This window comes from Rhamphochromis longiceps, linkage group LG15, assembly GCF_057381845.1.
Source record: "Rhamphochromis longiceps isolate RC_006_pf linkage group LG15, R_longiceps_female_GT1.1, whole genome shotgun sequence".
Lineage (NCBI taxonomy): Eukaryota > Metazoa > Chordata > Actinopteri > Cichliformes > Cichlidae > Rhamphochromis > Rhamphochromis longiceps.
The window spans coordinates 14,765,372-14,820,733 of NC_140571.1; the positions used below are offsets into that span (position 1 = coordinate 14,765,372).

The following is a 55,362-nucleotide window of genomic DNA, read 5'->3' on the forward strand; positions in this document are numbered from 1 at the left end:
TTTTTGGATATTTAAACATTTTGCCTGTTATGTAACGATATCGACAGACAAAGGCATAATTAAATCATCGATACGGAAACGAAGAAAAGTGCCACTTCTCACCACAGAACGCTCACCTTTGTCCTCCCTCCACACAGAGTCTGGTGTCAGTTCCTGTGCCCTATTTTTCTCTGACATGTTCAGACTTTTTCTTTTTTATAAAGCTCTGAAAACTCTGTGGTTGAGCATCATCTTGAGCTGAGTTTCTGCTTTTTACTAAGACACTCATGTGGGCCAGGATGAAGTGTTAGCTGTGGGTAAAAACAAATCTGTTTTCAAGTGTACTGCTTTCTTTTTCTTGCTTGTTTTGTTTTTTTATAGGCTGCAATAGTGTGAAGAAGCACCACATTTGCACCACTGCTCACATCTGAAGTCAGACACTGAAACTCTGTTTATGTTTACTGTCAATTCTAGCTTTTAGAGAAAGTCTTACCTCGTATAGTGCTAAGAGATGTCTTTATATGCAAAAAATACAAAAAGATGCAGGATGACACCGTCACCTTTTGGCTTTCTTTTCTGTGCAGGAAGTCGTTCTTGCATCAAGAGGTTATTCTCAGAATTTCTGATGTGTTGTAAGAGTCTAGCAGGTGCTTACAATACTGGGTTTGTTTTTGACATTAATAGACTGTTTATGGGCTGAAAAGCTGTTTCTGCGTGTCTGTTTGTCTGAAACTGGCAGTTCAGTCTTGACTTTGAGATGGAGGCTTTGATCACAGCAAGAATTGAAACCTTAAAGAAAAATCGTTACAGTAGAAGCATTTTTAATGGCAAAAAGATAACAATCCACTTCTCTTTAGTCTCAGGAATTTAGTTGAGGAATGATTTAATTTAGCTCAGTTTTGAGACAAAGTACAATCATCATAGGAATAAAAGCAGTTTGATAAAGACATGAAGATGTACAGTTACTTATATACACAGCTAATAAATAAATAAATAATGGATCATTGAGCTGGTCAGTTAAGTCGCAGAGGGGGGTTTTAATCAGGTTCAGCTGCTTCGGTGTTCATGAAATTAACAGTAGAGGCATCGATGAGACAATACCTGAAACAGGAACAGTTTTGCAGGTGGAGGTCACAGGTTTTTTTTCCCCTTCTTCATCTTTTCTCATCATTTTTTTTTATTAGTTTTGCATTTTTCTAAAGGTTAGTTTTGCATTGTCACTGCTGGCAGCATGAGGCGATATCTGGACCCTACAGATGGTGCACAGCATAGTTCAAATCATCAATACGTGCCATTGCCAGAAGGCTTGCTGTGTCTCTCAGCACAGTCTCAAGAGCATGGAAGAGATTCCAGGAGACAGGCAGTTACTCTAGGAGAGCTGTACAGGGGTGTAGAAAGTCCTTAACCCATCAGGACCGGTATTTGCTCCTTTGTGCAAGGAGGAACAGGATGAGAGAGCTACAATGCCAGAGCTACGAAGTGACCTCTAGCAGGCAACTGGTGGCTTGAATGTCTCTGACGAAACAATCAGAAACAGATTTCACGATTGTGACTTAAGGGGCTGACATCTTGTAGTGACCCCTGTGCTCACTGCCCTGCACTGTGGTGCCACACTGGGAGTAGCTTTAGAATACTAGAAACAATACTAGAAACTGTGCTTTTCACAGATGAGAGCAGACTCGCCCTGGAGAATGTTGTGCTGCCAGAAACATCTTTCAGTGTGACAGATTTGGTGGTGGGTCGGTGCTGGTCTGGGGAGGCACATCCATAGAGGGATGCACAAACGTCTACAAGCAGGCAACGGCACCCTGACTCTCCATTAGGTATCAGGATGAAGTCCTTTGACCCATTTTTCTTTTCATTTTTATGAGCTGTATACTTGGCACTAACAAACAGCTGACTTTATGTTTTACTTGTGATTTTCACAAGACCTTCACTTACAACACATGCTCAGCTGAAACCTATACAAGTGACAGACGATATACAAAGACATACACTTTCAACTTATTAGACCACATGACCATGTGGCATGAAACTGATCTTAAAGCTGGCAAAAAAGGTTAAAGTTCAAACACATCCCATCACATGTCTTGAAGACATGAAAAAAAAATCTTACATCATGGCTACAGTTTAATCCAAAAAAGTCTAATTCTAAACAGAATTTGTCGTTTATGTCAGAGGGCTAATTTTAAAAGCCGACTCTTTTGGTTTTATTACATTCTGTATTATTAGAAAGCGAAAACCAAAAAAAGAAAAAAGAAAAAAAGAAGTGACTCAATGGACCTTATATGGTACACTTCCTGGAGACGGTTGCTACAACAGTTTGTATCCTCTTGGTTACCGTTTGTTGTCAGGCCTAAACACTGACATTAACAAGCTAACAGTTAGCTAGAGTATCTGGGGTTTTCTGAAAGATGGCTTTTGCTTCACACAGTCACAGAGATCCAAGCGGAACATACACCTTCTCCAGCCGCCCCAGAGCTGTCGAGAACCGCTCAAAGTACAGCGAGACGTCGACTGAAGAGTACGGTGCCGTTGTTCATGGTGTCTTAGATGCGAGCTTATAAGTGGCTAACTGTACCTGAAATATAGCATATTGGCTGTGGAAATAAAATCCACTACAGCGGCTTTACTGACTGTAAGAAAAAGTAGCTGAAGTTTATATTTCATTTACAAGTAATAAAAATCCGAGAGCTAAAGCATCCTGTTACTTGAATAATTGAGTAAATCAGATAGTTGTGGTCAGAAGTTTAAATACACTCGTCATGGGCACGAATGGCACTATAATTTTGGGATTTTAATGATTTCTTTGAACTGTTCTTTTTTCTATGTTGAAATGATTATACAGCATACTTCTTTAATGCCAATAATTAGGTGCAAAAGTATAAACACAGGCTCAAATCATACATGTATCTTTTGAGATTTAAATGTAGGTGCTGAAGGTACTACATTTTTAATAGGCCAAGACCTAATAAACGATCATGATTATGCACAACTGGTAGTTTCTTTTAACCAGCATAAAAATGATTGGAGCCATTTCTATACAACTCCAGATTTCTGGATCATCAGTTCAGACAACTGTTAGAATGTGTTACCACTTTTCCAGACCTAAACGGTTACCTCAGATGAGAAGAAATTGGTTAGGATGTTCACCAACAAGGTTCAAACCTAAGAACGCTGTACCAGCTGGCTAGTATGGTGGTGGTCGCATCAAGCTCTGGGGATGTTTTGCTGCCAGTTGCACGCTTTGTGCAGCATACAAGTAAAAATAATGAAGAAGGATTACCTCCAAATTTTTCAACTTCACTTCAAATCAAAAGCCACATGGCTGAAACTTGAACAATAATGCTGAACACAAATCAAACTGGTTTTGGATTAATGAAGCAGGCTAACATTGAGCTTCTCGAATGACCTTTCCAAAGCCCCGACCTCCTTGAAAATATGGCGACTACACTTAAAAGCCATGTGTGAACCTGGAAATCAAGGGATTTAAATGAATTCTACTAATTCTGACACTGAATTGAAGTGGTTGAAGGACATTTAATCAATTATAAAGGGAGGTATGTGCAAATATTTCAGAAAGATTTTCAGCCTTTGAATTCCCACAGACCTAATAGAGTCAAAGCAGTTGATGGTTGTTTAGAAGTGGTGAACATTTATAGGTGCTGGAAATAGTTGGAAACTTTTTGCATGCATTAAAATGAATTGTCGTCTTCCTGCAGGACAAAGCGTCATTATGGAAACATTATGTATGATCGCCGTGTTGTCAGAGGAAATACGTACGCCAAGCATATCCTACCAACTGTAAGTGTGAAACATTCATTTTCTGTTTTTTGTGCAGTGTAGGTTGTAGTTCTTTCCTTCTTTTCCCCACTGATAGACAGCTCAGCCAGACCCTGCAGAGATACGAAGACAACAGGCCAACAGGAGACGAGCCATCGCTCGAAAACAGGCCAGGGAGCAATTTAGACCCAACACTCCTGAAGCACTGGAGGGCAGAAAACACACTGATGTACAAACTGGTAAAATAATTCCCTGGACAACTTCGGCACATGTAAAATAATTATTTCTGACTCCAAAAACATGGAGTTTTTATAATGAGCTTGCTTAATTTTCAGAGCTCTACCTTGAAGAACTGAGCAATATTATTGCAACTACGGACATTGAGTGTCAGACTGACCCCTTCCTGGACAGACCAGCAACTCCACTCTTCATACCTGCCAAATCTGGCAAAGATGTCGAAACACAGATAGAAGAGGGAGAGGTAAGTAGTCCCAGTGGAAGGTTTGTTTAATAGCATTAACATAGTTCTAATAAAAAAAGGTTAGACCTGTTTGTTGCCTTCTGTTTTTCTGGAGGAGCCAATAACCCAGACCTAGACTTCTCTTTATAAGGCTGCCAATCACTTTGGCTCGGAGACTAAAGTACAGAATTTACTATACATTCAGGCATGTTTTGAGGCAAAACCTTTTTTCAAATTTAGTTGGCAGGGGACAAACATGCAGAAATGAGCTTGCTTTACAGGCGTTACTTCTTTTGGTTATTTTTGCTTTCTGTGTTTTAACAATTCTCTAGTTATTCTATATTTTGTTTTGGCTTTTTAACCATTTTGACCATATTTTAACCGGGCCGATCGTGGCTCAAGAGTTGGGAGTTCGCCTTGTAATCGGAAGGTTGCCGGTTCGTGCCCCGGCTTGGACAGTCTCGGTCGTTGTGTCCTTGGGCAAGACACTTCATCTGTTGCCTACTGGTGGTGGTCAGAGGGCCCGGTGGCGCCAGTGTCCGGCAGCCTCGCCTCTGTCAGTGCGCCCCAGGGTGGCTGTGGCTACAATGTAGCTTGCCATCACATGTGTGTGTGAATGGGTGGATGACTGGTTGTGTAAAGCGCTTTGGGGTCCTTAGGGACTAGAAAAGCGCTATACAAATACAGGCCATTTTTTTAACCATATTAATTTGTAATTTGGGTTTCATTATTTTATTTTATTCACTGGTTGGAGGTCATTTAATATTATTTTTTTCTGGTTTATTTATTTTGAAGTTGATTTTTCTTTCTTATTCCATGTTGCTCTGTTTTATTATCAGCTTGTCAGTAATCAAGACTCAAGTGTTGGTCTTTGCCTTTAATTCTGTTGCCTGTGAATTGCCCAACTTTGTGGAACTGAAAAAGAAAAGTGCTGCTAATTTATTTTGACTTTGTAAGGTAGTAATGAAAACAAGTTTTTAAATATTGTAAAATTCACAGTAAAACACCACTTTTTTATACTCGCCCTATGCAGCTGTTTGACTTTGACATTGAGGTGCAGCCAGTGTTGGAGGTCTTGGTGGGTAAGACAATCGAACAGTCTCTGCTGGAGGTGATGGAGGAGGAGGAGCTTGCCTGTCTGAAGGCCCAGCAAAGAGCCTTCGAGGAGCTTCGAAATAATGAGCTGGCAGAGGTGCAGCGGCTCCAGGAGATGGAGAGACGACACAACGAGGAGAAGGTATTCAAGTTCTAGAAACGGTCTCTTTATCCAAACATGTCTGTCTGCAGCCTGTAAACCCTAAACATGCAACTGGACTTATGCTAACCAGGTTTTAAGTTTTGAACTTAAAGTACCATTTTGTTATCTATTATAATTACACTCACTGGCCACTTTAATAGGTACCCCTGTTGCACTTCCCATTAATGCAAATATTAGCCAGTCACAGGCCAGCAACTCAATCCATCATCAGCTTGGGTTCTCTTTAAGTGCTCCAGCTTCCTCTTCACAGCCCAAAGACAAGCATTTAGTAGGGTTGGGTTAATTGGTGATTCTAAATTGACAATGAGTGTGAATGTTTGTCTGTCTCTTTGTGTTAGCCCTGTGACAAACTGGCAACCTGTCCAGGGTCTGCTTCCGCTACGACTACTGGACAGGCCCCAGCTCCCTCATAACCCTGAATTAGATAAGCTGAAGAAACTGCATCGTTGTTGGCAAAATTAACATTGGAACTGCCAGACTGCTCTGAGGTGATATGAAGGCAATCAAAAGAATCACTTGTTATGAACCTTAAAGCAGATGGACTACAGCAGCAGAAGAAAAGCACACCAGGTGCCACTCCTGTCAGGAAACTGGCTACAATTGCCTGATCTGATCAATCTTGATTTCTGCTGTGAAATTTGGATGGTAGGGTCCAAATTTGGTGAAACATAGAAATTTCAATAGGGTCCATGTCAAGCTGGAGCCAAATCTCTGAGGAGTGTTTCCATCGCCTTGCTTAATCCATACAATGAAGAATCAAAACAGTTCTCAAGGCAAAAGTGGGTCCTGCCCCTTATTAGCGTGGTGTACCTAATAAAGTGGGAACAGTTTAGACATCTATTTCCTGTCAAGATTAGCTGTTGTAGATATGTGTGGTGATTCATCATCTTTTTAAAAAAAAAAAAGAAGTCACACAGGGAGCACAAATAATGTTGCCAGAGAAACAGTGTCATCAAACCAAGTCTGATATGGTAGTAATGTCACAGTGCTGATGAAGCAGATTAACTGTGTTTGAGTACTAAAATTCATATTTATGAGTCACTATGCATACTCCTGTAGTGAAGCTACATGAGTATGATCTCACTGACATTTTTTAGATATAATAGAGGTCATAGTGTTTGTGCACTGCTTACACCTGCTAGGTATGGTGGAGAATTTCAGGATTTCAGACATCATGAATGTGAGTTTTTTGGTGCCAGATTAAACAGATTAATCTGGGTTCTTTCCTCCCTCAGGAGCGTAGAATTGCACAGCAGAGGGAGGTGCTGAGGAAAGAAAAGGAGATTGCAGAGAAGATCGCCGCCCGGGCGTACACCCAGCAGTACTTGGCCGGTCTTCTACCCGCTGTCTTTACCTCACTAAGAAGGCACGGCTACTTTTACAACCCCGTGGAGAAAGGTCGGCCTACTTGACACACGAGGGTGCCGCTGCCCTCTGTTGCTAAAGCGTAATTTCCTTACATCTGTGTCTATTAATAGATGAAAAGGTAATTTTCTCAAACTTTGCGGATGAATCATATCTGTGGTTTTGATTTACAGATATCGAGACTAATTTCTTCCCATGGCTGATGGACGAGGTGAACAACAGGGTGGAAAGGAGATACACAGCAAGAGAGATTCTTGACAGTAAGAGACATTAGTTATTTTATTTCATTTTTTGATGACATCCCTTTTTTTGAGATTTTTTGGGTTGATGTATGCAAACCTAAATTTGCTATATTTAACAAAAACTTCTGCATAGCTATGTTTAAGTATTTTTTTTCCCAGCTTATCATTTTCTGTAGTCCACTCATCATTGCTGTAGATTTTCTGTAATTATACTTTTATTTAGCATTAGTTTTTTTTTTATCACTTCAAAGTGCTTTATAAGTTCAAACCAACTCAAATAGAAAGCAGAGAAATGAAAAGAATGGGACGTGCCACTCAAATTGAAATCTATTTGAGGATTCTGTAACAGCACTGAGGGTGGAGGAAGTACACCTTGCAGGTGAAAAAAGGCTTTTTAAAAACTTTATTTTAGACCCAGGTCAGCAAGTTTTAAAGCCTTTAAACATTAGATTTGACTGGTGACCATGTGTGCAGTTTATAAATGACTGATGAAATTAGTCATTTATAATAATTGGGCAAATAATTGAGAGGAAATAGCAGTTTTAAAAAAAAAATTCTAAAAAACTTGGTTCAGGAGGGTAGAGGTCTGCATTTACTTCTTGTAAACTTTTCCCCAGCATGCATTGTGTGACTACCATCTAGTGGTGCGTGATAAACATTACAGCTGTCACTGAAGTCAAACAGGACGGGGTGGGGTTGCACCTGTGTGACTGAAACATTTCCATGTTTTTGTCTGTTTCAGCTATGATCTACGATGTAACCCAGAAGAGACTTGAGCGCTTCAACGAGGAAGAGACACAGCCAGAAAAGTCTGATTCATAGAGAGATTTATACACAAGTATTTACCACAAATAAAAGTTTTTCTTCATGAACTGGTTTTTGTTTACGGCTCCAAACCCAGGCTACCAACAGGGAAGGTAATAACTGCCCTCAGGTGGACAAACTATGCCATGTCAACATTCATACTTTGGTTGAAGGGTGGCTCTTCTTAACTTTTTAAGTTAAGTGTCTTTCATTGGCTGTTCATAAATGACTGATATGATAGATCGGTAAATAGCTAATATCAAATGATATTAGACAGGAGGCCAAGGTGAAGGTGGCAGAGCTGGAATTGAAGATGTTAAGATTTACATCTGGAGTTGCATGAATGGGCAAGATTAGAAATCAGCATATCAAAGTGACAACTCATGTTGAGTGGTTTGGAGTCAAAGTAGAAAAGTGAGGCTGAGATGTTTTGGCCATATAGTAGTGGAGGAGGAACAGAGAAAGACCTCAGAGAAGATTCATGGATGTAGTGAAGGAGGACATGCAGAGGGTTGGTGTGACAGGATATGAGGAATAGGATGAGATAAAGGCAGATGAGCCTCTGGGGAGACCTCTAAAGGGAGCAGCACAAAAAAGCAAAGATGATGACATCGGCCTGTTTGATATATCAGTTAATAATAATAATAATAATAATAATAATAATGATAATAATAATAATGGATTGCATTTATATAGCGCTTTTCGGGACCCCTCAAAGCCCTTTACAATACCACTATTCACAGTGCTTTAAGTGGGCCGGTACGCGCCGGTACTCAGTACCGCCACTTCTAAATATAGCTCTTGAGAGTACCGCCACCTCTCCATGCGCCCAGAACGTGCTTTTAGCGTACCGGTACTCTCATTTGCACATCTGTTATAATCGTTTGGCTGCGCTGCCGCTTTTCAGAGCGCCCTTCACAAGCACGCTTCCTAATTCGTCCCACCGAGAGCAGAGACTACATTACCCATACACCAATGTGTTTTACAAGTGAAAAGCGCATGCGTCGCTTTTGCCGTTGTCATGTCAACAACTCAACGTGGTCCGGAGAGGTTGTGTAAAACGCGCAAACAGCTGCTCTGTTAAAATACAAAAACAATGAACACTTAATATGCTCTCCTGGCTTCAGACTCTGAGTAGTAAAAGAACAAGGTCAGAATCAGAGGACTCGCTGGCTGACACCCCACCAAGCCAGAATGATATCGCTGCAGGTCAGATGAAAGCTGCACTAGTGCCGCAGCCGCGGACGACGGCACTTTTTGCGACGACGAGGACGAGAATGACACCATTTCTACCGATGACAACAGCCGCGTTAGCGAGCATGAGTGGCCAGAATGTTGGTCCCAAGCACAAGTCCGGTATTTCTCCACAAATTACAAGTGGCTGATCAGCAGAAATCAAAAGTTGGGTTGTAGTGTGTGTAGTCAAGTTTGTGCTCGCGTGGACATGCAGCAAGGGCAGAGAGTGTCGCAGGAGTGGACTGGGTGCTTAATCTCGTCTTTTGGAAGGGACAAGGCTGCACAACAAAACTCACTACGAAAAAAAATAAAAGAGCACAGAGACTCAATTTATCACAAGAAAGCAGTTGAAATAAAAGAGAAGGCAACACAAAATACAATGCAAAAACACATTGAAGATATGAGAAAGGCTGACTACGCTTCAACTTGCAATGTGTTTAGAACAGCTTATAAGATTGGCAAGCATGGGCGTCCCTTTACAGACATGCCAATAGATGTCCAGTTGCAAGTCTTAAATGGTGTCAAGATGGGCAGAGTTTTGCACTCTAATAACTCATGTGCAAATATACTGGATCACATTGCAGCTGAAATGAAAAAGAAGGTAGTCAATGACATAGTGATGAATGAAAGAAAATTGTGTGTGCTCATTGATGAATCCACTACAATAAGTGGAAAGTCTGTGCTTGTCGTGTGCCTGCGGTCAGCTATTTCCAGTGAAAATCCAGACACAATATTTTTTGAACTGATTGAGCTGCAGGGGACCACAGCAAAGGACATCACTGAAGCACTGTTAGGATGTCTTCATAATAATGGCTTTGACCCTCACTACCTACAGGAACATTTGTTGGCATTTGCTTGTGATGGAGCCTCAGTGATGCTTGGGAGGAAAGCAGGAGTTGCTGCGCAGCTTTGTTCCAAATTCCCTTACCTGTTTGTCTGGCATCGTTCCAATCACAGACTGGAACTGGCAGTTTGTGATGTTTTGAAGGAGGTAGGAGGAATCAACCACTTTAAAATATTCTTAGATCAGCTTTACTCCCTCTACCATGCATCACCAAAAAAACCAAAGGGAGTTAACCGAGAGTGCTCACAATGTTGGACAACGTCTCCTTGTGATAGGCTGTGTTTTATCAGTGCGTTGGGTTGCTTCAAGTGAGAGAACAGTGAAAGCAGTATGGGAGAACTACCAAGCTCTGCAGGTACACTTTACAAGTGCTGCTGCTGATACCAGCAGGGACTCAAGAGAGAGAGCAAAATACAAAGGACTCAATGATGTTCTCACTACTGTTTCTTTTGTGGTCAATCTTGGCATCATGTATGACGCTCTCACAGAACTCAGTGACCTCTCAAGAATGCTCCAGAGACGGGACATGACTTTGGATCAAGCCGACAGGCAGCTGGACCGACAAATCCGGGTGTTTGAGTCAATGGTATCCACACCTGGTCCCTACACACAAACTGCCATTGAAGCTGAAAAGGAGAAAATCTTCAGAAATGTATGCCTGCATGAAAATCAGAGGGTTATAAAAATCAACCATGGCCAATTTTTCCATAGCCTGGCTGAAAATGTTAAGTGCAGGATGACTCCAACAACTTCCTCGCATGTCAGTAAAACCTCATCTGAAAAGACAGATAGTCACCTCCTCTCAGACATCAAGGTCCTCCAGTCTGACTCCTGGCCTGCATCTCTAGATATTCAATATGGGGATGCAGCGGTCAGACATTTATGTCAGAGATTCAGAGTTGGGGAGAGGGAAAGTGTCCTAGGATTTAGGGAGTATAAAGACCTTAAAGCTTCCAAGACACCAGCAGCCCTGAAGCCGCTTCTTACAGCTGTCCACACCATTGCAGTATCAACAAGTGAATGCGAGCGAGCTTTCAGCTCAATGAATGATACTTTGACAGATAAAAGAAACTCTCTCGACATCAAAAGGCTTTCAAATATGATTTTCCTGAAATGCAACGGACCACCCTTGGATCAGTTTAACGCACAAACATATGTGCAGACATGGCTGGCACTAGGGAGGAGAAGTGCAGCATCCACAAACTGCGAAGCCCAAAGTGAAAGGAAAGTGGAGCCCAAAACGTGCTGGAGCCTTTTCTAGGTAAAATGATTTGTACAGTATTTCTCATTTTTCATTTGGTGTACTGTGATTGTATTTTGCTGAATCTGCTTTTGTATATTTTTCAGGGGTAAAGAAATGAACCATCTTCAAGACTCAAGATTATATTCTACTGTTCTATGGTTATTATGTTTGGGTTGCTTCAAGTGAGAGAACAGTGAAAGTAGTATGGGAGAACTACCAAGCTCTGCAGGTACACTTTACAAGTGCTGCTGCTGATACCAGCAGGGACTCAAGAGAGAGAGCAAAATACAAATTATTTTATAATTTATTTTATATACATTTTGTGTAAAAAACAAAACAAAAAACTTTACAAGTGCTGCTGCTGATAGCAGCAGTGACTCAAGAGAGAGCAAAATACAAATTAGTTTATAATTTATTTTATGTACATTTTGTTAAAAAAAAATTTCAATACCTTTTTGCACATTTTATTTATGTTCAGTAGCTCTTTCTAGCTCAAGCAAATCCACAAACTAATAAAATGATTTATTATTTTGTATAAGGTTGTCTGTTGACTGTTGTATATAAAACCCATTCAATATAGTTGTTGTTACCTCAGGGGAGGCGAAAAAAAAATAGAGTACCGGCACCTCTTTTGGGCCACTTAAAGCACTGACTATTCATTCACTCTCACATTCATACACTGGTGAAGGCAAGCTACAGTTAGCCACAGCTGCCCTGGGGCAGACTGACAGTTGGGCTCCAATGATTAGTAGTTCTGTGGGTCTTTTTTGCACTTATGAATTCGATGCAATAGTTGTCAATTATAGACCTATAAATAGAAGCAACATGTTACAACCTCAAGATAATAGAATTATTAAAAAGCTGAAGTTCAGGTTTCCTCATTTTTCCCCCTTGAAGGCAAGCTTTTTCGTTCAGTTCTGCAGTACAATTGTTCATTTACTGCTTATCTGAATTAAGTTCCTGTGTGCTTCTGAGCTGTCAACATACCAATGAAAGAAAATCAGCCAAAATCTAATGTTCAAAGAGCAATCTTAAAAAGATTATCATCGGCAGAGCAGGCAGTGAAACAGGTTTTAAGGAACTCCAGATATTCAAGAAGAGCATTCAAAGTGCCTTCCTGTGTATTTATCCATTTGCATCTGGCATCCGACTGCAAACAGTTTATTCAGGTGCTCTAACAGGCAAATTCAAGAATGCTTTGCATTACTGTGACTGTTCGGCTCCATTATCCCAGCACCCAGAAAATGTATTTAAAGCAGCTGATAATGTCTCCTGCTTTAAAAACCAGCGAGGATTAATATGTTGGTACCAGCTTTGTTTCATGGGTTTCAGGCTAACCTCCAGGTGTTAGAGACACACCTATTTTCAGTAGACTTTGCTTAGAAAGCGGTTGTGATGACGATGATGGTGCTGGTGAAGCTGTAGTTGTTGAAAGCGAGGTAACAGCAGAAGCAGGGGCAGGCGGGACTGTCACCTCGCTCTTTGGTTTCGTATTATGGTGAGAAGTAGGTCTACCTCCGATATATACGGTCTATTTTAATCTCGTCCTCTCATTGGCCGGTTCACCTCTGACGCCAGCTCTCGGTACAGCACGCGCAGGGCGGATGACACGCGCTATTTCCCGTGTTAAAGTTTCAGCAGTGATGCAACTCCGCGCTCAGGACAGGTGACACCTGAGTCTTTGCGCTCTAAATTGAGGAAGTATTAAAAAAACAATATTAAAAGACAGTTGCCAAAGTGACAGCGCTCTTAACACGACAACTTACCGGAAAAATAAAAGTTTATGTTGCTTGTTGTGGTTATTGAATGTTATTACACGATTTTCGTATAATGCACTGAAAATTTGGGCTACATAGGAAATAACTGACTATCTTAAAAGTAGAAATACCTTAACATGTCTAACTGGGTGCTGTTATTTTAAGGTCATAAAAGAGAAGCACAGTTTAAAAATAAACCTTCAAATTAAATAATAATTAAATAACAAAAAGATTAAATAGCATAATTTCATCACACTAACTTTAAATAAGAGCCATTGCACACCATACTTATATTTATTTATTGTTATTATCCCACTTAACGTTGCAGCTGAGGGCCCTGTGACAAACCACCAAGATCCCCCACTATAGCAGGGAAAACACCCAAAATGCTCATCAAACATCAATGAAACTATTAATGGTTTTGTTGGGAAGTCCCTCAGAGTTCCCTTACGGGTCCCAGGGGCCCCGAGTGGTGACCCTGCTGCCCTGCAGCCTGCAAGGGCGGCACACAGGGATGTATGAGCGCCATATTGCGCCTGACTGGAGCAGCAGCGGGAGAGGGAGTGTGCGGACCCGCCGTGCAAACCACCGTCTCATCTCTGGTAAGACTTTATTCTTATTTCAACACCTCCGTCCTGCTGACCGACCCCGGCAGCAAAGCAAGATGGAAGAGCTGCAAAATAAGACTTTGTTTGGTTTTATTTATTTATTTTTGCGCTCTTTGTTTGTGTTGCACTATACAAAGCAGGCAAATCTCACAACAGGTGTCTTTGGGATTATAATGGGAATGTGGCTGAGGGCGGCGCAGATGAAGCTTCTGCACAAAGGGGAGCATTAAGACAGCGTGGGTTTAGGAGCCCGCTTTCTAAATCTTTTACCGTGTATTTTTATTAGGAAATCTTTTTAGTGGAAAAAGTGGAACGTGTCATAAAGTGGGCTTGAGTCGTTTCCCCGTCGGTGTGGGTGTGTACCCAGAGCAGACATTACAGTCCCGGTGAAATATTCCCTGTCTGCCGTCACTTTGTCCCGTTTTGTCACACTGTAGCTGAGCACTGCTTGCGCTAAATGCACTGTAAAACAGCATTGTTTCTGTTGTCTACTTCTTTCTTTTTAATCGACTTTGTGACGCGATGCAGGCAAATATTGAGCATGAAAGGCTTCCGTTAATATGAAGTGGGGTGTGGATTTTTGAGATAATGACGTCTTCAAAATAAAAGACCAAAACCACAGACGGGTGGGGACCATTACGTTTATTAAAGGTAGTGGTTGAGGTGTGTTTCTGTACTAAAGCTAAGCTGCATGGTGTCTGTGTGACTCAGTGTTAAGGTAAAGCAAGATTTCAGGATATCCGGTGTTACATTTCAAAATAAAGCCTTTCAAGCGCGACATTTTTGGTATTCGTTGATAAAAGACAAGAAATGGCTGTAAGAGAATTTAAAAAAGCCAAACAACCAACATCACCATTTTACCTTGTTAATGTGTACAGGTGTATAGGTCAATGTGTATCAGTCTGTTGCTGGCTAACACAGATGGATAACCATATGTGTTAGATACACATTCACACTACCAGTTTAGAGTCACCACTTATCCTAACCCCACGTACGTGACAGCGCGTCATTGATCCACTGATAAGAAGTATGGTAGTGCCCATCAATGGATCACTGTGAATTAAATAAATACATCCATTTGAATATGCAAACATGGGTTTTTATTTTGTTATTCCAAATGAAAATATTTAGGTTTAGAAGTTCCTCATAGACTGAAGATTTCTCTATTTTGTTTTGTGGAAGGATATTGATAATTCGTATTATTATAGTACTAAGAGGGGTAATAATAATTATAATAATTGTAATAAATATGAAAAATAATCGACGGATTAATGTTTTTTTTAACCAGTGTCTCAGGGGATTACTAGAAAACAATGACCAGTAAGACCAACTGCTCTTAATTTGAAGGCTGAAAAGCCCACTTCCTATGTTATTGTATCCGGCTGCCGTTGGCTTTTTGGTTTCCAGGGTGATTCATCCTGATGACTGTAGTCCGCAGGAGTGTCGCGCTATCCTCAGTCGGGTTTAAGTAGCGCAGAAGTGGCCGAAACTCGTTTCTCTTCTTTCTCTCTTTTCAGGAAGGCGCAGTGAAAGCCGCAGTCGCTCGGAGTACAGGTCTCTCCTTTTTTTATTTGACAGTTCCTCGCTCGAAGCCGGGAAAAGGACAGAAAAATGCCCAAAGCGGTAAGCAGTCCCTTTGATTTTTCTGTATAATTTCACTCTGTAGTTCTGTGACAGGTAGATTGTATTAACTGAATCACAGCAGGTAGCGATTACCACGCTCTCAAATCTGTCTAATCCTATTCGGAAAAATATATAAAGAAATGGTTTTATTATTTTTGTATTATGCGAATCTCATAAAAATGTGGTTATAGCGACACTATTATTATGACAGTAGAGCTTTATGAGATTATTAGCTCATGTAAAAATACGGTAGTCATGTTAAAGGAGAATGCCACTGAAAAAATTCAATGTCTTACATCTTTATTATTGTTCTCCATTTATTTTTGCTTGAAAGATAAGTGTGAACAGTGTTTAATTTTAAATGTGGTTGCTGTTTAAGTGGGTAGATCTATATTTTTAATAGCTATATGCTTTTACTGGATAAGGGTGGAAAGTCTTTGAATGCAGATGTTGGGTGGAAAACTGGCAAAAAAAAGTGACTTGCTGTCTATATAAACTGTATTTTATGTAGTTACCATGTATATGTGAACAGGTTTTTAGCCTTCAATTACTCCTGACTCACTTTGCCCCACCCGAGCTCTTACATACTGTACAGTGGCACATGGCTCGTCCTGTATCTATACCTCTTTGTTATGGAAATGTATTAGATTAAAGCCTATGTCAATATTTTTCTCCGTATAGAAAGTGTCAGAAAGATAAATTAAGCCAAGTTGTTTGCATGAGTAACTCATGCAAGTCAAACTCACAGTTTGAAAGTATCTCAATGGGAAAAAGGCAAACAGTATCAGAAATAGGTGCAGTTGTGCATTTTGTGTTATTATGGTGACAGGTTGCTGTTAAACAGATTCATATAGGGATGACAATGACTGGAGCCCAGATGAGCATCACTAAACATTTGTCGGTTTGTTTAGAAATGCCTCAGGGTTGTCATGAGCGTCACTGTGGAAATGACATCATTGCTGTCTTGTTAGCAGCAGCAGCACACGGAGTCCAGTTGACACAAAACAGCCTTTTTAGAAAATCATGTCAGAGTATTTTTTTCCACGATACCAAGAAGTCACAAGGCCTTTTTTTTCTTCCTAAAAAGTTTATCCTAAAGACTAATTCAGTGTGTGGCCTCATGATTCGCCCAGTCTTTCAGACATGGCATGAGTAAATGTCAGTAGGACACTGTTTTTTTAGTAAATCTCTTCTTTCGATGCTGTGGGTGGGGAAAGCTGGGAAACAAAACCCACAGCGAGAGTCAGATGAGCCTTATGTTACATTCAGCCTGTTTAATTTCATCATCTATTAGTCAGTTGAAGATTTTCTTACTTAATCATCAGTCTGTGCAGTTTCAAAAATCCCTTTTTCTTCCCCTAGACACACATTTTTGTTTGAGAAATGACAGTTAAAGCTGGTAGTTTTTGTCTCTTCTTCATGAAAAATGCACCTTTTGTGTCAATTTAACAGATTTCTTTATTTCAAAGACACAAAATTAAGTCTAAAAACATTTAGGAAAGCCCTAATGAACAAATGTGAAGGTATATTTCATTTTAGCTAATGATCCTGAGAAACCAGAAAGGGACACAAACCAAGCCTCAGGGGTGTCATAAGCTCCTACTAATGGTCCCAACCCCATGATAAATGGGTGTAAAAAAAATCTGTGCCAAAACCATAGACATAGATCCATAGATTCAGCTCTTATGTGTAATAATTCACAAAAACTCACCAAAATCATCTAACCATCCGTCTGCTGTGAAACAGTCAGGAAATGTAAATGTGAAGTCACAGTCAAGCAGCAAAGGATCAAAAATGCAGACTTGCCTTAAATGTGAATCAAACTGAGAGAGAAACCTACAGGCACTCTGCAACTGTTAGAGTTCCGATGATGGGTGTGATACCAATCATTCCTGCCATGTGTTTTATCACTGTGGGGCAGGACTTCATTGCAGATTTGCGCGAGCAGCGAGGTCTCCTGTTCACCCCTCTGAATTGCACGTTATCCAAAGTAAACCTCAGTGCTCCCAGAATTTCCTCAGGATCACAGCCCTGTGACAAAATCAACACAAGGCGTGGCTGGCATCACTGTGGATGGGTGTTTTCTTCTCATGTCCAGTCCCATTGTTGCTATTTGTTCCTTTTAAATAATTGATTACTCAATCATATGAGGAACACCCTCCAGGCGTGATTCACCAATCCCAAAGTGGTTGCAAGTCCTTGAAGTCTCATTCTTTAGTTACTTGTGTTAAATGTTGACAGAACGAGCTGGCCTGTTCTCTCTCTCTCCGTCTGTGCTGCAGTCATTTATTGGTATATTGCCATGGTGACTCCCTTTGTACCAGACTCTTGTAAAGCCATGCAAATTATGCAGAGGTTAAATATTGAATGGTCATCACCGAAGAATGCACCGTAGCCTATTCACAGTTTAACTACTGAGGTGATGCCCAGTAGTTTAAGAAACTTCTTAAACTTGCCACTGAAACATCCAAAGGAACGTTAATCAAATCTCGTGGTTATACAGAGCTGGGAGGGGTTATGTACGCATAGACTTTGGAAACTGGAATAACCAAGTCAGTCAGGCCTCTAAATTTAAAGGGTCTCAATTTCATGTTAGATTTGGAAATGGCACTCTAGGAAGAAAAACAATAGTGAAAGCAAATTGCTGTTACAGTAACCTTTCTTGCAATGAGTGTCTAACCTGATTAGAAAAAGATAATTTAATCTATCTTTTTCTAAAGATTACCTCCAGCCTGTTCCTTAAAACCCACACACACCCAGTGTAACCATACAACATCTTGTGCAGATGGAGTTAATAAAGAAGATCTAGGAGACTGCTTTAACATAAAGACTGGAAACTGGAAGGAACAGGCAGCCTGGCTCTGTGCAAAGATTCCACTTGTGAGCCTTAATCCAGGCTGGTCATTTATTTTCACTTCCAGATTTAATGCCTTCTACATTTGCTTGTAGAGACCTTTTCACTCCCAACAGTTGAAACAGTGGTTTCTTGGTCCATTGAGTACCATGAGTGAATTAACACAGTGATAAAACTGTATTCTCTGACATCACAATGTTTTTTTTTTACTTCATTCTTAACCCTTGCTAAACTAGTATTTTGGTATGGATGCACTTCAGTGTCAGCATAAAACATCTTTAGATTCAGGCAGATATGTTGGTCTTCAGTGATTGGGTAGAAATAACCAGGTAGCAAGGAGGCAATAGGGGACTGAAGCTTGAAAGGGAGTGGAATGAGTTGATTTCAGGTACTTTGTGCACCACATTGCGGTCTGATCGCCTCATTTAATTCTGACCATGAGATCATGTGCACTTGTTACCATGTTTTGGCTCTCACTGCTTAATAATCTGTGTTGCCATAGAGCTCGGATTGCTTGTTAATGTTTCATAGCTACCACCGCGGTGCATCTTCCTCTAGGAGTGATTTGCATAACCTGTGCTGTTACAGTGGGTTTAGGAAATAGAGCTTCTGTTACTAAAATCTTGAAGTCCGGTATTAATATGAGGCTGGGGTATAAATGGTTAATATGAACTGCTGGACTTTCCTCTGACTAAAGTTGCTCTTTGTGGAACTCTGGGTCCTTGCCTGGTGTATTTTTAGCATATGTGTCATGTTTTCTTTACCGCTGTGAATGGCCTCAGTTTATTGTGAGTTACCGTTGGAGAACTTAGTTTGAGATCAGATATCACTCACTCACCGGTTTCCACTGGCTTGTCTCCTACACATATTCATATATTCCATTCTCTTCTGGTTAGGGTGTGTGTGTGTTTTTCCTTCTAGATGCTCCATCTGTAACTGTTACATCTGTAACTGTATTTGTAACACCTCAAACTGTAAGCGCTAGAGAACAGTAATTTAAAAAGAAGAAACCTAAAAAATAATACTTAATAGAGCCGTTTCTGAGCGATTCTGGTGAAGTTTTTGTGGTAGGTAATCCTTCTCCTCTGGGATGTAGATGGTGATATTGGAGGCTACTGGGGCACTGCAACTGAAAGGAGAGCTTTGTTTTGCTGTGTAAAGTAAATGCAGTGCTTCCCCTCCTTCTCCAACTTCCAAGCTGTGACTTGAAGCGGGTAGGGGTTGCTTAATTGGGCGAATGACTCAAAACCTTTCAAATTGTACGCACATGTGCCATTAGAGGGTTGAGCTCAGTGCTCCATTGTTTTTATTTTGTTGGTAAAGCAGAGTTTGCTTTGTTGCTGCTGGGTTTTAATGTCATGTGAGTTTACTGGCTAACCTGACTTGACAGGAGCAGCAGACTGGGGCAGTAAATGGGGCATTTTGAATATCCACTGACTTGACTGCTGTGCTCTTACAATATCCTGAAGGGCACAGCGGTGAGGTGCTTTTCCATGCACTGCTGTGATTGGATTTGCCTTCCCTGGAGGATTTGCGTGTAACAGTTAGTTGATCAGTCCGCAAAGCTTCATGGGAATCAGCGGCCCTCTGAGTCACCACATTCATCGCTGCTCCGGCCCAGATATCCCTTTTCCAGTGGGCGTCATTCAGTTTGTTCACCGCTGAGGCTCAGTGTAGTTCACAATGGACTGGAGATGAAAGATGTCACTGGAGGCCTTTCTCTCTCCTCACTCTGTGTCCACTAACCTCTTTGTATCGTTTTCACTGGGCATTAATAAGCTCAGTCAATACCCTGAGTATCTGTGCCTTTTCATAACCCCCCCAAATACCAGAGACGGTTGACATTATAGCCACAGAAAAGAGGTTCAGTATGTGGGTTACCTCAAAGCAGCCACTGTAAATATTTGTGCATTGTTGCATGGTGTTTGTGTAAATTTCATATCATGCTTACTGATTACTAACCAAACCGACAATACAGAATACCGTTTCTCTCCATTATGAGACACACTTGACGTCAGTTTTCATTAGGCACGGCAGTCATATTGTTTGAAATGATTCTGCACGTTAATCACCGGGGTGGATGGCTGTGAGTGGACATTAACTTCTGGGCCTGTAGAGCAGGTTTCAGTACGATGGACCTCCTCTTTTTGTAAGCACAGGTCACTGTGATCAGTCATTAACCAGAGAAGTGAAAGACTCTGAAGTTTTGAATAGGACTGAGTGAATGGAGTTCCTTCAGTTGAACCATCCAGAATAACATACATTGTGCCATTATTAGCTTGGGAAACTGGTGTAAGCTGTGCTTATGATATCTAATCTTACTTTCATGAGTTGGACTCGTCACTGCATATTTTAATCAATAACACCTCCAGTTTTGCAGCACAGTTCCCTTCAATCAGCTGGTCTGTCTCTGAGAAAGCAGAGCCCCTTCTGTTTACTCTGCAAATACACCCCCCTTACCAAACACACACTGACACACACATAAACACACACATTGCAGCTATGTTCTGCAGCAGTTTAGTATGATTTACCTTGGTGTTTTTTTTGTTTGGTTTTTTTTTACCTATAAGCACCCCTCTGTGTCTCTGGGTCAGCATTTGTACTTTTTTTCTCATGTTTTTCTGCAGGTCAATGTTCGCGTCACCACCATGGACGCTGAGCTGGAATTTGCCATCCAGCCCAGCACCACCGGCAAGCAGCTGTTTGACCAGGTAAAGTGCATATCACCTCTGTACTTGACTGTGGCATCAGTGTTGGCCTTTTAAAAATTTTTAAAGACTTTGGAAACAATATTATGTGGAAAAGTTAACAATTTGGGATTTATTTTGATATAAAGTCTTTGAATCTTTTAGCCAAAGTGGTGAATATAGTTTGGCACAAAATTAGGAATCATGCTGAGAAAGGATAGTGGATATACTGGGCAAAGATGCTAAGTAAGGAGCTGCTTGGCAGGAAGAAAGAGGAGCACTGCAGAGGAGGTTTATGTATGTACTGAAGGAGGACACGTAGAGTTGTGACAGAAGAGGATATAAGGGTTAGAGTGGGATGGAGGAAAATTATCTGACACAAATTATGACACAGGTAAGTACAAGTGACCGTGGCAATCTGTTAGTAACCACCTTTTCCCCCCAGTGATTGAAGGTTGCCAGGGGTCACTGACTGGTCTCTAAGACTGTGTGACTGAAGACTAAGTGCTTGCATACTGAGTGTCAAAATCTCACTGTTCCCATTCTTCCTCCTGAGGCCTCATGTCCCTTACCCAAATAAATAAAAGAATTTGTCAAATCAAGTTTCCTTTCCAGAAAGAATTGCATTTAGATTAATTTTCAAACTGCTGTGACCTGTATTATTGCACCAGTAAACTGGGCTGTTGTGACTTTCCAGTCATTACTTCTGGGCCTGAAAAGCTGTCCAGCACAGACCAGATTGCAGGATCTTTTTCCTTAAAGACTCCTTTTCAGCATCAGGGACTGTTATTAAAAGTTTCCGGTGATGAAGAACAACAGCTGAATGTAACGCTTAAGATGAAGCAAACATGAAACTTGATGAATATGTCAATCAACTTGATGGTTTATGGCTTAAAGTGGTGAATGAAGTCTGTGTGGGTGGTTACACAGTGTCAGTGCAGAGTGAAAGGTGTGGTCACAGTGAAGTAAACATTTACCTGTTGTGACTGTAGCTGTCTAGTGAACGGTGGTCTTCACTGACTGTAAATTATTACTGATTGCTTCATTCTTCTGCAAAGCCTTACAGCTTAATTGTGCTGGCATTTAACCTCAGATTTATGTTTCTGTAGTCTTCCATCAGGGGCGAGTTGAGTGTTGATGTAAGTCAGTTTGATATTTTTACCCACTACGGTGAATGACATTACGTAATCATAGCATCTGGCTTTGTTTCTTGTTGCTATTACTGGTCACCTGCCTTACTAAAGAAGACCATTTTAATTTTCACTTTCCTGTTGCTTATGACGCCATTGTGAAACTCTGTAGCAAAGATCCAAATGTAGATAACGAGTCATTAGTATGAGCTCCTCTGTGGCTTTTACGACAGCACCGGGGGAGGGAAGGCATTGTTTTAGCCACTTCCTGTTTAACTTGTTTTTCAATAGCAAAGTAAAGCCGACTGTGGATTGATTTTTTTTTTTTTTTTAGTCAAAGACATTTGAATGCAGTCATGTTAAGTGTAGTATTGACCTAAAAAATCACAACAAAAACTTCCAGATTCAAAAATGGTCATGTTTGATGTCTCGTGTAAAGTGGTGTATGAATTACTTGCATGTAACTGATCAGTTCATAACAAATTTTCAAATAGCAGAGGCATCGTCACTAGTTTTGTAGAAGTAAAGATGAACTAAAGACCCTGATGTTGACCTCTCTTTATTCGCCTACTTGTTACAATGGCTGTAAGTAGGGTGTGCCACAGATAATCATTCTCTCTCTGTGAGTGCCAGAGACAGTTCACAATGCTCTATTTTTATCATCAATACAATTTGCTACTCCAAGCATGGGAAATTATCTCCAAAGCTTTGAGCAACCGTTCACTGTGCCTCCAGGTTTAAATGTGTGACAGTAACTTTGGAAATTCCTTGGCCCTGAAGTCTGTTTGTGCCTGATTTAAAAAAAAAAAAATATATTTTTTGAAAGCCTTGAAAGCAGTCGGCAACAGAAAACAGAAGTACCCTCATAGAGTTCAGCAGCTTCGGAAATGCTGAGTAACAACAGTGAGCTCATTCCCAGTGCAAATGTGAGGCCTGGCGTGGCCCGTGTGGTCAGCGCTGATCATAGCCTTCGTCCTTGTCATGCTGCTGTTAAGGAGAAACGCCTGCCACTCCCCTACACACCCTCATACGGTTTCACTTCCATGTGACTTCTGCTTCTTTTCGTTTTGCCTTAAGCCACAGTTAGGAAAATCACTGCCACTGCATTTTACAGTAGTAGCAGTGGTTAGTTAAATCTGGCCACGTTCGGCCTCCAGATACTTTCTCCTGCGTCGGTGTGGTTTCGACAGATTTTCAGCTTCAGCTCTGTAGAACTGGTTTGGATCAGTTAAAAGCTGGAGGGGCAATTGCTGTGAAGCAGCTGAAATCATGGCAACGTTTTTAAACAGTTCAGCAATGTGTTGAACCGAATCCAAGTCCAAGAAATATGTCTGACAGGTGGCAGCAGAACAATGTGGCACCCAAGCTCATACGTCAAAGATTCATACAAAAACATTGCTGAGTTCCTTGTCAAGAGAGGTAACATGTTCCAATGTGGGATGTTTGTGGTTGTGTTATGGTAGAGCTATTCTTAGTTATTAAAATGAGCAACTCTGGATTTTCAACACTCCCTTGGTCATAGTCATTGTCATTTGCCTCGAACCGGCAATCCCACCTCAGGGCACACTCCACCTTTGTCGTGGTCGGTCCTTGTTTGGGGGGGGAAACCTCTCCCTTCCCCGCCTCAGTCACTGGAAGACTCTGGATCAGTCTGCCTGGGGGATCCAGTGAGTAATGCTTTTTCAGGCCAGTGGCATTCCTGCCTTTTACCACAAGGCCTGAGCTCCCATAAACCAGTAGGAGAGACTTTCACTCAATGTCTGATGGCTTTTAGCGTTAACCTGACTGCTAAATATTTCACAGGTGTTTTCCCCCTCTTTTCTTAATCATTGCCAGAAAAATGCAGAGCTGTCCTGGTTGCCTCTTTGGCCTCTTTGGTTTTATGTATGAAAATTAACTTATTCATACTGGGTAATGTCATCAAGAATTTTTTAGTAAAACCATCCACAGGCTAGCCAAAAGGCATTCAATTCAGCACTGGAAAAAGGCTCATATGTAAGGTAATAGTCATTAATTTAAAAGTCTGAAACATTTTGTCATTTTTGCTACGGACAGAAACATTAGGAGACATTACAGCCTCATAACTAAAGCTGGGATTCTGGGATTCAGTGTTAGCCCCATACTGCGGATCACCTGCTTTACGATGCTTCATTTCAGTGTAACTTAAAGATATAAACTTGACAAAGTGCTAACAGAGAGCTTCCTGGGTAAAAATTCAGTTATGTGAATATCCTGTCTGGCAGGTAGGACGTAACACATTCTCTGAAAGAAAATGAGAAATTCTCATTCTGGATGAGAATCAGGCTGATCATTAGCAAAATAAAGAGTTTTCAGTTAGTGCTGCCTAACTAGTAGCAAATATATAAGCAGATTTCATAAGACTTTAGTGCTAGCAAGGTGAGGACAGACAATTCCTTAAACCACACAGAGTATTTGCAGTACTGAGAACTAGGGAAAGTGTCTTGTTTTCTGCAGTGCACTGCACGTGAGGAAGGCCTCTTGTTTGGGTGTGCCTGCCTTAAACCTGCATTCTCTCTAGTGGCCCACAGGGGGCGACTCCACTGGTTTCAAAAAGTAGTCCAGCTACATTAAAGTCTATGAAAAGCTACCCTTTAACTCAGTTGACGATTAACTTCAGTAAACACTTTCCTTGTGAGTTTGTGGTCTCAGTTGTTAGTTTCAGTAAATATAATCCAATGTTTGTTTTTGTGAATGATGATCCCATCGGAGTCAAATAGTGCAGTAAAGCAGGGTGTGCTTTAGGGTGGGCCACTGTTGTGATAAGCATGTAGTGTCTTTGGTTTGTTTGTCAGATTGACTCCACCAATACCAAGACAGTGATAGTTAAAACGCTGAGAGACTTCAATACAGGACTTCAGTAATGTAATGTTACAGTGATGATGAAGCTTATTATCTCATAATCGAGTCTAAGCCATTGCTAAAACTTAAACAAATAGTCAAGGGATTCAGTCTATTAATTCATTTTCTACCACCTTAACCCTATAGTTTTAACAGTAAGGTATTGTGACCATATAGGATTTTGTTTAATATTAAAAATGTAATCAAAAGGCTTAAATTGAATTTCCAAAAACCTTGAAGCTAAGTTTCTAACTGGAATGTTTTACTCGGAGGGAATAAGTGGTACACTTGGGTTTCAGAGCTCTTGACGAATATTGAGGTAAACTAGCAGCAACCCATTAAAGTCGAGGCAACCTGCCAAATCACCCTGCTGCGAAGTCAGTCCACTAAAACCGTGTCCCCGGGTTCAGATTTAATCCACCTCTAATGAACTGTATTTTTTTCAAAATCCTTTGTCAGCAGGTGTCCGTAACTTGTACAGCATATTTTGGAAGCTAGTTAATTTTTTTAGGCGAACCACAATGTTGTTGGTAAGCTTATACGGATTACTTCAATGGCAAAGTGGTATCAGGGATTTCTTCAACTGAATGTGAAACAGAAGCACATTTAGGTATATGTGTCGCTGTTCCTTCTGGTATCTCTCCCTCTCAGTCTGTGGACCCCAAATCTAAAAGCACCATGAAAGGACCGATTGTTTTCTCAAGCCTTATGAGTTTCACTACAGGTGAGATGCAGGCTGAAGTGCTCTTGCTCTCTTATTCCAGGCTCTCGTCTTGTTGCTGCTGCACTAAATACAATCCATCTAAAGGTCTAAAACAAAGCCAGTCTTCTTTCATTCAGGGACTTGTTGATATCTATCAAGAAGAGAAAAACATTGTGGATTTAGCTAAGTGTTGCATTTAATCAAAAGAGTCTTGTTTTGCTGCAAAAATGATATTTTCCAGTTATTGTTGTGGCGATTTACTTATTGTCTTAACTGTGTTTTTTGGGATTTAAAAGAAAATGTTCCTCAGGGATCCTCAGAGACCAGTAAGAATACAGTGAATGGTTTTACAGTGGTTCATGCCCAGGATCTTATGTGGCCAGAGGGATCAAACATGTAGCATTTAAGAGCGTACCTTTGTTTGTCCTGGCAGTGTCTAACTGCATTAACTAAAGCCTGAGAATGTGTAATACTATGAGGGCTGTCCACAAGATTACTGTGGTACCTGAGTATGTCATCTTAAGGATAGATTGTATAGACTTTGCCAAAGGTTGAAAATCCTTCAAAGGCCTTTTCACAACTCGTCATTGTGAGAGGAGAAAAATTACAAGTTAGTGTGATTATGTGGAAAATTACAAGGCATGAAGGCCACGATCTTTGTATTTTTCTGAAAATGAAAAACTTTGTGTCACATCCAGATAATAAAAATGTTATTAAGCTACAAAAAGATTTCTGTTGTAGTGCGTTAGGCGATAAAAGGAATAGCTGTTGTAGCTCTGCTAAATCTGAGTGCTTTCTGTTTCTCTGTGCAGGTGGTAAAAACCATTGGCTTGCGTGAAATTTGGTACTTCGGGCTTCAGTATGTGGACGGCAAAGGTTACCACACTTGGCTAAAACTGGACAAAAAGGTAAAACCCAGCTTTAAAATATGTTTTTGTGAGTGTGTGTGTGTGTGTGTGTGTGTGTATTGATACTTAATTGTGAATGATTATTATTATTGATAATGCCAAACCTGTGTCTTATTTATACTTTGATGGGCACTTTCCTTTTCATTACATGGTACCTGATTCCTGCATACTGTGCGTGTATGTCATGTCTGCTTGGCTCCTTTCACACCCTTCCCTTTTGATTAGTATGGAGTAATAGAGAAAGAATGCATTGTTCTGAGGGGGCGATGTATTCAAAGGTCTCTTGTTTGCCTTTCATTCAGTCAGTAGCTGCTATATTGCTATATTCGTAATATGACATGGCACCTGGTTTCTGTGTGCTGCGGTGGCTAAGGAGGGTGGAAGGGGTGGAGGGGGTCAGGGCTACATGTTATCAGCTGGAGGTGGATTATTTGACAAAGAGTATGAACTCTTTGTGAACCATAGCTGCCTCTGTTATGTTCTTCTCTTTCCCTGAGTAAACACACTTTACCTGGCCTCGGCTCAGTGTTGATCTGCATTATCAAACGGACAAAAACAGTCTTGTGAAAAGCACACATTTGCCTGATAAACAAAAGATCCCTGGTTCGATTCTGGGAGGGGACCCAGATCCTTTTTGGGGTTGCGTCAAGAGGGCATTAGGTTTTTAAAATAAAAATAAATCTGCCAGATCAAATGTAAAGCTTGTGAATAAGGGAGCAGCCTAAAGAAAATCAGCCAGGTGATAAAGTCATATGTCCATAGTCCACATGTTCAACTCTGCAGCTGATCCTGTCCTAATAATCTGATCTGACGATAATTGATTCCAAATTTGAACCACTAGTTGGGTGCTACTTCTGAATCTCAAACTGAAGCAGGGAGGGAGGCACCACGTTTTTACATGAAAGAAAAATGTGTGGGATAATTTTTGAAATGTACACCAGCCTCTTTTTCGGCTCCCATGAGGAGGGTTAAGCTCAGATTTTTAAAATAATGTTGAGTATACCGATCTTGTTTATCTCTAATAGCTTTGAAAAGAAAGGTTATGAGTAATACCTTTCTGAATGAAACAAATGCCAGAAACGATGCTAATCTGTCCTGTCAATTTATAATTTTTTTTCGAAGAGAGAGGGAAAGAGAGAGAGAGAAAGAGAGAGTTATACTTGCCTCAGTCAGCAGCAGCAAACTGTACACTGTCTGCTGACAGTGCAGCTCATCAGCACAATGCAATGATCAAACTGGAATATTCCTGGTCCCATTCTCTTCATCAAGACTGCCTGGTTCCTGTTTTGAAATGAGAGGAAGAGGTGTATTGTGTAAAAACACACTGTAGCTGGGAGTTAATAAAGTTTATTTCGACTAAATGAAAGGGCAGATCCCCCTTTTTAGGTCATTACAGCGCAATGGGTTTCATACGGTTTAAAGTGTGGATCAAATCCATTATTTATACCACCGATTGTGATTGTTTTGTAGCCAATAATAGTAAATTTGTTAGAGAAACTGTTTTTAAAACATGCTTTTATAGCGTCATGATTCACAGGATGATTCTTGCTACAGAAAGTCTTGATTTACACTCTGACAGTTCTGGCATTTATACAGTCCAGTTTTACAATTTGAAACTGAAGTCACAGCTTGACAATCATTTTGAAAAGTTGAATGAAAATGAAAACCCGTCCATAAAATTACTTGGAATACTTTGAGATAGCAGTTGCTTTGATAAGATATCAGCCTCTTATCTAACCAACTTATCAAGGCAGTAAGTGAGTATGTTTATTGTATAATTTCTCTCCAGGTGTCATCTCAGGATGTGAAGAAGGAGAACCCCCTGCAGTTCAAGTTTCGTGGCAAGTTCTTCCCTGAGGACGTTTCTGAGGAGCTGATCCAGGAGATCACCCAGAAGCTCTTCTTTCTGCAGGTGAAGGAGAGCATCCTGAGCGACGAGGTCTACTGCCCACCAGAGACAGCCGTGCTGCTGGCCTCCTACTCTGTTCAGGCCAAGTTTGGAGACTACGATAAGGATGTCCACCGGCCTGGGTACCTAGTGTCTGAGCGCCTACTGCCACACAGGTGAGATGTGAGCTCAGAGCCACTAATTGAGACTTGCAGACTTGGCTTATTAATCTAAATCAGTTGTTTGTCCTTTTTTGCTTTTAATGGGGAAAATTTCTTTGAAAAAAGGAAGTAGCATGCTTAAAATCAGCAGCACTGGTTGAACCAGCTCCAAAGAAATAAGATAAGATAAGATAACCTTTATTAGTCCCACACGTGGGAAATTTGTTTTGTCACAGCAGGAAGTGGACAGTGCAAAAGTTATGAGGCAAAAATTAGAATACAAATTCATAGTGTCTCCACCCAAAGAAACAAAAGAGGAGATGGATTTTATTGAGGAAACATTGTTTCTAATTAACAATGAGTTAAGAGCAAATTATGCTTGTAATCTGTTTAGATTGGCTCTTGTTCCACCCTCACCTAGATATATGCAGTTACTCTTCATATATATATTTTACCACTCTTAGTAACCAGGAACAGGATTTTAAATGTGAGTGGGTATGTCAGGGATTGGCACTTTAAATGTCTGGGCGTAATGCTTTATGTGTCTGTCCCAAAGGTGTAGAGATTGTTGCAAAACTAAACAACAAAGTGCTGCCTTGTACTGATCTAAGCAAGAAATTTGAAATTCTTCTAGAAATCTACAACAACAAAAAAACCACGCCTGCAGCTCTAAGCCCCTCCAACCACACAGACATGAACATATATGCATTAGGATGGAGCGTGAAGTCTAAAGTAACTCAACAGCATTTTGTGCTTTTTACTATATCTTTGATGCAGGATAAGAGAACAAAATTCCCAGATCAGCCAGAGGGTTGCCACGTTATGCTATCCCATAGCATAAAGTTCCACTTTATACCACAGAAACTGCATGAAAATAGCATATTTCTACATTAATCCCATACATTTTTTTTCTCTGTTTCTGTCTACAGAGTCATGGAACAGCACAAGTTATCCAAAGATCAGTGGGAGGAGAGGATCCAGGTGTGGCACGAGGAGCACCACGGGATGCTGAAGTGAGTTACTGTTTTTCTGCAGTTCTGTTAAGAATTATTTTTGTGTAATCCTGCATTACTAAAAGGAATTGTGGTTTTCATGTCCTGATCTTTGCCTGTTCTTGCAGGGAGGATGCTATGCTGGAGTACCTGAAGATCGCCCAGGACCTTGAAATGTACGGAGTCAACTACTTCGACATCAAGAATAAGAAGGGAACAGAGCTGCGTCTGGGAGTGGACGCCTTGGGACTCAATATTTATGAGAAGGATGACAAGTAAGCTCCTTCAAGTACACGGCCTCTGTGTTGGTGTCTCTTCTTGTTGTTGGAGTAGCTGTGGCCCTGGGGTGGCTGTGGCTCAGGAGGTAGACCAGGCCATCTACTAATCAGATTGAACCATCACCAGCAATCTGTGGTGTGAGTGTTAGGTGTAGAAAAAGGGCTTGAGACATGCTGTATAAAGCGCTTTAAGTGCTCAAGTACAGTTGAAAAGTGGTGCATAAGAACCAGTCCATTTACCATTTGCACAACTAAACTGGCTGAGCCAGGTTCATGTCTGTGCTTAATCACTGTTCCTGTTCTACAGCAGGCAGTATGACAAGAATAACAATGAAGACACAGGAGATACAGATAGTTAGAAATTAAAAAAAAAAGTTTACTTTGAGTCAAAAGTCTGCTGTGCAGGTCAAATAATAGGTTCTTATTTGGAGTTCTTCTGGGTTTTGGACCACAAATTGGCACATAATGTGGTTTCATGACTTTAGTACTTATTTTTTGACTGCCTTGAGTGACTGTGACCTAATCTCTTTTAGAGATAAAGGTTATCAGTTGTTTGTAGAGGTTCACTTCATGCTCTACATAATTCTGAATGGGAAAAAAAATCTCCTGACCCATTTTTGGGCCATTTAAACATGCAGATGATATACAAAAGCTGCAGACATTTTGCCTCGCCTTTCATTCCATCTGATTCAGTTCTCGTTCTCACCTTTGGTAACACTGAGATAAACTTGCTTAACCAGGCTAAAGTGTACAGTCAATCTCTACCCATTTTTTCTGTTAAAAACAAACAAATAAAACAAAGTAAATGTTTGTATTTTTTCTATCCTTTGATCAGTTTGTGGTGCTGTGCTTGAAGGCAGACCTACTTTTTGAGAGATCCAACACACACCGGTGATTGGGTGTTTCCACATTGCTTTCTGGCATTGCTTGTGATTTTCCACTTTGTTTGTAGGCCAAGACACTTTGGGAGATAATCACCGTCTGGTTTGGTGAAATGACTTCTGAGATCCCCTGTGGCCTCCTGTGTGTGGTTACTGGAGTGAAGTACACTGTGTTAAAGGGGCACGCCATCCCAGATGACTTGCATTTCAGTCACTGACCCCGTGCTTGGAAAAGCTGCCAGCTTTGGCTTCGATTGTCACTCTTCACGTATTAAGTTTGTCCACTTTCCTGCCATGCAGTGCGGTCTGCTATGTCTGTGGAACAAATGAGCACAGCACAATGGTGACATTTTAAAGAGAAAGCTTGGCATCTCAGCTCCCTCATCAGGCCTCTAACTGAACATTTACAAGCTTGGTTTATTGTCCTCTCAAATCTAAATGATTTAATTACCCTTACTGCCATTGTGTTTGAGTCATTCCTGCACTTCATTTCACTTTAAGTCTAATTTAACAGCTTGAGGTATGAAACCTCCAAGAAGAGAGCAAATATATTGTTAGGAATCAGACCAGGTCTCGTGTGAGTGTCTCTTTGTGCGCTCGCTGGGATCAGCATAAAAATGCCTCTCCTCCATGGTGCCCTCTGCTGTAACCATGGCTACGCCGACTGGTTTTTCAAGCTGTGCAGCACTTAAGAATGCGAAGCAAACCTACAACACTCTCTCTCCAATGAGGGCAGCCGGCCCACAATGCAACAGTGCAGCCAAGGTTTCACCCAGGCTGGAGCTGGATTAACTCCTTCTGCTCCCGCTGCTGTAGCTCATTTTTAAAGGGCAGTTTTTGCTTTTTTTCAGCCAAAGCTTTGTCTTTAGCAGGCAAGTGCAGCCTCACACACTAAATTCACTTTTTAGCATTTAGGAGTTAAACGGGTGTAATAAATAGATTCTTAATTGGCCTTAACTGTGTAGCACTAAATAGTCCAAGCTTGAATGACACACTGGACCTGAAACAGTTATTCATATATATTTTTTATATCAATACAAGTTACTTTAATAAATTTTTTTGTTATAGAGCCTGACCAATATTGGGATTTTCGGTAGATTACTGATGCATATTTTAAAAGAGTAAAGATGCCGGCTGATAATTTTTGCCTTTTTGTTCGTTGAGTAGCTGTTAATGCCACATATTACCACACGGTTGTTTCTTAATTAGTCACTCATTTAAGCTTTAGTTTAGACTTCTTTGTCAGTCGGTGAAAGTGATGATTTGTGACTCCTGTCCATCATCGTTGCAATCCCCAGGCCTAAAAACTGGTAACCAGTTGGGCCTAAGCATAATGAGATGGTTCTTAAATTAATTGGTGGCACATTCAGATGTAAGTTAGTTCTGCTAGCTACTAAAGTCAGCAAATAATAAATGATATTATCAGCAGAATGAGTCTGGTGTCTCAAGGAGAATTGTGTCTGTTTGTGGAGGCATTTTACTACATAGAGTGAATGATTTTGGGTATGCAACCTGTACAGATGCACTTGTGTGCAGGGGATTCTGATGTAGGTTGGAATTTTAACTTTGCATAAGCAGACAGGGGGACCATGAAGAGGAAATATTGTTAATTAAAAAAAAAGCTCCAAAAAGCAGCATGAAAGACATAAACAGCAGCTGCAGTGGACAGTTTTCATTGTTTTTAACAGCCATCATCTGTTTTCTGCTACTTGGCCGGCTCGTGGGGACAGCAGTCCACTCAGAGACGCCCAGTCATCTCTTTTCCTGGCCACCTCCTTCAGCTCTTCCATGGGGACACCAAGGTGTTTCCAAGCCAACTTAGAGACACAAACTCTTGATTGTGTCCTGGGTCTGCCACAGTGACTCCTTCCAGTAGGACATGCCGGAAACATTGCACCCAGGAGAGGTCTTTGTCAAATGCCTGAACCACTTCCTTTAGTGGCTCTACTCAGAGTCCCTATTGAATGACTGATCTCCTCTCCTTATCTCTGACACTGAGTACAGACTCCCTTTGAGGGAAGGTCCTTTTTGCCAGTTCTATCTCCAATATCATTCTTTTGGTCACTGCGTCCAGCTTGTAAATCTATAGCTTTGCCTTCTCTCCGATACAGTATCCCTGTCACCAAGATGCCACACCAGTCTGCCTTTCAGTTCCATTCTGATCCGGAGTGGGCATGCACTCTTTTCCAGCTGAGAATCAGTCTTGGAGGTGCAAAGTCTTTCGCAATGAGAGCTCAGCAAAAGGACACATAACAGCAGAAACTCAAACAAGAGTAGCCCACAGACCAGTTATTCCACACATTTTCTTGACACTGCCCCCTGGTGCCAGTAAACAGCTACAACATAGCTTTTTGTAGGACCAGTGTACAGCTTGAAGCAAAGACGGCTGCACCCATGCAGCTCTGTCTCAGAGTATCCCGAGTATGCAGCATTACTCTCTGTTATCTCTTCAGCTTTGTGCAGCTATCATTATCTGACCTTTTACTGTCAATTTACAACAAATTTTCATTTACAGACTGCAGCAGTACTTGAAGCTGGAGCACACCTTTTATTACTCATATATTTAGTTTTTGGAGCCATTGCAATCAAATGCTAATATTTCTTACACATGAATTCTTATACATTAGTGAATTAGTTAAAAGAGAGACTTGGTAGTAAAATCCATTTATTCATGGTTTCTCCTTTTCAAAGCAAAAATCGAAACAAGTTTTGAGCAAAGAGTTCTGTGCTACCAAAATGAGTTGATAAAGCACACCTCCGTAGACCACAGAAGTGTGATAGAAATACGCAGCAGATAACTTCCACATTGTTTTCTCAATTCCACAGGCATGTGTCAGGGTCAGCTGGAGCGAAATTCCAGTTCAGGGAGTATAGTTTCATAGTTTCATAGTTTCGTTGGCAGGTGTGCGGCTGCTTTTTCAGATCATCACATTATGGGCCTCTCCATTGTGTCGAAAGACAGGCATTTGTTCCGTTTTTTTTTCTGGCACTACAAGTAGCCTGCCACACCCCAGATTCATCCCTCCTACTTCGTTACTGAAATCCATGCTAAGAGGATTATTCTGACTCAGAATGAATGAAATGAGATCCAAATGAGATTGTTCAGTGTATTTCTATAGCTTTATGATATGTAAACTGTCTGTATTCTTATAATAAATGGGGCTAGAATTGAGAGTCACAAATGTACTCCAAGCTGCCTTCAGTTTGGTTGTTTAGTCCAAAATAAAATAATGTGACATAAAAAGTGAGTTTTTTACATTTGAAAAACTATAAGTAGAGATTTTAGCATAAATTCGAGAAAAGTGAAACGATGACTTGCTTCTCAGTTGCTGATTACTTGTCTATTAATCTACTAACCGCTGGAGCTGAAGTATTAATAACAACTGATAAGAATGCACATTATTCCAAGGAAAGTGCTGGAAACATTACTTAAATTGTATTAAAATAAATTTTATTGGAGTAATCACTCAAGCTACTTAAAAAGTCTAATTTTATTAAGATCTTTGTCATTGTAGGTCAGTATTTTGAGCTTGGAACAGAATGAAAGAGACACTTGTCTAAGGATGAAAGTGCTAAACCTTTCAATGCCGTGTAAACCAGCAATAAAACCTCAGGACGAGACCTGAAACCAGTATGAAGACAATAAAAACTGGGTGTGATGTAGTATTTTATTTCGTCATCATGCTCTGTGCAAGTCCATTTTTTTTAAAGAGGCGGAGGTGTAAATACTGATGTTTTTTTTAGGCCATCTAGATAACAAAACAGTTCATACAAGAGAAGACCAAGAGCAATCAGTTTTTTACAGTGTGAAAAAAGAAAGCTGTGGTTAATTATGTACAACATTTTTGGTGGAAAAATGCACTCGTACTTAGCAGACAATTCAGGTTTTTCTGTTTAAAACACTGTATTGGCACCATTATCTATCTCAGTGGAAACATGCAGGAAGGTCACACTATATCAGAAAATGATTATTATTATGTCCCAGTGGACATCCACATTATCCCATATATTTCACATTTATTTTCTTGTGCTTTCTCCTTCAGACTGACCCCTAAGATTGGCTTCCCCTGGAGTGAAATCAGAAACATTTCTTTCAATGATAAGAAATTCATCATCAAGCCTATTGACAAGAAATCTCCGGTGAGAAATCTCATCTAAGCAATCACATACAAACACACACCTCTTCTTTCAAAGGTCCTATTTTTCTATGTAATTTCCCTTACTTAAAGCATTCTTTGTCTTTAATATCAGGCTTTTCAGGGCGTATTGGGTTACAGTGTGTTTCTGTATTTAAGCTCGCTGCTTCCATTTTGCCTGTGGTATCATGTTTCTCTGCAGCGGAGGGGGAAACCATTAGGCATATCTCCCATTACAATCGAGCATAAAGAATAGCCAGAGCTGCTTTCTAGGCAGCACTGTTAGTGATTGACTGCAGACACACACAAAAAAGCAAGTGGTATAAACCTTATCTGTGCACTTCAGGCTGCTCTGCCTTTTACTACGAGTGGAGGTTGTTTTTTTTTTTTTAGCACCAGTATTCATTATTCAGCCCAGTGTCTGTTCTGTTTTCTCCTTATCGTTCTTATTGTTTGATTCTTTTCCCAAATTCAGGACTTTGTGTTTTACGCCCCGAGACTGCGCATAAACAAGCGCATCCTGCACCTGTGCATGGGCAACCACGAGCTGTACATGCGTCGCCGTAAACCCGACACAATTGAGGTGCAGCAGATGAAGGCCCAGGCCAAAGAGGAGAAACACCAGAAGCAGATGGAGAGGTACGCAGATTGTGGAGATGAGTGTAATTTAAGAAGTAGTTTCACACTTAAAAATTATTGTGTAACTGTTGTCTTAAGAACATAAGTAAGAACATAAACCCTCTAGACTATTATGGTTTTACCCTCGTGCCATTCACTGAGATTTTGATAAGAGCTGATGTGTTTTCACTGAGTCAGCTGTGAATAAAATGAGCAATCAACCACAACATTAGAACACGTCATTGCTGCAGCTGCTACTAACACCCCTTATCAGTTATTATTTTCACAGTAACTTGATTGATTTTTATTTAGAGGTCAGGGAGGAAAGAAAAGGGTGCACAGAAAATATTAGAGGTTTGATATAATAACTACAAAAAAGGTGAAGTGTAGGAAATGTACTTTCTGTGTTCACTTAGCTGAATGGATGTTGACCCTGATCTCAACAGCAGCTGTCAGCTCACTGTCTGTCCCACACAGCTGTTCAAACACAGACAACCATGAACAGACAACAACAGTGAATACCAGAGAGAGAGACATCAGATCACCAGTTCAGGCTCGCGCATAGTAGCCCGCAGTCTGTCCAGTAATCGGGTTGACTGGTGTTCAAACATAATTACCAGATGGTTTACGATGAGTCCCTTATGAAACTTTATTTAAAAGGGACGTGAAACGCTACACAAAGGCTAACTTAATTCAGTTATCCCTGCTCTCAAAAACTGACATAGATGTAACACTGTCTGTGAAACTGAATTTAAGAAATAAATGCTTAAAGTTTTAAAACCATGTTTAGCGCCATCTGTCTGTGCGGAGCGTGATGTCATGTGGTTGGTTGCGGTAATAGCTAACATAAACTAATGTAAGTCTATTTAGTGAGAATCAATAACTCAGTTGAAAATAATGACACTAAAACTAAATACCTTACTAAGTACTCATTTATAAAGTGCTTTACAAACCCAAATATTATGGCTAACAGCTGGATTTTCCTGTTTGAGTGCAGCTAGCCAAACAGCGAGCAGCCAATTACTGCTAAAGAGACAGACAGTGGAAATTGAAACTATTGGCTCAGTTTCTTAACATAGAACTCATTGTTCTATTTAGGGCAACACAACTGCGATCCCCTAGTTTTAGTGTCGTTATTTTCCTCGGTATTATCGATTCTATCATTAGTTAGCTAACAATAACTAATGTAAATCTATTGCAACCAGCCAATCACACGACGTCACGCTAAAAGAAAATGGCGCTAAACTTTAAGCACTTATTTCTTAAATCCAGCTTCACAGACAGTGTTACATCTATGCCAGTTTTTGAGAGCAGTGATCAATTGTGTATATTAGCTTTGATGTGTGTAGCATTTCATGTCCCGTTTAAACATTAACAAACCCAGAGAGATATCAGGTTTTTTTCTGCAGCAGGAGACATGAGCAGGATGCGAAGAGAGTCAAATGAAGTTTAACTAAGAATAGGGAATAGAGAGATGAATAACTTATCCCAAATTTGAGAAAATGAACCGTTCAGTTTTTTAGATTAAGGCAGATTGACATAAAGTTTTCTGAGAGACAAACAAAGTCCGGCTGTGGAGTATTTTAAAATTATAGTGGATTCCAAGAGTTTGTAAGAGACTAAAATGGTGTTTAAGAATGAATCATAATTAATTAATCATAACCCAGTATATAAAAGTTAATTGCTAAGTTACTAATGAATTATTTGGACATTTAGTGGACAAACAATTAGTTAAAAAATTAACTGAAGCCAATAATTTCATTGCTGTGAGTAAAATTCTTGTTTACTGAGGGCTCTGCTCACATCCTTCTATCAGCTGATTTCACGCCAGCTTTTTATAGCTCTCATAAACCCTGAAGTCATTCAGTTTGCCAAGTCTTTGTGAGTGTCATGCAACTTAAAATCACAAGACTTCACCTGTATAATATGACTGCGTGAAAAAAATCATATTTAAATGTCTTGTTGTTTTCACTAGCTCTTATAGAGCAGTTTTTGCAAACATGCACCAAATGCCACGTTTGTGTGTGTGCCTTTTGCAGTAACCATGTATCAACTACATCAGTTCTGTTTGTGTCCTCACGGCTGCTTTCTGTTATCTGCAGAGCCCAGCTGGAGAATGAGAAGAAGAAGAGAGAGGCCATTGAGAAAGAGAAGGAGCAGATGGAGCAAGAGAAGCAGGACCTGATGATGAGGCTCTACCAGTTTGAGGAGAAGACCAAGAAGGCAGAGAAAGGTGAGGCGAGGGGAAAGATGTATCTGAGTGTGTGTGTGAAAATATTTGGAATATGTGTGTATGTGTTGTTATGCAGGTTGGTAACAATAGGTCATTAGGATATGCATTCAGTTTACTTGTTGTATAAATTAAATGATTAATCAAAGGCAACCCCCTGCCCGCAAAATAACACTAAAAGCAGCACGGCATGAAGCACAGTTATTAGTAGTCATTGTCTTTTTGATTACATATGGCTCTGTATTCAAAACAGAGGAACAAAAACTACATCTTGGAATGGACTCTCTGCTTTTTTGTCATAAACAAAAGACAAAACAATTTGATTGACTTACGGAAGCAGTCTGGTTGTAAATTAACTCTGATTTCCAGTGTTTGTTGTTAAATGATTTAAATTCCAGCTGATCAAACACCTGGAGCATTATAAATAAGAAAGCATTCACGCAGTCATGGTGCAGAGCTTTGTTGGTATTCAGGAAACATGTTTGACATCTGACAGGTTTACTTTTTATTGAACTTCCTTATTCCTTATTCCTGCTGTGAGGTGGTGGTCTCAGTTAATAGTAACAAATATACAGATATATACTGCTGCTCTGTTAGCTTATAAGATAATGAAAAAAATAACATATGAACATAAATATCTACACGTTTAGATAAAGTATTTGTGTCATATTATATTTTCTTTCCCCCTCTTTTTGCATGTTAGATTTGCAAGACCAGCTGCAGAGAGCCATGATGCTGGAGCAGGAGCGCAGGAGAGCAGAGGAGGAGGCAGCTCGTCTGGAGGCAGAGCGTCAGGCTGCCCTGCTGGCTAAAGAGGAGCTGGCCCGCCACTCTGAGCAACAGAAGAAGAGTCAGGAGCAGCTGGTCAGTGTTTTAAATCAGTCTTTTGTGATTTTTCCTTTATTTTCCTCTCATTTCAATACTGTTACATAGGTGGATGCTCATGATAAGCATCCAGACAAAAGCATTTTGTAGTGTCTAGCTGGTCCACACCGCTAACAGCCCCTCAGAACCACCTGCAAGACTGTGCTTCAGTTCAACTGTCCTGACACGAAAAGCTGTGGTTCCTACTCCACATTCAGGCACCAGACACAGTTTTATTAGACACCTGCTGTGACGCCCTCTTTACTTAAACCCCATTAAGACATTTGTAATGGATTAAGTCCATGTGCAGCTTCCGCTCACAGAAGACGTGTGAGAGCATTGATACGAACTTGTTTGAACCCACGTATCTCATTAACGATAGTGTTTTCACTAACTTCATTTTCCAGTCGAGCACCTTTCACATAATTTCATGGCTTGCTGGAGGCAGCCTACACCCACTGAACAGCTAGAGAAGGCGTGCCGTTTAATGCTGAGCAGGGTATACTTCAGTGTGGTGAAAGACAAGCCGTTGACATTGTTGTAGTTGTGAGAAGGAATGTACCACAACACCCAGAGAGGCTACACGGTCTGGTTAGGTTTAATTAAGATGCCTCCTCACAGTGACAGCTGCTTCCTGTTTCATTATTTCTTTTTTTAATGATGCCGGCAGTTTGCAATAATCCAAAAATGAACTATTACAGTTTTTACACTGGTTTCCTATCATATTTTCTGAATTAGTAATCAAATGTAGTTTTAAATCTACCTGTTTTCTTTGTGACTCTTTAGAATTTTTTAATATATATATTTTATATTTTTGTAATGCATACTGAGGCTTAAAGCTAAAAATATCAAACAAGTGAAAGATCAGAGGAAGGTTTAAACTAACATTAAAATTAATTCTTACAGAAAATTTAAAATCTGATTAACAAAGTTTCTTTATTTTTGGGAGGAGAAGTAAAAACATAACAGGGAAAAAAGGTCATTTAATATGACACTTATAATAAATCAAGCTGCCTATATTTATTTTTGGAAACTCTTTGAAATGCTTTGAAACAATTGTGGTCTGTTAGGTTAGTTTCTCATTAGAAGGAGAAGGTTCTAGTCTCTTGAAGTGTAGGCATAGAAGTAGTATAGTGGTAGTATAAGACAACAGACATGAGCAAAATGAGATGTATTTTTTCTGGATGCTACAAGAGTCTTTATTTGCCATTCTGTATAAAATAATATGTTACTCTTATTTCTTGTTTTCTTTTGTGTGTGTGTGTGTGTGTGTGTGTGTGTGTGTGTGTGTGTGTGTGTGTGTGTGTGTGTGTGTGTGTGTGTCAGGCTGCTGAGCTGGCAGAGCACACAGCAAAGATCAGCCTGCTCGAGGAGGCTAAGAAACGCAAGGAGGAGGAGGCCAACTCATGGCAGCTCAGGGTGAGAGCTTTAATGTGACCACAGTGCCGTTTACTCAGGCTCACTCAGCTGTTTCTGTCTGAAACAAGGACTGAATTAAATTATTGCCTACCTTATATTTGCAGTTAGAAATTCTATAGCGTTGATTTTGAGCTGACTGACCTTCTCTGTCATCACCAGGCCCGTGAGGCCCAGGACGATCTGATTAAAACCAAGGAGGAGCTGAACAATGTGATGACGACGCCTCTGCCGCCACCACCTCCTCCCATGTACGACCACCTCATGGATGACAACAGTGACGACAACACCAGCATGCACAGCGCCGACCTGCACGTGGAAGGCATCAACGACCACCGCAACGAGGAGGATCGCCTGACTGAGGCCGAGAAGAACGAGCGCGTCCAGAAACAGCTGAAGGTGAAAACTAGCACCTCACACAGTCAGTCATTGGCGAGCGTGATGGCACATTAACACCTTTATCTGAGGTTATCAGCTGTGTTAAGAATAGAACACAAAAACAGTGCTGCGTGTGTGGTTCCTGCAATTCAGTTAAATAATCAGGAAGAATTACCTGCTTTCATGCTTATCTGTTACTGTGTTACCCAACATTAGGGTAGAAGATCTGTACAGACAGATTTAGAAATAGAACTTCCTCCTCAGGTAATCTTAGTCCGAATTAGCTGACAGCTTGAAACAAGTCTAGACAGAGAAGAGTTTAACTGGAACAAACAGTTTGGCTGTGAAAGCACAGAAGGGCCTGGTGTTATTGAATGCATCAGAGTTCTCATTGAAGCCTTGATCTAACTTAAACACTATTAACACCAAAGCAATTTTTGCAGTCCATAAGACTAGAATAGCACTACATTCTGTAAAAGCCAGTTAACAGCTGTAGTTTCTGTTAAAATTGAAAGATTACAAGTTTCACCGCATTCATCCTGTTATCACTTCTCTTTCGACCTTCACGTAGAACCAAAGCTGTTGAGCTCTGGCTCGATTATCTATACTAGACTATAACATCAGGAAGTTGAAATCAGCGGTACCTTTGAATGTTTGAACTTGATGTTGGAGACCAGCTCAGTCACCTGATCGCCCTGTATCCTATCTCAAAGCTGCGTTCAGAAATGAGGGGCGTTTATGCAGGAAGCGAACTGCTCATCACGCATCGCTTTGACAGTTGGTCGCTAGCAGACGATTTGGGCTCTGGTTGTCAAGGCATTTACCACGCCATACTATATAACAGTTAACAGCATCTTTTGTTTCACTCACATCAATATTAACTAAGTGCTCATCTAGAAGTTGCAAAAACTTCACATGGCCAGAGGTTATTTCACTCGTCATTGCTTCAAGTTGCTAGATATGTCATTGACTTTCTGTTATCGCTGATTGCCCAGTTGATTGTCGCTTCCTGTGTGGAGAGCAAAAACTTTACTGCTCACTACTTTATATAAAGTCAGCTCTCAGTTTCCTGCCACAGAAACTGCCGCAGACCAATATATATTTTCTGTTTCTAATAGTCATATTGTTTTTAATGGGAAAACTACAAGAGTTTGGAAGAAAATTTTGAATCTGCTGAGAAATTTTTCCAAATCTCTTGCAGATGCATGGAAATGTATTTGATTTTTGAGCCAAGTTTAACTTACAGGAGATAACGGTGTAAAATTCTCAGGGCTGAAGAATATATTCAAGCCCTTTTTTCATTTTTTTAATGGACCAATCTAGAAGTGATCAAGCAAACTGTAGTGATTTTACAGGAACGTCGTCACAGCCTGTTTTCAGCCATGAACTTCAGAAAGTGTCAGGAGAATCAGATCAGGACAAGCCGTCCTTTCTCACACGTGTCAAACAGCAGGAGACAGCTTGGACAAATGATCACTGCTGGAAACACTGTATGCAATTTAGGCTACATCGTCACATACACTGGTGTTTTTATAAAGAAAAGAAAAAAAAACAAAAAATGTTTATCGCTAAAGCAACACACATTGATAGAACTCTTGATAGAACTCTAATCATACAGAGATGTTGATGTCTCACGGCAAAAAAAAAGAGGGAAAAATGTTTGTCGTCCTCATCCACGTGTAAATGCAGAAACTGAGTTTCCAAACTACTGTTTTGTGTAGGAGGTGCCAAACATGATGTGCATTTGCTAGATGGAAGGTTAAAGACTGATTAACACATATGTCTTTGTGGGGTATAAAGTTCGAGGCTATAGTGAGCTAAAATGGACACGGTGACTCATTCATGGAACTGTATAAGAGGCGGCATTGTTGGTTTTTGCCCTCAGATCTCATTCTTCTTCCTTTCCTCCACCCTCAGGCCCTGACCTCAGAGCTGGCTCAGGCACGTGATGAATCCAAGAATACCGCCAACGACCTCCTCCACAGTGAGAACGTGCGAGCTGGCCGAGACAAATACAAGACTCTGCGACAGATCAGGCAGGGCAACACCAAGCAGAGGATCGATGAGTTCGAAGCCTTATAAGGAGCCCTCGGAAAACGTACCCTTTCTGAATGGTCACTACATATCTCACTCTTCGACTGCCAGATCAACACACAACCATACCCGGACATGTTTAACACACTGCTGCAGACTGAATTGAAGCAGTATAAGCAGAGCAGAAGCATCACTACAGAGAGCAAGAAACTCCTGTTATGTGTGCCCTGCTGGATGCAGGGCTTTGCAAACCCTCTGAAGAAATATTAGTGCCAAAAACTTTCCCTTTTGTCTCTACTTAGTGTTTCATTTCCCGTTTGTGTATTTAATTGTGTAATTTGAGCAATTCAGACCAAAAATAGTCATCTGTTTTTAGAGGTGGGATGGAGTGGGGGATTAGCCAAATTATTTTAGTATTTTATGATGCGCACAGAGAGAAAATAGTACAAGCTTTGCTTATTTTTGATGGAGGACCGTTTGTTGTTCATGGCGACCACTCAGAAAGGGGGAACGAGCAGAAAAATAGTTTTTATTTTCCATCATATTTGAACACTTCCATTTATGTTTAATATTGCTATTCTGTAGGTTAAAAAAATTAATCCCTAGTTGGATATTTATATATGGGACATTTAAAAAGGGTATTTCATTTTGGTTTGTATATTTTTGCTATCTTCTGATAACAAAACATTCAATATGTTTTAAAGATTTTATATATTGACCAAACAACAACGGTCTTATGTTCCATATGTTTTCCTTTAGATCAATAAATTAAAGAAATATTCATTGTAAATTATTATTTTTTACCGTAGGAAATATATTCAGCTGCATGCTATTAAAATCACGTCAGAAGATCTCTAGCTATCTAGATACTTTTATCATTATCATTATTATTATTAATAACATTATTATTATTGTTTTTTTGCCATGCAGTTCACAGAACAGCGATGCATCTTTTTCTTGAGAGCAGGTTTAATATTTCTGTTTCTGCCTGTTCCGTGTCATGTCACTGAAGAGTGAGAAACGAACATTTTCACACTCTAAAGTGGCCTTTGGTCGCCCCTCTGCAGGGGTCAGTCCCAGACAGCCGCTCGACACGTCTCAGCCAAGGTGCTTAGTCACCCAAAAAACAAAAAACAACAACAATAAGATGCAATTCTGAAAACCTTTGGGGTTTTTTTTTTTGTTTGTGTTACATCTCCAGAGTTTCATGGACTGACCCAGATTGAATAAAACCAAGTCTCATGTTCTCCTTTCTGGACATTTATTAGTATTTACTGACTCACAGCTCTGCTGGACTTTGTATATGAACAGGATTTTATATTGAGGTGTTTAAGAATTTGGCAATTAAAAAAAAAAAGATTACATGTCTGTGTGTACTTTGTAAAATATATATTTCAAAGTAAGTAGACACTTCTGTCCTCATTCTTTCTGGACCGGGATGTTTTAATGGGTTTGCCTTATGCCTCTGAGTCTTAGCCTTGCTAGCCCATGTGGGTTTAACCATGTAAAGCCAAGTGTATCATATCTGATACAAATTAAAACTCAAATTAATATAAATATATATATTTGTCAGGAGGTTCAATAAAATCCATTTTCAAAAAATATTAGAATTTTCTGGTCATTCTGTCATTGTTCTGGGTTTACAGTGTTAAAGACAGACCAGGATGACAGGATGGATTGCTTTGGAGGTTGTATCAATTTTCATGTTCTCCCAAACAACGACTGCTGGGCGCTGATGATAATAGCTTTGTCAGGCGTTGGCATTACAAAGCCAAACTGTATGAAAAGGTAGTCCATAGACTTGGGACTGGTTCTGGCTTGGGATGTTGTGAGATTGATGTTTGTGTTTTTGAATAAAAGAAGTCACCAGATGTTCAATGAATTGAAAATGAAACTTGATGCAGAAATTTCCTTTCAAGATGAGCTCTAAAATGAAGTCAGACACGCTAAATGCTTCCCAAAAAGTAGAGCTTTATATTTATAATATCAGCATGTCAGGACTCTCTCACGTTGTTTTGATTCATATTCAGATACTTTTATTTTTACAAAAGCAATTCAGTGTGACAGAAAAATAAATAAAATGACAAAAAACGAAAACAGACATGCACGTGGAAGCTGATCGACTTATTATCTGACAGCTATACTACACATACACTGTAAATAGTTGAATGCTAAATGAGCGTCTTAAAGTGCTGGATGTAAACAAAAATAAATAAATAAATAAATAAATAAATAAATAAATACAATGAGTCTGTAAGCGGCCTGTGCCGCTGCTGGCGTCAATTTCTCCACCTGTTGACGCAGGCGAGCTGACGTCACGCTTAACCTGGTGAGCCTCCAGTTGCCATGGTGAGCCGGGAGAACGCGGAGTCAACAGAATTCCAGGTCAGTGACATCACTGCTCCCAGCACAGAAACCGCCTTATTCCTTCTCTTCTTCTGCTGCTGCTTTCACACGCCGCGTCCACAGAGACAAGAAACGTGTCTTTGTACTCGAAGAGCCGCTGTGTGGTGTGTCTGTGCGTGTGTGTCTGAAGCGACTCAAACTGCTTCCGCTCCACCGCCGGGTGTGGCTCCAGATTTCATTTGTCAGTAACGTTAGCTTAGCGTCTCTTCCACTAATTTTATTTGCATGGACGTTTTGTTGCTGCTCTCCTCTGACAGAAGAACATCGCATTAACGAGGAAAATGGGTCTGAACGGATCGACGAATGTCAGCAGAGAGGCCTTGAACGGAAGTGGCATCACTTTAACTGTTTAACATTTATAAAGCAATAAAATTGTACGTGCTAGCCGTCTGCAACTATGAAGCATCCACAAGCAGTTAATAAACAAATATGTCGGTATGTTAGGTACAACCTCCATCAGGAAGCTGGCTTATCCAATCTTTCTTTAGCTTAAAACTGCAGCACAGGATATTATAAAGTAATTATTAAACAGACTTGGAGCCGATGGTTATAGACTGTAACTTGATTTTTTCAAGTTTCAAGGTGCTTAGCAGATGAAAAAAAAAAAGAAACAGAAAGCTAAATAAATATAACAAGCATAAATAATGTTTCTATAAAGCAATTGATTTTTTTATAGTCTGTTCTATAATGCAAAAAAATATTAATTAATCACAACTGCTTTGCTTGAGGTGGTGTATACATTCATAACGATTGTAGATGCTTCACAGGCGGCATTAAAGTGTTTCCACAGAGGATGTTCAGAAGTGGATCTCTGCTGTTATTGTTCCATTCAAGTCCCCATTATGGTGCCTCAGAGAGGCAGGAGGTGCTTTGATCCCACAGAGTGACGTCCTGGACGAGCAGCAGTGGAGGACTTCAGTCTCCCTCTTTTTTTTTGAAATGGGCGTCTTGTGGATGAGCTCTCTGCTGGCTCCCAGTCAGACGCCTAAATGAGACACGTACATACACAAACACACGAGTTATGTAAACACTCCCTCATGCTTGTTGAACATTGTTGAACAATTACACTTGCGTTCAAAAAGTCACACACCAGAACACACATAGCACACCTGAGGCCTGCGCACACAAGGAGACACACAGGGCCACAATGATGTGTATTTACACTCTGAGTCATGTTTACACTAATGGGAAGGTGTGAAGGACGGTTAGTGGATCATTGCTATGTGGCCCAGTTTGCCTTAAAGGACAACACAAGGTATCCAAAACAGATCCTCTCCTGACCCCTAGTGCCAAAATGAATGCACCTAAAAGGTTAAGGCTCTTGAAATGTGCCTTTAAAAATTATATTAAACTCAATTACAGCTCACTTAAATAAAAAAAATAATTTTTTTTACTTATTTTATTTCATTTTTATTAGTAGACCCTGACCAGCCTTTTCTGAAAAGTGTTGATGACGTTCTCTTAAAATAGTGGTTTTCATAGCTCGCACCTCAGCCCACTTGATAACCACACCAGAAAACCACCTGGAGGATTTCGAACAACATGATATCACTAGCAAATAAAGTAACCTTTAGTCAGAAGAAAACTTTTATTTCAATATTAAATCATTTATATTTGACATATATTAAAATATTTGTTCTGGGGACACTGGCAGAGATGAGTGTAGGTGTAAGTGGGTTGCAAAGTGGTTTGCAGGCCAAAGCAGCTTTAATATTGCCCTATATGATTTAATTTGCCAATTTAAATGAATAAAAAGGTATCAGGTGACCCAGATCAGCTGATCTGATAGGTTTACGCTTGTGCTCGACTATGTGACCTCAAACTCACGTACATACACCTTGTAAATTACAGCTTTCAGAATCACTGTCCCACTTGTACTACACCACCTACTACGTATGAACTAAAAAACACATGAACTACACAAGCCTGACGAAAACAAAGCGCTAGACAGACATTTAAGCAAGCTACAAACTCACCATGACTCCGGCCAGCGGTTCTCCTCACTCCTGATCACCTCCGTTTTGTCTTTCAGGCTGAAGGACACAGGAAGGAGATTTTATAGAAAACCACTTCCATATCAGCCATACAGGCAAAGGTCTTCAGCAATAATAAACAAATCTTTTCTGCCGTGCTCCATTTTACCTTCGGACACAGTGGATACCAGTTAAAGCACTGGAATGCCTTGTCTTCAAATCTCCAGCCGTCCAGAGGGATGAGGACTTCACCAAGAAAAACTTTCCTTTTCAGGGTACCTGAATGCCACACAGTCGCCTGTAGCCTCTTTCCAATGAGCATGTTGCGCTGTATGCCATACTGTGAAAAACATTTAAATTTTAGTGAATGCTGTTTACGTTCACAACATTTATTTAAATGTTTTCTTTAAACACTGATTAAGCACATGAGTTTATGGTCTCAGGGCCTAGTTTTGAGTGTTATAGAGCAGCGGATGATATTATTTTTGTAAAATTGAATCAGAGTCAGAAAGGGAGTTAGCCGGGGTACCATGGAGTGTCCCCCAGTTTTAAGTTCTTGCTCTTTATTTCTGGCTTTAAAACACCCAGATGACTGTAGTGAAAAGGCTCAGCTCAAGTCTTCACAGCAGGACTTTACATCAATTACTGAGCGACGTCACAGTGGCTATATCCATCTTTTATATACAGACTATGATGGCATCTCAGAGTAGATCATATTTTTGATGCACCAGATAAAAAACTTTCAAAGGAAGAATTTACTGCCCATGAAATCAATAATTTTGTTTCTATAAGTCATGAGCATGCATATGTGCATGCTGCAAGTTTTATTAAACTGATGACACATAGAGACATCCAAAAATAGCTGAAGAGGTTCTTTGTTTTTACCTTCAAAACTTCATTGTAAACCGGATCAGTCGTGTTCTTCTTCACTGACGTCTTCAGTTTGCAGCTCTTGTCCGGCAGCACGTAGATTTTCACGTATCTGTGCAGCAGAATACAAAATAAAAAAATGCTGTTGAAGCTTTGATGGAAAATCACAGGAAATGCGCTCTGCCTCTTTGTGTTGCACAGAGTGACATCAAACGTGTCCTTACGGGTGACACTTCCTCTTCTTGCTGTCTCCGTAGGACAGGTTTCTGCAGGTGCCGACTGTGATCTCCAGACGGGAGGTGTTGGTGTTGAAGGCCAGAGCCAGCTCCAGTTCTCCGGTCACAGAAACGCTCTCAAAGCCCAACTCTGTGCTGGTGCTGCTGCAGCTGCCCTGAGGGAGCCAAATACAGGTTATAGCATCAATTTTACACTTCAGAGGAAAAGGATGAGAGAGGTGTGAGAGAGGATAATTATAAGAGGGGATTTTGTGATCAGGGCTGTTACTTTTGAATATTTTAACCACCGGATGTTGTTTGGGGATTTTATTCAATTTTTTTTTTTTTTAATGAAAATCAGCTGTGACTTACTCTCTTCCCTTCAGAGTACTCAGAACCGAATGAAGTCTCGTCCTCTGCCCCGGTGGAGGAGCCCTCCTGGTCGCTGTCTTTGCTTTTCTTGAACAGGTTTGGAAGACTTGGGACTTTGAAGAGCTGCACAAAGAAAGAAAGTCGTTTTCTTTACTCTGCTTTTGAACTTTTTTATATGATATAAAACTAGAAAACATCAAGGAGCAGTTTAGGCACAAAAAGCAAAAAGTCGCACTCTCTCTCAGATTTGAGGTTGCTGATGTTATTCCCTGTCATCACCAGCAGGTGCTGCTAAAGGCCCTGAATCAGTTCCCCGTTTTATCTGTGATTTCCCGCTTCCACTCTCAGGCCCAAATATGTGCTCTGCAAAAACACTTTCACTTGCAGCAGAAGCAGCGCTACCACCACAAACTCGACTTGCGTTCAGTGACTGATGCTTTCGACCTACCGTGCTCGATTTGTTTATGTCTGTGTCTGACAGGCTCTTTTGGGTGGAGTGGGTAAAGCTCGAGCCTCTCCATCTGTTGTCGACCTTCAGCAGATCTTCACGGACGTCGTTTTGAGAATTGGAAATCTCTGCAAAGGGAAATGTAAGAAAAGCACAACCCAGTAAATGCCTGTTTACTGGAAAACAAATTTAACGAAGAGGTGCATCCTGTGCTCGGACAAACAACGCTGCTCAAAGAGCTGTGCATGCGTGGTGGTGTTATCTCCTGCATCATCTAAAGCCTCTTTTGCTGATGCAGTAGGTGTCATGAGCTCACGAGGCTTTTTTTTTCTTCTAAATTATCTCTGGTGAATTTCCTTTGTGGTTATTACTGTGCGTATATTGAGCTCATGATCAGAGTGTGTTTGATAACATCCACAGGAAGTGATGCTACTAATTTCGAAGCAACAATTTCTCACAACTGCACACTGAGAGTATCTGTTGTGTGTTGCACTTTCTGTTATTAAGAAGTAAAGAATTATTTAGCCTGGCAATGCTGACCGCTGGGCCGAGGTTGAACAACGACTTACTTTTAATGTGACTCGTGAAGGAAACCATTAGATTTTCCACAGATTTGGTGAAAGGCTTTGAGTTTTTCCAATCCTGCAGATCAAAAAAAGTAATAATGATTAATCACTTTATACATGTTTCATTTTAACTTGTAAAAAAAATGGGAAAAGAAAATAATACTTTACCCCAGATCTGCTCAGGAAGTGATAATCCAAGTGAGGTGGAGGAGTGGGAGGCACAATGGATATATGACTGCGAAGATACACGAGTCAAAAAATGTAATTTTACAACCACATCGGGACAGAGACTTAACCTGATGTAGAAAAATAAACACTTAGAAGGTAAATAATACCTCAGCACATTGTAGGTCTTCAGTAGATTCTCCCCAACCGTCTCATATTTGTCTGAAAGGACATCAGGAAGGAACAGAAAACCATTTAAATATCCTTAATAGTTAAGTGTTATGATGCCTAGCCACACTATGAACTGAACACATAAAGCCAGCAACATAAAACAACTGCGTTCATTCATATTTTATGAGTCAGTGTAGCTGAACAAGCGTGCATTAATATTGAATAATGATTTATATTTAAAAAAGGAAAAGCAGCTGTGTATGCAGCATGCAAGCGATCCTCTATACTTATTTACAGCTGCTGCCAGTTTAATGTCTACAAGTTCAGAACATATGATAACCATGAGAATATTTTAATCTCTCCCTTTTTAAATTAATGTTCTCAGGATTGTAACTCAAGGAGGCGACCTGTGCTGTTTACTGAACATCAGAGCTGTGAGCTCTAACTTGTGATTGACGGTCATGTTAAACTCTATCTGGAGGGTTGCTGTCGGACGAGCAGACTCTATCTCTATCAGTTGCAAAGGCAGCAAGTGTACTCATAACTTCCTTAGTCTCTTAGGGATGTGAGACAGCAGTCCCAGTTCAGAATTGCAAGCCAACAAGTTGGAGTAAGAAGCTGCAGGTTGGGTCAGTGATCATTCCTGTGTTTGATACTCAATAATAATGTTATTAGGAGTTTTGGTGACTCCTCTGGGCCCTTTTTTATTTCTCTTTTATTTGGTTAGCTTTAGTTTTATGTTGAAACGACAGTGTTCTGGAGTGTAATGAAATAATGCCGAACAGTATCGTGGCATCTCTGCTGCTCTGACACTCAAACTGAATTTCGGATTTGATTGTTGTTTGCCCTGCACACTGTCTGAAGATGTATCGCTAAAAATCAGAGATAAAAAAAATTCTTTAGCAGAGGATGTGCAGACCAGAGATGGGGGAAGTTACCCCCACACCCTGCAAATCACACCCTATGTGTATGCATGCAGTTTGGGTTTTGCATACAAACCTGTGGTGACTGGAAATTTCTTTGACTTTTCTTCTAGAAACCATTCTCCGGACTTGATTTTTACATCCCTGTGAAGAGGAAGAGCGCCGTGATGAGCAGGTAGAAATGACAAGACGGCCACAATCAATAAAACTACAACTGCAGCATCTTCATTTCTCTTTTGAATTTAGCTTTAGTTTGACAAATGTATCTTCGTTCTTTCACAGATAATTAAAGTAGTAAAAGAACAGTTACATCCTTTTCTGAAAGACAAGGCGTAGGTTTCGGAGAAAAACATGCCCCCTCAGTATTCAGAACAAATCATCTATAAATGTGGACACATTTTTACACATGTAAAATACCCACACTGAAAATGAAGAGGCCAAAAATACGTGTAGGAAATACACCTAATCTAAATTTCACTTTTCAGAGATGCTATCTGCATATTTCAAATGTTTATGACAGAGTTCATATAGGGGAAGGGAAGGGGAAGTTTTAAAGAAGCGACAGGATGTGTTAAAATATCTCGTCCCATCTTAACAAGCTAATTAGCGTCACAGCTATTTTAAATAGGACTTGGGACACTTTAAAAGTTATTAGAATAGTTTGTGGTTGATTACCAAACAGCTGGAATGTTGATGATTAATTAAAACAGCGACACTTGACCTGAAACTCATGTTAAAGTTGTAGATTTAATGTAGGTATCAATCAGTCTGAGCGCAGACCTTATTATTATCGGTTTTCACTCATTATCATTTCCTTCATAAATCTGCTCAACAGAATAATTACCCACATTTTTATGGAGTTGGAGTTCATCTACTCTTGCTTTGGTTAGTCGGCTCTTGAGGGATTTATTTCAATCATGTTGCTTTAGTGTCCTTGACACAATTTCCTCTTTTTTTGTAGCAATCGGTGCCTTTTAAACTGCAAGTCAGTCTTTTCATCATGTTCCTGCAACTGAGGAGGGGGTTTTCAGTCTTTACGTGAAGCTGCTGACTGGAGAAACTGCAGTTTAACAGGGGTGTAGCTAAATCTAGGCTCTTAGTGGTTTGGTCCACTGTCCCCTATTCCCTAATGCCTTTACTTTGAAGGGGAATCTTATACTGTTACGGGGAACGTTTTATGGATGCGGGAAGTCCGTCCACAATTAAATTAGTGTTCTAAATCATTGAATTATCAAATAATTGGTCAGGTTTTTATTTCTAATGTCATTTTCTGATCTCCCACGGACTGTTTAACCATTTCATTGGATAGTTCAGCACGACGACGAGCTCTCTCAACAGTACACAAACAGAGTAAAAGTGAAAGTGTGAGATTTGAGCCTCAGTTACAGTAACCTTCAGTCAGTCACTGCTGGGCTTTACACACGCACAGTCATTCAGTGCTTGATTTGAGCCTCGCTGAGTCACACATTTCAACCCTCTGTACAGCAGGCTCGCTGGTGGCCTCCCTACCTGTATGCGTGGCAGACCGTGCACTTCCAGATCGCTGCTCCCACACGACACTTGTTGCAGATGCGGTGGCTGCAGCCGCGGCAGACTGCGCCAGAGTTCCAGAACTTTCCCAGCGGCCTCTGGCAGCGGGCGCAGGTCCGCTCGCCGTACTGCCGGGCATAGCTCTTTGCACCCTTCCTTCGGAGCTCCTGCAGGTCGTATTTCATCCTCCTGAGAATAGGGAGAACCACAGAGAGCTTTAACTGCGAGATTCACAGACATTTCTCTTCTGACAATAATGAACAGTTTTTAGAACATTTTAATATTTTAAACATCCTTCAGAAATGCATCACTCTGTTATAGATGCTCAACATAAAGCCAGCAGATAAAAAATTCTTCTGGATATAAAAACTGAAGAACAGCATGGTTTTTAAAAAGTATGCCCTTATATGGGGACAATGGGGACATATGAGGTTTCTTTGAGAGCGTAACACAAAGTTACCATAGTTAAACAAGGTTTTATAACACTATATTGAGCAGAATTAAGTGTCAGCTGCAAAAAAACAAAACAAAACCCCCCCAAAACCAACAAGATTTAAAGTCCCCGTGTGAGAAGAAGGTTCTTTCTTTATTTTACGGCACAGTATGAACTTCTGATATCACACTCATGTCTGTATGTTAAGTATGAAACTACTAACAGTTCAGATTTGTAACAGGTAACATCTCTGAAACAGGTTTTGTTTTCAGAAGAATCATATTTTCGCTTTCACGTAATCAATATAAGAGCAGTCGGCCCTGCCTCCTTCCAGCATCCCTAAAAATCTAATTTCATCCCAGCACCTATTAACACTGTTTGAAATGACCCACCTGATCCTGTCTTCTTCGATTGCTCGCATCTGTTTGTCTCTCCGAAGAACCTCCAGGATGCTCTCTCTCTCCATAACTTGAAGCAAACTTAAATCCATGTTTTTGAATTAAAAAAAAGAAAGAAATACTGGTTCAGGTCTTCTGTCACTGTCACAGGTCCTGCTCTCTCTGTCTCTCCTCTCTGCTTCACCGTTTTCTTTTTTCACTCCTGTCTCCTCCTCCTCTCCTCTTTAGTCCTCCCCCTCACTGGGCCCAACCCTCAGATCGTCTCTTTCGTCTTCTGGAACTGAAAGATTAAAATAAGGGAAATAGCAAGGTTATTTCGCGAGCAGCGGAGATTCCCCTTTCCACATCAGAAAGCTACTTGTAGTATTTCTACTTGAATGATTTAAAATAACCTTCTTATCTCCAAGAATACCCGGGATGACGTAAATAGTTGCTCGGCGGCACAGGATGTCATGAAAAAATGACATGTCCAGATCTGTGATGATCAGTTACCCCTCATTTCCCCTCATGCTGCTCATATCCTCACAGACCTCCGCTGTGTTAAACCACCGCTGCTTCCTCAGCTGCAGGAAGAGCAGCGATGCTTCACTGATGGCAGGGCAACAGCAAAACAAACCAAATGCCAACCCTGTGCATTATTGATGGCTGACGTGCACCCATGGCCCAGTTTCTTTTTCTTTTTTGTTTTTATTATTAGATCAATAGCTCTGTTTCATGTTTTACTTCAAAAGAAGTCACTTGACAGTCCTTGGAAATAAGCTCATCCACTGGTTTGAGGTTTACAACAGAAGATCAGCTGTGTGTGTTTGTGAAGAAGCTAGAATATCTTGAACACATCTCATGTCTTGTATTTTCTTGGCTTACTGAAAATGTTCAGTTTGCATAACATTGCATGTAGAGTTGTGACTGTGTTACTTACCACAAGCAGTCATCATACAATTTAACAGATGTAGCTGTGAACTGGCTTGAAAGTGACACATGGACCTTATTTTTTGTTTTTTAATCCTTAGTTATTTTTAATCACTGCCTCTCTTCCACAGCTTGTCTCTTCTCCCTCCCCTCACCCCCAACTAGTCAAATGGTTGCCCCTCCTTGAACCTAGCTCTGCTTGAAGTGGAGCTTTTCCTTTCCACTGTCGCCAAGGGGTCAAAGGCGGTTGTTATTGTAGATTCTTTACACTACAATTTAAAGCACATTGAGACGACTGCTGTTGTGATTTGGTGCTGTGTAAACAAAACTGAACTGAATTGCTTGCATGCCTGACCCCACAGCTGGGTGTGTGGTCAGTTTATAAGGAGGGTCAATCAGCAACGTGGGAGGAAGTAAAGGAGAAAGCTGATTCTTTAATATCTCATTCATTTGGAAGACGTCATTCCCGAGCGCTTAACATCTCAATCTGGACTGAGACCATTTTCCTTCCCGGCAGCGCACAGGCGTGGGGAGCAGAGGGGAAATGGCCTGTCGAAGAGCTGGATGTCAACCTGTGTTAGCAGATAAGGCCCGTCGTTGTCACTAAACAGAGCTGCCAGGAGGCTGAAGATAACAGTCAGTGCTAGTAATAATTAGGCCTCACGGCTCAGAGAGGGGCACGGCTGTTATCTGTCCTCTGCTTACGTGCTCTGTGCCGCTCTTGAGCTCTAAATACCAGGCGAGGCAACAAGTTGCACACTTAAAAACTACTAGTAGCAGTTTCCTCATTCGAAGAGTAGCTCAGTTTACAGATGATCGTTATCACAATAATGCAAGCACACTCATCTCAGACTCGCCTCTACGATGCAAAGGGGCCATAATGATTCAGGCTTTGCGTGGTTTAGTGGTTAGCGCTTTAACATCCGAGAAGAGAGCGAGGAGGATTGTATCAGGCCACCGCAGCAATGACAGTAAAAAGGGCACTTGACTAATTTCATTGAGACCTACATATAGCATATCGTGAGAAACCCCAAGGCGGTCACGTGGTCTCTGACACACTTCCCACCCAGATGAGGGGCTTCCAGGAAGGCTTCAGTGACAGCATGCAAACTCTGGCCTTAAAGCCAGAAGCGTCTGCAGCAAGTGAATTCCAAATAAAAACCTCACAGCTGCTTTTTCATGCTTGCAACCCACAGTGACTGACAATAGAAACTATGTCAGGAACACATTTTTAAAAATGACCCATCTAACAAAACTCACTCACGTCACAAAACCTTGCTGTGAGGTGACACAGACTCCCAAAATACTTTCCAGGAAATTATGTGCATGTTATCGAGCTGCGTGTATATTTAAACTAAACTTATCATCTTCATGCAGTTCATCACAGCAACTGAAAAAAAAAAAAAAGCTCAGAAAAGCTGGCGTCATCTTTCTGCATTTCCTTTGCAAGAGACGTGCCCTCTGCTTCAGTTTGAGCCGGATTTGAAAACTTTCATAAAAGAGTTGAAATAAAGAAACTACTGACTCAAGGTACACTTGAAAATATGAATGCCAGATGAAGTAATAAAACATTTGAAGTCATACAGATTGATCATCATAAGAAGAGCATGCAGTAGACCTTATTCAGCCAGCTCAGCAATTCAACAACTGAATGGCGGACTTCACAGAAAGATTTTACACAACAAAATTTTTTTTTTTCTTTCTCAATGACTAAAGATGCAGTGAGACAACTTGTACCCTCTTCTTGCCAAACCATCAACCGAC

The 55,362-nt window shown here is 40.6% G+C and overlaps 3 protein-coding genes and 1 pseudogene across 3 annotated transcripts; 3 read left to right on the top strand and 1 right to left on the bottom strand.

The window, feature by feature from the left end:
- Nucleotides 1-2,319: 2,319 nt before the first annotated feature.
- rsph3 (radial spoke head 3) lies at nt 2,320-7,958 on the top strand. Its single transcript, XM_085382229.1, has 8 exons — nt 2,320-2,503; nt 3,702-3,783; nt 3,860-4,001; nt 4,098-4,243; nt 5,256-5,459; nt 6,716-6,878; nt 7,019-7,105; nt 7,830-7,958. The coding sequence occupies exons 1-8, from the start codon at nt 2,394-2,396 to the stop codon at nt 7,907-7,909; spliced, it is 1,014 nt and encodes a 337-aa protein (XP_085238355.1). The 5' UTR covers nt 2,320-2,393; the 3' UTR covers nt 7,910-7,958.
- A 158-nt stretch (nt 7,959-8,116) lies between these two features.
- On the top strand, nt 8,117-11,232 carry LOC146652410 (E3 SUMO-protein ligase KIAA1586-like; annotated as a pseudogene).
- A 2,227-nt stretch (nt 11,233-13,459) lies between these two features.
- ezrb (ezrin b) lies at nt 13,460-43,581 on the top strand. The gene is made up of 14 exons (XM_085383326.1): nt 13,460-13,573; nt 15,097-15,202; nt 20,684-20,767; nt 26,248-26,343; nt 28,133-28,407; nt 29,322-29,405; nt 29,513-29,659; nt 34,587-34,683; nt 35,155-35,318; nt 37,400-37,530; nt 38,231-38,391; nt 39,718-39,810; nt 39,970-40,206; nt 42,103-43,581. The coding sequence occupies exons 2-14, from the start codon at nt 15,191-15,193 to the stop codon at nt 42,265-42,267; spliced, it is 1,746 nt and encodes a 581-aa protein (XP_085239452.1). The 5' UTR covers nt 13,460-13,573; nt 15,097-15,190; the 3' UTR covers nt 42,268-43,581.
- Nucleotides 43,582-43,891: 310 nt separating this feature from the next.
- sytl3 (synaptotagmin-like 3) lies at nt 43,892-53,083 on the bottom strand. The gene is made up of 13 exons (XM_085383327.1): nt 52,684-53,083; nt 51,838-52,047; nt 50,405-50,472; nt 49,405-49,456; nt 49,238-49,304; nt 49,073-49,145; nt 48,504-48,631; nt 48,056-48,178; nt 47,693-47,859; nt 47,484-47,580; nt 46,768-46,938; nt 46,602-46,658; nt 43,892-45,610 (listed from the first exon to the last, which is right to left on the bottom strand). Exons 1-12 carry the CDS (start codon nt 52,779-52,781, stop codon nt 46,626-46,628), a joined length of 1,287 nt encoding a protein of 428 aa, XP_085239453.1. The 5' UTR covers nt 52,782-53,083; the 3' UTR covers nt 43,892-45,610; nt 46,602-46,625.
- Between the last annotated feature and the right edge of the window lie 2,279 nt (nt 53,084-55,362).

Bases quoted from the DNA above. Each gene is read 5' to 3' on its own strand.
- ezrb (XM_085383326.1), top strand. The intron at 38,392-39,717 runs GTCAGTGTTTTA...TGTGTGTGTCAG, and splicing joins AGAAGAGTCAGGAGCAGCTG to GCTGCTGAGCTGGCAGAGCA. The intron at 39,811-39,969 runs GTGAGAGCTTTA...TGTCATCACCAG, and splicing joins CCAACTCATGGCAGCTCAGG to GCCCGTGAGGCCCAGGACGA.
- sytl3 (XM_085383327.1), bottom strand. From the start codon at position 52,781: ATGGATTTAAGTTTGCTTCAAGTTATGGAGAGAGAGAGCATCCTGGAG. The intron at 50,473-51,837 runs GTAGGGAGGCCA...TCCTCTTCACAG, and splicing joins ACGGTCTGCCACGCATACAG to GGATGTAAAAATCAAGTCCG. The intron at 47,581-47,692 runs GTAAGGACACGT...TCTGCTGCACAG, and splicing joins AAGAAGAGGAAGTGTCACCC to ATACGTGAAAATCTACGTGC.
- rsph3 (XM_085382229.1), top strand. From the start codon at position 2,394: ATGGCTTTTGCTTCACACAGTCACAGAGATCCAAGCGGAACATACACC. The intron at 3,784-3,859 runs GTAAGTGTGAAA...CCCCACTGATAG, and splicing joins CCAAGCATATCCTACCAACT to ACAGCTCAGCCAGACCCTGC. The intron at 4,244-5,255 runs GTAAGTAGTCCC...CGCCCTATGCAG, and splicing joins CACAGATAGAAGAGGGAGAG to CTGTTTGACTTTGACATTGA.